The 71,875-nt window shown below is 46.5% G+C and overlaps 1 protein-coding gene across 1 annotated transcript; it reads right to left on the bottom strand.

The window, feature by feature from the left end:
• Nucleotides 1–6,840: 6,840 nt before the first annotated feature.
• On the bottom strand, nt 6,841–47,991 carry LOC101116770 (sodium channel protein type 10 subunit alpha). The gene is made up of 15 exons (XM_060402793.1): nt 47,564–47,991; nt 44,259–44,432; nt 35,636–35,995; nt 33,124–33,582; nt 31,687–31,824; nt 30,051–30,174; nt 28,931–29,085; nt 24,530–24,703; nt 20,358–20,480; nt 18,851–19,135; nt 18,055–18,108; nt 17,063–17,204; nt 16,708–16,808; nt 11,334–11,604; nt 6,841–8,651 (listed from the first exon to the last, which is right to left on the bottom strand). Exons 1-15 carry the CDS (start codon nt 47,681–47,683, stop codon nt 7,390–7,392), a joined length of 3,942 nt encoding a protein of 1,313 aa, XP_060258776.1. The 5' UTR covers nt 47,684–47,991; the 3' UTR covers nt 6,841–7,389.
• Between the last annotated feature and the right edge of the window lie 23,884 nt (nt 47,992–71,875).

Below are 71,875 nucleotides of genomic sequence, written 5' to 3' on the forward strand. Positions count from 1 at the left end.
CTTCCTGGCAAATGGATGGGAAAACAATGGAAACAGTGACAGACTTTATTTTCCTGAGCTCCAAAGTCACTGCAGATGGTGACTGCTACCATGAAATAAAAGATGCTTGCTCCTTGGAAGAAAAGCTATGACAAACCTAGACAGCATATTAAAAATCAGAGATGTTACTTTGCCAACAAAGGTCCGTCTAGACAAAGTTATGGTTTTTCCAGTAGTCATGTATGGATGTGAGAGCTGGACTATAAAGAAGGCTGAGTGCCAGAGACCTGATGCTTTTGAACTGTGGTGTTGGAGAAGACTCTTGATAGTCCCTTGGACTGCCGAGAGATCAAATCAGTCAATCCTAAAGGAAATCAATCCTGAATATTCATTGGAAGGACTGATGTTGAAGCCGAAGCTTCAATACTTTGGCCACTTAATGTGAAGAACTGACTCATTGGAAAAGACCCTGATATTGGGAAAGATTGAGGGCAGGAGGAGAAGGGGATGACAGAGGATAAGATGGTTGGATGGCATCACTGACTCAATGGATGTGTGTTTGAGCAAGCTCCAGGAGTTGGTGATGGACAGGGAAGCTTGGCATGCTGCAGTCCAGGGGGTCACAGAGTCAGATGCGACTGAGCAACTGGGCAACAATCACAGCGGAGTCGAAACAGTAGGACCCAAGTGTGGCCTCCCACAGTGGACTTTGGAGGAGCTACCGTCTGTTCTGACCCTCAAAGTGCTGATCGTGTCCAGAGAGGACCCCACGTGTGGTGAGATGTTTCTTTGCACAGGAAGCACAGTGCTTCCCACCCAACATGCACTCAGGGGGGGTGGGGTGCAGCATTGCAATGAGGACACCCTGGGATATAGTGCGGCAGGATGGGTTCTCTCATTTTCTCCCCCTTTCTCTTTCTGCTTCTTTCAGTGGGCAGAGAGGGCATTTTTATTCTGTTAAACCTCCTTGGTGAAGAATCTTTATTCCTGTTGTAGAGACAAAGAAGGTTGTTCAGAGAAGTTATGATGCGTGAGCAAGAGAAGGTCTGGAATCAAAGTGGAACCTTCTGGCCTCACCCAGAACTTGGTCCGGAGCACCAATTTACTTAGCTGATGAGTTGAGTATTTCTGTGTGGATCATTTGCAGACATCTTCAGCTTCCAAGTAGTGCTGGGGCTCCCTGTTCTAACTACAAGAAGCATCATTATTCAACAGGCACACACACACACATGCCTTTATGTTACTTTGTAATATGATTAAGTCTGTAAGCAAGAGCAGCTGCATTTCTAATAATCAATTAACTCAGTTCTGCTCAGGGAAAAATAAAGTAATGAGTCCTCTCCATGCATACCCCTTTAGAATTTGTTCTTTGCGCAATGAATCATACTGACCAAGCTTTGCTGTGGTTGTTGGTTTGACTGGTGTCTTAAAGGGCCAACAGTAGCCATGGACTTCCCTTGGTATAGATTCAATGCCCACAGGCAAATCCAGCTTTTCTCTGCCTGAACTCACTTGGATGATAAAATCATCTGGGGCTTCTCAGGGGAAGATGCTTGCAACATATTTCCACTTTAGGCAATATATGAGTGATTTTCCATAGTAACACTGCTGATATTTGGGTCCTAGGGAGCATTTATCTGGAGGAAAAGGACTGGGAACTGTCACCAGAGATGTAGATGGAAGCTGGCACCCTTGTCCATGGTGTGGGGGTGGGGACAGAGGGTCGTGGGGGGGGGCATTCTTTTTGAGTAGATTTGGTGACCAGCAGTCAATATACAAGAGACACTCACAAATCCATACTTCGGGTCCCCATTTGGCACAACCCCCTCCTTAATCTCTGCCCCCAAATTCAAAATTTCTGTAACCTGTTGCTGTTACCAGAGGGATCTTAAGAAAACATGAATTTAACTCTTAGGTTGAATACTCCTCAGGCATGTTTGTCTGCCTAGCTTTCTTCTTCTATGCTTCTATCAATCGAAATGCCCCTCCCTTTTCTTGCTGCAGGTGGCCAATCAGATGCTCTCTCCTTGAAATCTGAATCCTAACTGGACACTAACCAAAAAAAGAAAAGTAGATACTGATTGGTGCTGACCCCATGAAGAGATTGTCTATTGGTGCCTAATACCCAGAAACCTGCCCAGTCTTGGCTGCTTTCCTTGCTGTGTTCAGCTTTTTAGTTCCATTCTGAGTTTCCCTGCAGTCATCCAGTACATTTTATGCTGCAATGGATTTCTGTTGCTTGTAACCAAGTAACTCCTACCGACATAGAAATTGATACATGGAGATGGGTGTTATTATTAATAGACCTTAAAGTGTGGCATTGGCTAAGATGAGCTAGGCTAGCACTGAGAATCTCCCATCCCCCTAGTCTGAATCCAGAAATTTCTGTCATGCTGTAACCTGTTATAACTGGAGACTCAGGCCACCTACCTCGTGCAGCAGGAGTTGAAGGACCTTGAAAGAAAGATCTGTAGAATTTGGAAAGGTGTGGGCTACTTCTTGAAGGTTTAGTAAAGGTACGCACACAAAAAATCAAACTTTGCCTCAACTGGCCAATATGAGAACAGAAAGGGAGGCCTTTTCTAACTATGGCCAGCAGCCCAAGATCTTATAATCATGCCTTGGAGAGTGAAAAAACATCCAGCTTTCTGTCCCAAGCTAATATTGGTGGAGAAAAGGCAGGGAGAATTGGAAACAGTGGTATGCTAGAGCCAGCTCATACTGACTCAGGTCGACATTGTTTCCCGATTCTGCCTCCAGGGATATCACATCCGTAGCTTGACACGGGCCCAGGGTGGGAGTATTTACATCAGATAAGACAGAAAATGCTGCAAATAAGGGATTCCTTTTTACTCCTGAAGATCTAACTGTTTAATATTTACCAGCATACTGATGATTGGAAAATTAGAGACAGAGGCAAGAATGGAGCTTGGAGAAGCCTAACACTCTCCCCTCCTCCCACCTCCTTCCAAGGATCCCGTCCCTGTACTCTTACCAGGCAAAGAAGATTATTACTCCAATCTAAAGAGCTGCCCATGGAATACAGACTGGGATAGGGGAAGGTAAGCTTCCTCTGTACCTCGCCACCCAAGCCAATTTTTTTGTTAACAATATCTCTGTATGGTGGCTGCCTGCAGACAGGACTCATGCAATTCAGCTGACGGGTGAAGAAGGGCAAATCATCTATTGCTAACAGGCAGTAATGTCCAGTCCCAATTTTAGACTGAAAGACCATAACCCGACAAAATCTAATGAGTTGGCAAAATGCAAGAGAGAGAAATCATACTAGCGCTTTGAGGGAGTTGTATTGCCGCAGAAACTTCAGTCCAGGGAAATAATGGCCCGTGATTGCTCAGACCTTAAGACAGCATGCAGGGCTCACTGATAACCAACAGAAAGTACAATACGCTCTCTGTTCCTTGGAAGAAATTGCTTCCTGGTGCTCCTGTCTCGAGGGAGCAGGAGAGAGGATGAGGAAGGCTCCCAGAAGCAGGACCAAGAAATCATTCCACTGTCAAGGGCAGCAGTACAGGCTCCGGGTACACTGTGGGCTGGCACTTCTGGATCTGGTTTCTCTTTTTCTTAATAGAGATTGTTATTGAAGTTAACATATTTATCCTATACTATTGTCTATGTGAGGGCTTCCCAAGTGGTGCCAGTGGTAAAAAAAAAAAAAAAAGCTGCCTGCCAATGCAGGAGACATGAGACACAGGTTCGATCCCTGGGTCGGGAAAATTCCCTGGAGGAGGGCATGGCAACCCACTCCAGTATTCTTGCTTGACGAATCTCATGGACAGAGGAGCCTGGGGGGCTATGGTTCATGCTGCTGCTGCTGCTGCTGCTAAGTCGCTTCAGTCGTGTCCGACTCTGTGGGACTCCTAGATGTCCCTAGGATTCTCCAGGCAAGAGTACTGGAGTGGGTTGCCAGTGCCTTCTCCGCTATGGTCCATAGGGTGGCAAAAAGTTGGACATGAATGAAACAACTTAGCCAGCACGCCTTGTCTGTGTGATGGCTAGCCTTTGGGGACTGGGCCAAGAGGAGCTAACTTTGGACTGTTTAAGAAGAACAAAGTTAGACTAATAGTATTAATTTACTTTGACATTGCTCTCAGTGCTGCGGATACATCCATGAGCAAGTAGAGTCCATGCCCTCACAGGGCTTACATTCTAGCGGGGAAGATAGGCAATGAGCAAGTACATATATAACATCTCTGCTGCTGCTGCTGCTAAGTCGCTTCAGTCGTGTCCGACTCTGTGCAACCCCATAGACTCCCACCAGGCTCCCCCGTCCCTGGGATTCTCCAGGCAAGAACACTGGAGTGGGTTGCCATCTCCTTCTCCAATGCATGAAAGTGAAAAGTGAAAGGGAAGTCGCTCAGTCATGTCCGACTCTTAGCGACCCTATAGACTGCAGCCCACCAGGCTGCTCTGTCCATGGGGTTTTCCAGGCAAGAGTACTGGAGTGGAGTGCCATTGCCTTCTCCGATATAACATCTCAGAAGGTGGTAAATGCTGGATTGGGCTGGTAATTAGATGGGTTGGTAAGGAAGAACTAAAGAAAGTGTGGGAGCGCACAATGCGGATACAATGGCTGAAGGAAAAGCAAGTTCCAAGGGTCTTTGTCCTGAGGCAAGACTATGCCCAGTGTATTTAAGGAAAAGCAAGGAAGACAGCTTGGCAGAAGCATTGAGAACTGGGGTGAAGATGAGGTCAGAGAGGAATAAGGGTCAGATTATGTAAAACATGGTAATAATGTTTACTTGGAGAACATAGAAGCCACAGGTGGATTTTGAGCTCCAGCAGCTGTTTGAGAATAGACTGCTGGGGACAAGAGTAGAAATGGGAGACCAGTTGGAAGGCTATTGAAATAATACTTGTAAGAGATGATGGTTCCTTGAATAAGTTGGTAATTGAAAGTTTCCTTTCTCTAGAATTTCCTTTTGTTACCCAAGATAGAACTCCTAATCCTTTAAAAAATCAACACAGATAATCCAAGTCCAAGATAGAAATGCCACAATTCAAGCAGCAGATAGTAAATACTTTTGTGAAAAGGGAGGAGAATCCAACCCAAGATATTAAAAAAATTTAACTTGTGAGCTGTAGACACATAGAAAAGTGCATTAGATATATATATTTAACTTGACACATGGTTATAAAGACAGTACTTGTAAAGAGAACCAGCTAGGTGGGAAATTAGAACATTGCCAGACCTAGTCACAAATGCCTCCTTCGCGTCTTCAGTAACCTCTACCCTGACTTTCATGGACTAATTCCTGCTTTTCTTTTCTTTATTCCAAACAGTATATTTAATTTTGCCTGATTTGAACCTCATAAAATCATATAGTATATACAGTCTGGTGTCTGGCTTCTTTCACTAAGTATTATGTCTTTAAGATTCATCTATAGACTTGTACAGGGCTATATCTCATTCATTCTCATTACTGCATAAAATTACATTTAAAGAACACACCAAAATTTATTAATTTATTCTACTGCTGATGGACATTGGGCTGTGTCTAATTTGGGTCTATTATGAACAATGATAATAAGGAATCTTGTTCATGTCTCCTAGAGCTTGTGTGCATGGATTTTTCGAGGTTTCATACCTACCAGTGAAAAACCCAAATGATGAGTATATGTACTTTAGTAAAGTACATTGTAAACTCTTAGGAAAGTTAAGCTGTTTTCCAAAGTGCTTATGCCAATTCGCGTGCTCCAGCAGTGTGTTAAGCTTTCTGTTGCTCTATATCTTTGCTGACACTTGATATTTGTTATAGATTCTAAAAGTTTTACAGATTTGATAGATGCATAGTGATATAGCAGTATGGTTTTAATTTGCATTTCCCTGATTACTAATTAGGTTGTGTGCTCTTTTATTAATAATCATCTTACTAATCTGCTTTTGTTGGTGCTTGCAAACCCCAACAAGCATTTGGGAAGCCTCTTTGGTCTCTGATGGGTCAACTGTGATAGGGAAAGGAGAGTGAGGCCCCAGGAAATCTGTGTCTGTGAAGCACGTAAGCTGGACCAGTCTTTAGGTTTTGTAACTGAATACATGGGAAATTTTATGAAATGATCAAGCACATATCAATGAATTGACCTGATCCTTGTCTCATCATGACAGAGAATGTGCCAAGAGTTGATAGACGATCACAGCTGTCATTGGAGCCTGTATGTCCTATGATGTCACACAGACTTCTTACTCTCTTTCATCTCAAGACCTGCCATGTGCCCTTGACCTGAATATCATCCTCTGACAACCCTTACTCCATCCACTGCATAAATTCAATGAATCTTTGGGTGATTAATTCCCATTATGCCTTGTGCTTAGAGCAGGGCCTGTCAAATAATAGGCACTTAATATCATTTGTAGGATGAATTAAACAAAGCATTGGCCTTACCTTTTATCTGCCAGATCATCTTTCTCAAAATGTCTCTTTTCTTTCACTTATACTAATTATGGAGTCCTGGCTGGAGGGGAATGTGAAAACCTTCCTCCTTAAAGTCTATGAGATGTCAAAGAGGCTCTGGAATATATTCAAAAGCTGCCTTTTGGCTAGACAGCAGAACGGTCTGGCCATTGCTGCCTCAGAAGAGTGTTTTCTTCATCTCAATGGGGACAGGGCATCACTGAGTTCTACAACTCGGAATGCAAGGACTACAGGGACTATCCATTCTGCTTCCTGCCACCATGGGGAAGGAGGTTCAGAAGGGAAAGAGTTTGGCCCAGGTCAGCCGGGCGAGCAGTGGAAGAACTGGCTAGGATGAGGGCAAGCTCCCAGGACAATGCTCCTTCCCGTCTGCCCAGCTTTAGCTGCAAATTGCAAGATATCAGGAACCTTGAAAGTGAATGAGACATGATTTATGACACATCGGTGTCACATAATTTTTTTTTAAATGATGCTTTACATTATAACATTGGTTTTGACATATCTTTAAAAATATTAATTTTAGTGGATAGCTCAGAGGCCTTTCTTTGAAAAGGCCTGATAATACCACAGGTATTATCTTAGGCCAGAGTAGTTGTCTGGCAGCTCTCAACATGCAGTCATGCAAAATCCTAAATAGCACTGCCAATCTCTATGCGCTGTTTCACAGAGGACAACCTTGGCCCTTCAGCAACATCCTTGCCATGTATCTTTGAAAGTTCTGGTCCTGAGATGTTTGTCTTGGTAAAGATAAGCTCTAGTCACCATCAAAATAAAAGGACCAGGGACATTTTCTGGAAAGTAAGGGAACCCACCATCTGATACTGAAATTCAAAAAGGAAGTCACTGTGGAGATGCCCTTGGCTTCTGACTCCTGTTGCTGTGTGAGGGTTTCTCCAAAGGTGGGTACCAACTGCATTCCCTGCCCAGGTGTGACACGGTGAGTAGTGGCATGCATTGGTGAGGCGGTGGTGCTAAGTTATCACAGAGCAGCGGACACATCAGAACTGGATGTGCCCTTGCTGGAGGGTCCACATGAGGGCCCAGCAGCTTCTTTACTGACAGCCTCCCCTTCATTGTGCATTGAGCTGGATGTACTCAAGTTGACTTGATCACTAAGGCCTCTAGTGACGCTATCATAGGATGGTGGGAAAGATGTGGTAGAAGCTGTTTCAGATTTGTCTGGGAGCACACAGTTTTCATTGGCTATGAGTGCAGCAAAGTCTTCATCGGGGAGTGATGCTGCCCCCTCCTCAGCCCTGGGCACCCCCACAGGGCTGGCGATCGTCCTGGAGCGGTGCCGCATGTAGCTCCGATAGGCCTTTTGGATGACAGTGGCTGAGATGTCTTCTTGCTTCCATCGGAGGGTGGTTGCTATTGGTTCATAGGATGCTTTTGAAAGATTAGTTGCCATAAATTTCTCCTCCATATTTGCCTTCAGGGAATCCAGCTCCCCGGATTCTCCAAGGACATTCTTGGTGAAGGCAAACAGGATGTCCAAACAGTGGATCTTATCTCCAGGGACCAAGGGCAGGTCCATCTGGATTAATACATTCCGATTGGGTTTGGGGATTCTCAGGGGGCCAGACAGGGTGTCTGCAAAGTCTGAGAGGGCAGAGAAGGTGATGAACTGAGTGGCCTCTGGGTCAAACTTCTCCCACGTTTCGTAGAACATGTCGAAGTCGTCCTCACTCAGGGGCTCCGAGCTCTCCTCCGTGGCCACATTGAAGTTCTCCAGAATCACTGCGATGTACATGTTGACCACGATGAGGAAGGAGATGATGATGTAGGTGGTGAAGAAGATGATGCCCACAATGGGACTCCCGCAGTCCCCTCTGGTGCTGTTGTGGATGGTCAAGTTGGGGTCGCAGTAGGGGGGCCCCGTGTTGAGGATGGGGCTGAGGAGCCCGTCCCAGCCCGCCGACGTGGTGATCTGGAAGAGGCACAGCATGCTGTTGGCGAAGGTCTGGAAGTTGAACATGTCGTCGATGCCGGCCTCCCACTTGACGGTGGCGAAGCTGGCCATGCCAAAGATGGAGTAGATGAACATGACGAGGAAGAGCAGCAGCCCGATGTTGAAGAGGGCGGGCAGGGACATCATGAGGGCGAAGAGCAGTGTGCGGATGCCCTTGGCCCCGCGGATCAGCCTGAGGATGCGGCCGATGCGGGCCAGGCGGATGACGCGGAAGAGCGTCGGGGAGAAGAGACTTCCAAGTGATGTAACAATTGCAGAGAACACCAGGCCTTTAAAAGTGAGGGAAGATGGTCTGATTAGTACTTCCAACCATGAGCCCTGCCAAAGCTGACTGTGATCACACCCCCTCATGTCTGCCCTGTGTGGACTTTTATGTGAGCATCTACATTCAAGCACTCTGGGCCCTCTGAGCCTGGCACAGTGCTTGGCCTAAAGTAGGGGCTCAGTAAGTGTCCATTGCATAAATCTGTCTCCTTTGAGTCAGGCTCGCCCTTCCTACCATGTTCTTATCTTTCCCTACATCCAGATGCCTTGCTAGTCAGCCTCCATGGTTCTGCTGTCTGTTCAGCTAGATGTGACTGCATCTGTGCCACGTGCTGACCATCCTTTGTCTGTGACACAGACCTGGCTCTCCCCTGAACATTCAGCCCTCAGGTCTTGCCTGTTCCTCCACCCTGGTCCCGTGCTCTGTGAGAGCCGGGACCCTCTATGATTCACATCCTCATCTCCTACTGCGAAGATTGACTCCGTTCCTGGCACATGGTCCTATGGATAATTGTACAGAGCCTGGAATAAATTATAAGGGGCCTGAGGAGTTGGGCAGCTTGCTGACAGCTAAAGCAGAATGGCTCTGAATGGCCAGCTATCTGCATAATGGCTTTTATTTGTTTCTTTCATTTCCAGCTGTGTTTGAACTATGTGTTACGGCCCAGAGATGAGTTTGTTTGGGGTCAATTACAGCACCTCAATCCAAACTATGAACTAGAGTTTGCATGTCTCCTTATGTGATATCCAACTCAAAGATTTGTCTTGGGGACATGAAGAGGCTAGTTAAGACCACCAAAGTTTAGGCAAGGCCTTTAGGTCATACAGGATTCAAAACCTCTCAGGAGAAATGGTGAGGGGGTATGGTAGAAGCTCGCTCTCCTTGCCAGGGTACCCTTGATCCAATTCTCCTACTTGTCTTTTGTCATATGAATATGGATAGCTATGGTAGTATGTTGGAAGGAAGAAGGAAATGGGAGGAGAACTGGGAAATAATTATAATTTTGTACTATGAAATCTTTATGAAAGCCCCTCTCTTAAAGTCCAGTTTAACTGGGGCATTCTCCCATGGTGTGAGGTACATTATGTGTTTTTATAATCTACTAAGATTCTGCCAATCAACTAGTCTACTTCTACAAGGGAGACTGAGTCTTCATACTTGTAACAATTAAATACTCCAAACATGTCTTATCGGTGGGAAGGAAGAAAGGCAGAGAGGACAGAAGCATGGCTGATGGGTTCTTGCAGTTGTTTTCAAGCTGTCTTTTCTGCCAGTGATGGTGTTGCTGTGTAGGTCAAAGGCACTAGTAGCTAAGTTGTCCCCAAGATAGAATGGAGTACTTTGTATATCTTTTATTGCTATAGTACTGATATGGGAAGTCACATAAGCAAGCTCCCTTCTCTAATATAAAATAAAAAATGGCTTTCAGAGTCTCTCACTTTGGAAGGAAAACAAACAAAGCAACCCTCCCACCCCCAGAAAATCCAGCAGCAATAGGAAAACAAAACAAAACAAAACAAAACAAAAAAACAAAAATAAATTTCAACTCCCCAAACACAACCCAAGGCTGTGTTTCAGCACCAGGAGAGAGAGATTGATTAAGTGCCGCCAGGTTGTATTTAGAGGCTATTAGCTCTTGACGGTAAATCAATGGGAAATTAAATCTATAGCTATGCTATGACATGAAAAGTAAGCAGGTCATGATATAACAGGTCAGGATATATTTATAATGCAAAGTAAAGCTGCTGTGCTGGGATTTGGCCTTTATAGGGCCGAACTTTGGCAAATCACATGAAGGCTAGGGACAGTCTCTTGGTTGTTGGTAGGAGGCTGTTAGTTTATTAAAAAGAACATTAGCCTGGTCTAAATTCAGCTCCACCTTTCACAAACTATATGACCTTGTATAACTTCCTTAATTCTGAAGCTCCATATTAAATGTATAAAATGACTATAGTCAACTCCTTCCCAGGGCTGCTATGGAGATCCATGGATCCCAGCCCAGTTCTCAGAACTCAGCAAGCACTCAATTATATGGTGGCTGCATCACCCTCTTGAGCCTCTGATTCCATTCATTCTCTCCAAACAGCATTGACCCCCAAATGCTGGGCCTGTCATTTAACAACACCCAGACTAGCTCATAACAGCATTGATCTCTTGGCATTGGTCCCTTGACTTTTCTGTCACTCATATTCCCTAAGTGGATAGTTATACAGAGAGTTAATTCCAGACCCTTGACTTAAGAATCTCCTTTGAACAATCTCCTTCTAGTCTTTCTTCACTCTTCTGGCAACCACTCCTCTTCCAGAAAGTATTTTATGACTCACCTCACACCACACCACCCACTCTCTGCTTTGAAGGCCATAAAGATAAGACCCACTGGAAATTCCGTCATCTTAGCTTCCCTACTGCCCCCCGCCCCCCACGTTCTGACGATGGCGGTGCACACAGCACGTGCTGGAATACCCTTGATGGCAGCATGAAGAAAGCCAGTGGAACCTCTCCCTTTCACTAGGAGGCGCAGGGCATTTTAAATCCGCTGCTCTTGCAAAGCAGCAAATACTGGACTCCTCTAATATACAACATAGGTTTTTAGAAGTTTGTTAGTTGTCCCTTTGGTTTTAAAAGACCAGTCAAAATGACCCCAAGCAGAGGCCGGGTGACCCAACCACAAGCAATGTCCACTTACTCCCAATGGAGAGGACCACGACGACGAAGTCAAACACATTCCAGCCGTTGGTGAAGTAGTAATGCCTCAAGGCAAACATCTTCATGACGCACTCTCCCGTGAAGACGGCCACAAAGAACTGGTTGATTTTGTTCAGGACTTTTGTCTTTTTTTCACTCTGTTCATCGGTCTCCACCATCATGGTGATCATATTGAGGCAGATGAGGACCATGATAACGATGTCAAAAGTCTGCCTGGTCACGATGTCAAAGACGAAACCCTGGTACTTATTCTGAGGAAACAAGAGGTGGGACATCAGGCCTTTGGGCAACATAAACCAGGCACCTGGAGAGGCAGCGTTCTTTACAGAAGGGTTTTTAAAGTCTGTCTCTTGTCTCCCTCACACTCCACATCCTGACAGAAGCCAAGTCTCGATCTTCCAAAATCTCACTCGTAGTTGATTCTAACTCAGTGCCTCAGTTCAAGTCCTGGTTGCCACCCCTGGCCCCATAAAATCACCAGGCACTTTGTCCTTGTCTGTGCTCTTCCCTCCGCTTACAGTGCCCTTCCAGTCCCTTCTCTTGGCCATCTAAATCCCCTTGAGTGATCTCTCTCTCTTAATCCCCACTTCCTTCAGGGAATCTTCTTCAATCACACCATACCACATTGCTTCATCCCTTCTTTGGGTTCCCCCAGCCTTTACAAGGAGATCCAACCAGTCAGTCCTAAAGGAAATCAGTGCTGAATATTCATTGGAAGGACTGATGCTGAAGCTGAAACTCCAATACTTTGGCCACCTGAAGAAATGACTCATTAGAAAAGACCCTGATGCTGGGCAAGACTGAAGGCAGGAGGAGAAGGAGACGACAGAGGATGAGATGGTTGGATGGCATCACCGATTCAATGGACATGAGTTTGAGCAAGCTCCGGGAGTTGGTGATGGACAATCCACAGGGTCACAAAGAGTCAGACACAACTCAGTTCAGAGCAACTGAACTGAACAGCCTTTACAGTCAGTCTAGAGTTCTAGTGTTTTGTGTATACCTCTCTTTTCTACTAGAAAATGAGCTCTTTGAGGATGGGGTCATGTCTTATTTAATTTTGTGTTCCTGCAGTGCCCTGAAGAGAAGCAAGAGTTCAAGAACTCCTTGAAAAATTATTTGAGAGTCAAGTCAAGTAGTGCACACGCATACAAAGTCAAGTGCAGTGGTACAACTGATTCTTATAAATGCTCTTTTTATTCCTGGGTAGATGTCTAAGCAGGGCACGGAGCCAGGTCTTGGTTGTTTGCTTTCTTAGAGGGAGGCAGAGTGGCCTGGACAACCAAGAGATTATTTTGGGTAGGGGCTGTTTTTATGGCATTAAAACAATTTTTTTTCCTTGTGTGGCCCCCTAGTCTTTCCTGTGCTGTTAACATCTTACTGCTCTGTGAGTGCTTGATTCCAACTTCACTCTCCTCCCTCACCTTGTCTTGGACACTTCTGAGCTCTCTGGAACTCACTTGCCTTGATCTGCAAACTTCTCCTCTTACTCACCAGCTGCTTCTTCTCCCTACTCCATAGACCCCAGGGCTGGGGACAGAGGTGAAGTCCCTCTAATTCCTCACTGTTGCTCCCAGACCTTTGCTCCTCCTGTGTCTCATAAACCCTCGCCTCCTCTGACACCTGCGTCATCAAGTTAGCCCAGCTTTGCCCTCTCTTCTTTGCTACCACTTACCTACATCCTGGTCCCTCTGCTTTATTACTCATGAGTGAGACTCTTGGCCACACTTGACCGCTCTTGGCTATTTGCTCTCAGTTCCTTAGCTAAATCTCTAATGATCTAGCTTTTCCTTAGAGAAAAATCTTGAACCTCATGTCTCTCTCCAGCTACCAGACTACTTCTCTCCCCACTTTCACAGTTAAATTTCTTGAAAGAGTTGTGTGTAGTCATTGTTTCCCATGTACTCCTCAGCTTCCTCCAACATAGCTTTTGTCCCCATCCTGTCGCTAAAATGTCTCTTGTTAAGATCTCATAACCTCCGTGATGCAAAATCCCAAGACACTTGTTTGACGTCATTTAGCACTTCCTCCACCTTGAAACGCTCCTTACTTGGTTCCTAGCAGGCCTTACTTCCCCGATTCTTTTCTTGCCTTTCTGGCTGCTCTTGTTTGAGTCTTCTTTACTCAACCTTGAGATGTTAAAGTTCCTCCAGGCTCAGTCTTAGGTACCCTTTGCTCTTCAACCCATTCTTTCTTTCCTGGCAATTTCTCCAGCCTGTGAATTAATATGTGCGTGATTTTTGCTAACTGTTTTCCTGCGTCACTGGACTGCCATCTCTGTGAGGGCAGGAACCTCTCACTGCTCTATCCCCAGAGTCTGCATAGTATCTAGCATGCAATAGATGATCAATAGATAGCTGAATGAATGGATGACCGAATGGACAGCTGAATTACACTTCAAATAGAATTATAAAGTCCCTGCACTAGGTTGATTACATTTAATTCTGTACAAGGACTTCCTGAGTGCATAATATATGCAGGGCTCTGCAGGAGTGGCTGTGAGGGAGAAAGGAACCTGTTGCGAGTCTCACAAGGGAGCTCTCAGGAGCTGCGAAGCAGGCAGAGGGGAGAAGGGCTGTGATAGAGGCTGGTTCCTGCTTTCTGCTTCACAGTGGGGATACGATGCTACCCTGCAGGGTTTGAGCAAAGAATCAGACCCAAGTGGGCCTGGCTCCAGGCATAGCTGCTGGCTCATGTCTTTTCTGGGATGCTGAGCCGCTAGTAGCTTTTATTTCATCACTGAAAATGGTGAAAAAAAAAAAAAATACAGGCCCATTCATGACTTCTAATGAAACAGAGCAGGCAACATTACTAAGTTCTGGACATCATGTTTGTCCTAGATACTCAGCTGCTGGGGAATGATGCAGCTTTCTAGCTGCTCTTGGCTTAGCTTGTGGGCAGAGATCACCTCTTTGCAACCCTCAGTGCTCTCAGAGATGATGAAGTGGGTGACTGATGATGTGATATTCTGGAGCCTATTATTTCCTTATAAAGTGGAGTATATGAAACCTACTTTTAGTGATTTCTGTAGTAGGGAATGTTGCAGAATAAAATTTACCAGTCTTGTGGAAGGTTTTGTCTTTGCTATAATGAAGCATAAGATTTAGAACTCGGGCTTCACCTGAGGCAAGGAGTACTACGTACATGCATGTGCTGGAGGTCTGTATGTCATCCGAGCTTGGCCCTGCTATGAACTGGCACATGTGCACCTGTGGAGCAGAGTCCTATGCCAATGCTCACCTTACCTGACCGGCTCCACCTGTTGGGACCCCTCAGGGAAGAAGGTAGCCATTCCAGTGCCAGTACTCTGATGAGGAGGAGACCAGACCTGGGAAGGTGAGTCTTAGATGGGAGCAGGCATTTCTCTTTGGGCTTGGGCTTCTTTCTTGGCTCTGGACATTGTGGAGGGCAGATGATCAGCTTTGTCCCAGAGGGTAGTGGGTGCCAAGATGTCGCCTGCCATGTGGATGCCAGCCAGGAGCTAGGACGGGCCAAGGCTTGTGGGTCCTGGAGACCAGCCAGATGCAATTGCTGCTCGGGCCCTGCTCTGCTAGTTTCCCTTTTGGCATCCCTAAGCCTCAGAGTCTCGTTTAAATGTTCCAACCCTGCCTCAGCTATGCTGAACGGAACAAAGGAAAGAATGTTGGCCATGCCTGGACCAGAATATTAAGGAGAGAGTCACGTTCCTCCACTAGAGCTATCAGGGTTGATAGTTAATGATATACCCCCATCCCATCCAAAGGGATGACTAATGTCAGGAACTCAGCTGGGCTATGAGGCCTTACTTTTCTCACCCACATGGAAGGCCTCCTCCAGTGCCCAGCTTGGAGGACCTTGGGGATGGTGCACACAATTAGGAAACATGATGATTTTGTTGTAGGTCTTCCTGCTCAACCACTGACTTCCACCCCTATTGTACTGTCTGAAATTTCAATACTAGATTCCTACCTTTGTACTGAGACAGCACCCTCTCCATGGTCCCTTTTGGAAATGCAACCCACTCTGTCCCAAGGAAACTGTCCTCCTTGAGAGGAGAAAGCTGTGATGGCATGTGGGACTGGTTGATGAGAGGGGAGAAACTGCGATGTTATCGAGAGACGGAGCAAGTATGTAGGGAGAGGTATCCCAAACTGTCATGATTTTGCCAAGGGTTGCCTCTAGCAGAGAACACCTTGCTGTCTGTTCAAACGTGGATTCAAAACCAGTCCAGCCATCAGTATAGACTAGCAGGGACTCAGCTGCTTGCTTCTCAGTAGGTCTTAGCAGCCTTCTCCTGTAACCCCTACTTGAGTATGATTGGCTGGGCTCAGCCTTTCATCTACATTTTCTAAGTTTGAACTTGTTCATTGGACATTGGAGGGATACTCGCTGAAACTTAGGGACTCACTTCAGGCTAATTCAACCCCAGTTATCTTGATCTTACACTGGATTTGGAAGGAAACCTCTGCCCCTACAGAGATCTAAACGTCCTCTCACTCCCCACCGTAACACATCTTATCAGAATTGAGAGTAGTAATACATTTGTGATCACAGTTTCCAAGTAAAATGTGTGAGAGGTCACAGCATTTTCCCCCTCCTGTAAATGTTTTTAAGACTTTGTGCTCATGAAGTTTTTAGTAATTTATGCAAACCCCATGCCTTGATTTAGAAATCCTAACGCCTTGACCAACAAAATGTATGTTTCCCTGATTCATTTAGGCAAAGGCCTATACCTTTGCTGAAGGTCCTTAGGCTTTGCCCTTGTGTAGGGAAGGGCTACTGGGCTTGAGCCACGGCTCTTAGTGAACAAAGGAATTGAAGGGGAGTATGGTGCTAAGCTTCGGTCAGTCTTTAAACACTAAAGTAGGATAATTTTGGTTCCTACTGTGTCCCCTGACCATGACCATGGCTGGGCCCAGGATCCCAGGTGGGCTGGGTTTGGCCATTTCTTCTCTGTCTACCTGCAAGCATAGGGTGGAATGTGGCGGTGAGCCTGGAGATACACTGCAACCTACATCATGACTCATAATCACAAATGTTTTATCTCAGGTCTCGAACCATCCTTAATATCATTTTGCCTAATCTGTTTCTGATCTGGTGCTGGAACCCTAAGCCTGTTGGGCAATTCACTACTTCCCTACATGGGTCTATTTGGAACATCTACAGGAGTACGTTCACTCCAGAAGACCAGAGTTGATTTTTGCAGACTTTTTTCCCTCAGGCCTCGAAACTCTCATTAGCTCATCCCCAAACTCAGCTAGATGTCCTCCTCCACAGAGAATTCTGGTCAGACCGCTACCAGCACAGGCATGGGCTGTCAGGTTGGAGTTCTAGACATGCTCTGCTAGAGGGGGGCGGGGGGATTTGGGGCTCACCAGGGGCCGTGGGATGGGCTTCTGGGGCTTCTTGGAGCCCAGCTTCTTCATGGCATTGTAGTACTTCTTCTGCTCCTCTGTCATGAAGATGTCCTGGCCCCCTAAGTGCAAAGAGACAGGATAATACACACCACTGTTATTGCCCCCAGGGCAGCCTTCAGCCCTTTCTGGGCCCAGACTCCAGACAGGGATGAAGGCTGACATCAGGGGGCCACGGTCAGTGCTGGTGCTAAAGGCCAAGACTGGGCTCCTGGTCAGGCATGGGGGCTGTGACTCGTGGTGCCTCAGTCATGGGGCCAGGGGACAGATGGGAAGTCTAAGATTTGCCACTCCCGCAGAAACACTTGAGCCCCACTTATCTTTTTTTTCTGTTGGTTGAAGTTGTCAATGATGACGCCAACAAAGAGATTGAGCGTGAAGAAGCCTCCAAAAATGATGAAGATGACAAAGTAAAAGTACATGTACACGTTGTCCTCCCACTTGGGCTGAAAGTTCACCTGTGAGCAGACAAGTGGTGGCATGGGAACAAGGGGACATCTTAGCTTGTGGTAACCCCAAGGAACCCTGAGCCCCAAGACAAGGACCTGGGTGCAGAGGGCTTCTTTGGGAAGTGATCCCAGGAAGCAGAAGTGAGGGCGGGGGAGGGGAAGCAGGAACAGGATAAAGGCAGCACCATCATCCCAGGCAAGTGGCGCTCCATCCTCTAAGGACCGCAGAACACACCTCAGAACTGTACTTCGAAGGGACAAGGAAGCAAGGGCATGTGTCTACAGACTCCCACAGCTGACATGTGAGGGTCACCCCTGCGCGCTTGCAGTCCTCTGTGCTTGCAGGAGGAGCTGCTGAGCAAACTCTGAGGCACTGAAGGAAATCAAATCTCAGATAAAACCAGAAACAGAGCATGAGAGCGAACTCAGAGGTGGCTGAGGGGACATGGGACAGACTGTCAGTAGTGTCTTTTGCCCCAGCAGGAAAGGGTCTTTCCCCAACAGCACCCATCTCCACCCATCAGCTGCCATGATGGTGTCTGAAATTCCACTGTTCTAGCTACGCGGCCCTTGGCACCCCCTCTGCCCAGGGAGTAGCCTCACACACAGTCTTTTAGAGGTTCTCTGATAATTTCCTCAGTGGTGAACAGAGGAAGAACCTGAGAAGCCTAGAAGACTAGGTTGGTTTAAATATCCAACAGAGGGCCCGCTGGCTGCTGTTCCGGGTTGTGGGATAGAGCCAGACTGCTAGGTGATCGCCTCTCTCAGCACCAAGGCCGCTTTCAGTCCATTTCAAATAGACTAGTGTGGGTGGGATGCACAGAGGGAGAGGTGGGAGGCACTGCAGGCTGAGACTCACATCCCGGGAATCGACAGCCGCATACATGATGTCCATCCAGCCTTTAAAGGTTGCCTGGAAACAAGGAGCAGAGGCCACTCAGTGTCCGCCCAGTCATCTCCATTGGCCTCTATTTTGATTCACTTATTTGTCCGTTTTTCTCATAGAGCATTCCCCCCCCACTCCCACCCCCCGCCACTCCCCGGAGCCAGTTCTGGCACACCTCTGATTTCAGAGCCTGGCATGCCATAGCTACTTAGGGACTAGTTGTGGAACAAATCTGTGAACAAATGGTGGCGTGCAGGAAGTTGTGGGTAATTGCGTGACAAACATATAAGTAATTGCAGCAACACTGAATGACAAGTGGATGAAGGCAAGGGATTAATGAATGAATGAATGGAAGTGTGACTGTCACTGACATTCACAAGCCAGCATTACATGTCATTACAACAGACCTGGAACATAGTTTATTACCCTCTAGGAGATGACTTGCAGTAGAAGACTGTTTAGTCTATGTGACTGTATCAGGTCTATTTTGTAAAAGTAGTGAATTCTAAGTTATCACCCGATACAGTCCCATGGCAAGCCCATCCCTTTTTTCTGTTAGCCCACATTGGTCTAACTGCACCACCACGAGGTCACACTCAGTGATAAGCTCCTCTAGCCTCACAGTGTCCTCTGTAGGAATAGGGAATAAGCTCAGTTCATGCTGAGTGCTATCCCTTGCAGAGTCTCCACATAGCATCTTCTGGAGACCCCAGATTGTCCACATTACTGAGCAGCCAAAGGAAGAGACAATGTTGATGTCAGGACTCACCACCTGCAGAAGCGCTAGGTAGCCCATTGCAACATTATCAAAGTTGACCTTCACATTGACCCAAAATAAGCTTCCAGTGTGGTTTTGACGTTCACAGTCAGACATGTTATTCACAGTAGACCAAGGCACAAGAAGAAAGCCTTCATTAGTCTTGTTAATGCATTTCTGAAACTTCCCTGCGAAGAGGTTCACACCCATGATGCTGAAGATGAGCCAGAAGATGAGGCAGACAAGGAGGACGTTCATGATGGATGGGATGGCGCCCACCAGGGCGTCTACCACCACCTGGGGAGAAAGGCAGAAAGACCTGGAGCCCCACCAATGTGCCACTCTTCTTGCTAAATTCCAATTCTTTCTACATTTATTCAGGTTGCATCACAAGCCAATGGCCTTTGGAAGGAAGAGGATTGGGTTAATCAGAGCCAAAATTTACACTCAGAAGACAGAGGCACTGGGCAGCTGAAGATGGGTTTATACCTTCTCTCTCAAGGTCATTCAGGGTGGCTCACTGTCTCTCCTCAAAATTGAGGACACATTTATAAGTACATACATGCTCAGTTGGGGGTGCAAGTGTGTTTTGTACATGCACACACAGACTTCTAGAACTTTATTTTATAAAGTATATTTTTATAAAATATATAGTGTACTTTGGTCAATAATCAGTGGGAACCCAAATTCATATTCACAAACTTGCTGATTTGTAAATCAGCAACCTAGAGATAAAATAAATATCAAAATATTTCAATCATAAGTTCCTAGTGTTTGTAAAGATACAAGTTAATTTTAAAAGTCCACACTTGTTTTGAAAGTCCTGTGTATTTTTTGAGGCAATGGTGGAAGAAGAAAGCAAACCTTGTTTTCTGTACCAGGAGACTTTCATGATTATGAGGAAGAGGGGGGAGCAGAAATGAGCAGTCCCCTGTCCCCCTGTGAGACAAGGGTCAGGCTTGTGAGCATTCCATTCTGAGGAGGACAGGGAGGGCAAGGTGTAGGCCGAAGCCATGGATGAGGAGAGGGATGGATCAAAGGAGAGAATCCATAGGACAAATGATTGGGCTGGGTTGGAGAAACGATCCCTGCTGGTGGGTGGTGGCTAAGCTGCTGTGTGTCGCTGCATTTAAATGGAATGTCAGAGGCAAGGCTCATTTGTCATGGAAAGATGAAGAGCTTGGGATGTTGTGAAGATTTTTACAAGAAGGACAAAAGGCAGAGTGGAAGACTGAGGTCAGAGATAGTTAGTTGCAAAGGCGCGAAGCAGGGTCACCCCACTGAGAGCAAGAGAGAGTAAGGTCTGGGTCCTGTTGGATGTGAGAAGCGAAGAGCGCTTACTGAGGGACTTGAAGGAGAACCAGGAGAGTTGGGACACTGCCGAACCCGCGGTGTGACAGCAGAAAGCGGGGGGCCTGTCGGGGCGGGGCCTGGAGCTCAGGGTCAGTGACGCACAGAGTGTGAAGGTGGCGGGGAACCCAAATGCTGCAGACCAGAGCAGTTAGGAGAGAAGTCTTACCCGCATGCCTTCAAATCGAGACAGAGCCCGCAGTGGCCGCAGGGCGCGGAGGGTCCGAAGGGCTTTGATGGGCGCCATATCAGAATACTGCAGCGCCTTCGCTATGAGGCTTGTCAGTGAGATCTAGCAAGAGAGCAGGCAGAGAGCAAAAGCATCACCCTAAGGTTCCTCCGTTGGCCCTGGTGGAAGAAGACAGGAAATCCCTGCCACTCCCGACTCTGTAGGAGCCGTCATCCTGGCTTCCACCTTACTCTGAACTCTAATGAGAGGTATAGCAAGAGTCCCATCTCTTCACTTTCATTCAACATTAATCTGAACTGTTGTTCAAGGAAATCTCAGTCTCTCACATTGCCACCCCCTGGTTGTAGTTGGTCAAGCTCCTGGTGGAGTAAATCAGCCTTCCCTTTCCCCTCTAGGGGCTTTAGCCAGGTCCCAACAGCCTTTAACATTTGATTGACTTTCAGAGGCTTGGAGAGATGCTGGCCCTTCATGGGGGTGATGCTGAAAGTCTGCCTGAGGAATATAAAGCGAGTCTCAATTGTATGTGCTCAGAAAAGAGGGAAGGAGAGAGTCCTGGGCTGGGTGAGGCCTGTTGTTTTTTAGTTGCTCAGTTGCGTCTAACCCCATGGACTGTAGCCTGACAGGCTTCTCTGTCCATGGGATTTCCCAGGAAAGAATACTGGAGTGGGTTGCCATTTCCTTCTCCAGGGGATCCTCCTGATCCAGGGGATTTTCCTGTGTCTCCTGCATTGGCAGACAGATTTTTTTACCGCTGAGCCGCTGGAGAAGCTGGGTGGGGTCTAGTTCCCTTTCAACACTGATTTTTTTGGCGACCTTCGGTCAGTGCCTTGTTAGTCCAGGTGTACAAAAGTTGTTACCCTTTGTAAAGTGAGGAGTCAGATTAAGAAATGCTGAGGCCCTCACAGGTCTGCAGTTTTTCAGGAATGATGAGTGGCATGGGGTCGGGAGATTCAGCTTTGACAGACAGCTGAAGTACAATGACTTGAGTTGTGAGTCCCTGTTGGTCAGTCAGTTTTGCATTTTTAAAGTGTTGGACCAAGGACTGCAAATGATGCAAACTGACATGGAAAAATGGTCACGCTCCCCAGGAACTTTGAAGGTTCCAGAGAAATACCTTATGCATTGGCATGAGCTCGCCAGAGACTGTGACCCAATCCTGGGAGACCCCAACTGCACCATGACTGGTGGGCTGAATTCAGGCTCAGCTTGTCTTGATAGTTGGGTAGGTATGTCAGAAAAGAAAGGGTTTACACTTGGGTGCTAGAGCCCCAAATAATGCCTGTTCTCTGAACTGTAGCTTATTCCACTAGGACAAAAAACTGGAATGGGAAGGACCCCCTTCCTTCATCCAGGCAACTCTTCAGACACCAGCAGGCGGCACCCAGCTACCTGGCTGACTGACAGCAGGAGGTTTGGGGCCAGTTCCATCCTGGACCCTGTTCAGTCTTTTGCTCAGTCCCCAGGAGGGCTGCAAAATCTGCAGTTGGGGCAATCAGGAGCTGGGGCCTCTCCATCAAAGCTCTCCTGCTCAAGTCCATCTCCATTCCTACAGCTCAGGCCACAAGCCTCCCAACTGATCTCTAGGCTTCACTGCTGGATCCATCCCACCCATTCTCCACTGCAAACTTGATTATGATCATGTTTCTCCCTTACTCCCAATCTCCCCTGATGCTTTATCATTGCAGGACAAGCTCCAGATTCCTTAGCCTATATTATATGGCCACAGCCTGCTTTTCCAGTCATATATCATCCATATATCCTAGCCAAATCAAATCATTCCCTAAATGTACCTGTGTCTGTGCCTCTGCCCAGGGTCATCTTTTAATTAAATTGGCCACCCCACCCCTTTTTGTACCTTGTTTCTCCCACTCATTTTAAGTTCTATATCTAATGCCAACTTCTATATGAAGCCTTCCCAGCTATGCCACCCCCAGAGCAGATGCAGGTTTTTATCTCTATGTCCCTAAGACACTAATTATTTCCAGCAGTGCTCACAGCATCCTCAATCATCATATGTTTATTTCTCTCTGTGTGTCCTATCTGCTGGAGGATTAAAGTATAAACTTCTGGAGATAGGGAATTTCTATCTCTCCCAGAACACTTCATAAGACAATCTTATATTCTGTAGTTATAAATAAGCAATTTGACAAATTGAAAGAGAGACAGAAGTATGTTGGGATGGGTGGATGGAAGGAAGGAAAGGAAGATATATTGATAGAAAGTTGAGGATGATTGGATAGAAGAATGGATTACATGATACAAGGATGGATATGATAGACTTGAAAGAGAGGATGGAAGAAAGAAGGCAAAGAAGAATTGACATAGTGGATAAATGGGGTGGGTGGATTGGGGAAGGAGGGCTGGCTGGGTGAAATGACTGATGGATGAATGAAAAGATAGGTGGATAGAGGAATGGAAGAGATGAGAGAATGGCTGGAAGGCTGACAGGATGGATGAATGGAAGAAAAGGGGATGAATGGACAGATGGGTGGAAGAAAGGAAGGACAGGTGGATGAGGAAGATTAAAGGAAGAAGAGAAAGATAGAAACGTCCAACTTGGATGGAAGGTGCTTGAATGAGTGAATAGAAAGCTAGATAGCTGGACAGTTTGACAGAAAGAGATATCAAAGGATAGAAAGAGAAGGGTTAGGAATCAATGATGGATGGACAGAAAGTTAGGGTGAACAGAGGGACAGAAGGGACGAGAGGGAGAAGAATGAGGATGGATGAAGGGAGGGAGAGGACTGACAATAAATAGGAGACGTAAACACGCACGGATGTTTGGAAGGAAGGAAGAAGGGCAGGGTGAATGGTCGGATAGACGGAAGACGGGATGGGTCAGAAGGAGAATTAGTAGGAAAATGGGTGGATGAGTGGGTGACCATTTCACGTGATTAGGACTGAAATTAGTGAGACCTACTGGAGTGACTGCCCCTCACAAGGGTGGGTGGCTGGAATGAAACATTTATCCTTCATCTATGAATAATTATTTGATAACCTACGAAATTATCACCTGTGACTCAGATTTCAGGCCTCACAGCTAATCCCTGTGATACAGTGGCCTGATGCTGCTAGTGCCCTGGTATCAGGAAAGAAGAGAATTGGGTGCCCAGACCTGCTGTGGGGGACCTGCCAACACAGGAGGCTGGACAGAATGTTCTGAACTGGACCCCATCCAGCTTCAGGAGGCAAGCACCAAATACAGACACATTTCCTAACACCTCTGATGTGCAGACCTTGGCACCGATGGCTGTGGGAGTGTGGGAAGCAGAGACAAACTTAGCACGTGCCTCCCCCTGCCTGCAGGGACCCTCAGACATGCAGCAGTGAACAAATAGCTCAGGCAGCCATCCCGAAAAGCCAAGACTGCAAGAGCCTGGACAGATGAAGGACTGTATGGTTCAGGAGAGGAGGCACTCTCTCTGGCCTTTGGGGGCTAGAAGGACTATTAGGAGACTTTATTGAGTATGGTCTCCCCAGAGCTTTGAGAAAGCCCAAGTTTAATGTGTGGGAGGCACTTGGTAAATCCCCTAATGCAGGGCCAGTGGCCACAAGTTCATCTGAACACGCAGGCTCCAGGCCATCACCTCTCCAGTGGGGCCCTCTGCCACTTTTAGTGCCACTCGGGAAATGCCAGTGGCGCAAGCTCGGTGGTTCTCCATCCTGTCCACACACTGGACCTGCCCAGAAACTTTTATAAGACACTAATGCCTGGACTCCATCTAGGGCCAGGAAGACCAGAATCTCTGGGAAGAGGAGTGTTTGTTCACTGTATTCTTACGAGCTCCCCAAGTGATTCTAAAGCATAGCAAGGGCTGGAGATCACTGAGTCAGAGGGAGGGCAGGTTCTCTGTGCCAGGCAGTCTTTAGCATCATGAGGTCTGGAAGCCAGTGGACTCAAGGTCATGTCTATCTTGCTTTGAATATAAAATACAGAGAGTAGAAAGTGGTCTTTTTGGATGGAGACCAAGGACCTAAAGACTCACCCGAAGGTCACTGTTGTGTTGGAATCATGCACTGTTTCGGTCTTACCTGGATCACAGGGATGCAGGGCTATTCTCAGACCCTTGCTAAACTTTCTTTGCACTAGCTGCAGCCATCAGCCAGAGGAAAGGACCCCCAACTCCACAAATGCCCATTGGGTTACTCACGTTCACGATCAGGAAGTCCAGCCAGCACCAGGCATTGGTGAAGTAATTCTTAAAGCCGTAGGCCACCCATTTGAGCAGCATCTCAAACACAAAGATAAACGTGAACACCCTGTCAGTGTACTCCAGCAAGGCCTTCACTGTGGGCTTCCGGTCAAGGTAAAAATCTTCAAAGGCCTGGAAGGAAGGAAGCAAGTTGATAGGTGGCCGAGACCCACAGCAGTGGGGCCCAAGGAGAGGAAAGGACCTAGCCAGCCCTGGCCACAGCCCCTGGGGGAGCTTTGGGAAGCAGCTCACCTGCAACATTTTGTTTTCTCTGCTCTGGGGAGGTAGCATGAAATAGTGGAGGAGGCCCTGCGAGATACAAACCAGGACTTCCTTGGAGCCAGCGGGGACACACAGTTCTGCTTATACTTTGCAGGGAAGCCGAACACAAGTGAGAAAGGAATCCTTCTTGAATTGGATTTTGGAAGTGAACCAAAGGGATTTTTAACAGTGACTTGGTTTAAAAATAAAAGCAACAAAGGATGTTCATGAAAATGAAAGTAAGATTAACCAATGAACTCTGAAAAAGAATGCTGCATTTCACCAGTAATCAAGGAAATCCAAATGAAGGAAAAGATGCCATTTCTCTTTCATCAGATTGATGAAGAGGAAGAGGCATGGGGTGCAGGTGGATGGGGTGAGGGGAACCCCCAGTCAGTTTGGCTGTGGGGAAGCAGCTCCTTTCACACACAGCTGGGTGGAGTAAAAACTAGTTTTTTTGGACCCCCAACTTGGTAATATGACTCAAATGTTTTAGAAATGTGGCAATTCTGCCTTCAAGAATGTATCCTAAGGACATTACCTATTGCTGGCATCCCACCCAGATCCTGTTTAAGGGACCAGTGTGACCATCTCCAGCTACTGTGGATGTTGGCTGCTAACAGCTGGTGATGCCTGTTGCCCGAGAACACGTCCCTGGGCTGAAGGGAAGTGACTCCACCTTAGGAGACTGTATCACCCCTCTGGGTGCAGCTGCAGCCAGTGTCTGACTGTCCGCTTGCTTCAAGGTGGGACAGTCCTGTGATGGCCTTTATGCTTCAGAGCTCCCATGGGGTCAGGGTGAGGCTGGGCTTCACAGGAACCACATCTTTTTCCAGCTCCTTTCCCTGTTTTGCCCTACTTCCTTCACGTGCTGCAGCCCAGAGGAAAGTGAAAGTCGCTCAGTCGTGTCTGACTCTTTGTGACTCCATGGACTATGCAGTCCATGGAATTCTCCAGGCCAGAATACTGGAGGGGGTAGCCTATCCCTTCTCCAGTGGATCAACCCAATCCAGGAATCGAACCAGGGTCTCCTGCACTGCAGAAGGATTCTTTACCAACTGATCTACGAGGGAAGCCCCAGAGGGTGCCCTCCACAAATTGCACAAGAATTCCTGCTTCCAGTTCTGCTTCTAAGGCTGGATCTAAGACAGGAAAAAAGCTGATGCCTCCAAAGGAGTGTACATAAGGATGTGAGTGTGTGTTCTCACTCACTCAGTCATGTTCGACTCTTTTGTGACCCCATGGACTGTAGCCCATCAGGCTACTCTGTCTGTGGGATTCTCCAGGCAAGAATACTGGAGTGGGTTGCCATGCCCTCCTTCAGGGTATCTTCCCCACCCAGGGGTTGAATCCAGGTCTCCTTTGTCTCCAGCATTGCAGGCAGATTCAATGCTATCAGGAGCGAGTGTGGCGGTTAGCTACTCTGCAGCCAGTCAATAAGACAGGAAGACCAAACTACCAAGAAAATTTACTGAGAAATTATGAAATGCACAAGTGTGACTTTATTTTGTAATACTTATCCAGAGAAGGCGATGGCACCCCACTCCAGTACTCCTGCCTGGAAAGTCCCATGGACGGAGGAGCCTGGTGGGCTGCAGTCCGTGGGGTAGCGAAGATTCGGACAGGACTGAGCGACTTCACTTTCACTTTTCACTTTCATGCATTGGAGAAGGAAATGGCAGCCCACTCCAGTGTTCTTGCCTGGAGAATCCCAGGAACGGGGGAGCCTGGTGGGCTGCCGTCTATGGGGTTGCACAGAGTCGGACACGACTGAAGCGACTTAGCAGCAGCAGCAGCAGCAGCCGCATGTATTACATGCATAAAAAAGATGGGAAGGAAGTGCACCAAAATGTTTTCAAAGTGAGATTCTCTCCGAGTGATAGGAAAATGGGTGTTATTTTTCCTTTGCATTTTCCCATAATTTCCAAGGTTTTTTTTTTTTTTGCACTTTGTCAGATAAAAACTCATGCTATTTTTTTTTTTTTAATGTACTCAAAGTAAAAGCATAAGGAAGACTAAATTTGGTGCCAGCCAGTTCAGTCCCTTGGGGAAGGAGAGGGGGATGGGAGAGCAAAGCTGGGGCGGGTGGACTCAGGGTCAGGCTGGTGTGGGATGTGTGCTCCCTGCCTGGAGGGAGGGCAGGGGAGCAGCTTGGGTATGTGGAGAAGGGGAGTAGAGAGAGAAGGGAAGGAGATGATGAAGAAAGCACCTAGTCCCTAGCAAATGTGATTATAGTCACATCAAATGATGGAGGTTATCTTTTTCAGGATAGAGAGAAGGGTGCTGCTACTGCTAAGTTGCTTCAGTCGTGTCTGACTCTGTGTGACCCCATAGAGGACAGCCCACCAGGCTCTGCTGTCCCTGGGGTTCTCCAGGCAAGAACACTGGAGTGGGTTGCCATTTCCTTCTCCAACGCATGAAAGTGAAAAGTGAAAGTGAAGTCGCTCAGTCGTGTCTGACTCTTTGCGACCCCATGGACTGCAGCCTCCCAGGCTCCTCCGTCCATGGGACTTTCCAGGCAAGAGCACTGGAGTGGGGTGCCATCGCCTTCTCCAAGAGGGAAGGGTATGTGTGGCGAATGCACTGCCCAGCCTCCCCTTGCCCTGCAGTGTGGCCTCTGCACTTAGGACTGGGCTGAGACTGCTGTTTGAGAGAGACCTCACCACCCTGTGCCGGGGCAGTGGGCACCACCAGATGCTGCCAGCCCCTCTCCACTCAGCCAAGATGGCAGGCCAGCCTGCTGCATGAGACTCTCCTCCCTCAGCTCTGTGCCCTTGCTGGCTTCGCTTTCCTCTCATCAGACCTTCTCACCTTCCTTGGCTCCTCCTGAGTGCTGAGACAACACCCTCAGCAGTTTGGCCTCCCTTCCTGGGAAATGTGGCTTTGGAGTGCATGCCCAGAAGGTCAGTATATTGCTTTCGGGGAGTAAGTGACACATGGGACGCAGGACAAGTGGAAACACTGGGGCTATGAGTCAAGAGGCTGGGGCGTGAGTACTCCCTTTAACTAATGAGCTGGGGGCTTTCGGGGCTGTGATGCCCTCATCCATAAATGTGGACCCCTGAGGATGACAAATCCCCTCCTGTGTCCATGTCTCCCTTGGTTCATTGGGAAGAGGAGTTGAGATTGTGTGGGGAGCCTATGCCATGGTGCAGAGGGAAACATCCTTCCGTATGCTACAAAGCTGGGCATTCAGCAAGAGGCTTCGGATGAGTGTGTGTGTTCAGTTGCATTCAACTCTTCGCACGTCTATGGACTGTTTGCAACCTGCCAGGCTCCTCAGTCCATGGAATTCTCCAGGCAAGAATACTAAAGTGCCATTTCCTCCTCCAGGGGATCTTCCTGACCCATGGATCGAACCTACATCTCCTGCATTGGCAGGCAGATTCTTTACCACTGAGCTGGCTTAGGAAGTGTCTCAACTCAGAATCTCTCGGACTCCAAGGCCTCGTTATTCAAACTGTGGCCTGTGGACCAGCATCAGCACCATGTGGGAGTCTGTTGGAAATGCAAATTCTCAGGCCTCACCCCAGATCTACTGAATCAGAATCTGCATCTTAAGAAGCTCCCTGGGTGATTAAATTTTGAGAAGTGCTGTTGTGATGATTTTCCATGAGCTTTGAATGAATGACGGTGGTATTTGCAAGGGACCTGATAGGGCAGGGAAGGGTGGTCCTCTTGGTTCTGGGCCCTCAGAAAAGGGCGGTGTGTTTGGGAGGGCAGAAGGTGGAAAATCAGGGACTTTGGGATCAAATGAGGGCAAAGTTAGGTTTTATGACTGAAAAGCTGGGTAACCTTGGACAAGTCCCATAAAGCCTTTGAGTGTCAGTTTCCCTGTCTGTAAAGGGGATCTCCACACTCACTGCTTGAAATCCATGCAGTCAGGTATAGCAGGCCATGACCTGGGCACCTCAAGCATAGATCATGCACTCCTGCTAAGAGGAGCCCTCATGCGGGGATGCAGATCACCTTTCAGTCCCAGGTTGGGGACTTCCAGCCCAGAGTCAAAGGAGCCCAGCGTTGCGGCCCCAGGGCCTCTGGATGGTGGGAGATCACACACCTGGAGGACTCTGGGGCAGGGACCCCATCTCCCCTTACCAGCGCTCCACTGCTGAGCAGGATCATGAAGACAATGAAACTTTCAAACCAGCTGTGCTCCACGATGCGAAAGCAGGCCTTGCGTACCTGCCAGCCTGTGGCCCAGGGAAACCTGGAGCTGTTCACTCTGCAGCAGGGACAGTGGTGAACACAGCCTGTGGGGAGAAGGGACTGGGGATGAGTGATGTTCCACTGTCAAAGGAAGCGCATTTGGCTCCAGCCCTGGCTGGGAAAGCCGCTTGCTACTCCTTTGGAAAAGAATTCTTTCCTGGGATGTGAGAGAAGCGTGGTCCCTTTTCAGGCAGCCTTTCCATCCTGCCCTTCCTCCTCTCCACCACTGGTCTTGCTCACTCTCACCTCTTCCCAGGCATCTTCCTCCCTACAGGTGATGCCATGGTCCCTCTCCTTATCCCGCCCTCTCTGGTGGCTGGACAAGACATGGAGCCTGGACCTGGGGGTGTCTGAGGGGCCATGCCTGAACCTGTGCTGAACTGGGAGGTCCTTACAGCTGGGATGGGGCCCGGTGGCAGCCCAGCCCAGGGTCATGTGAAAGTAGAAACTCAATTAAATCGTTCATTTGTTTATTTAGGCCACAATTACTTTCATCGTATGAAATATGTTTATTCATTTATTGCACAAATATCTACTGAAGACATGCCAGGCCTTGCTGTTCTAAATACTGAGGAAAAAGAAGAATAAAAGATGCAGGTTCTGCCTGTAAGAGTCACACAAGGGATGGAGGGACACAGATGATCCTGCCCTCCTCTGGGTCCTTTACGTCCCCAATCAAGAGTTTATGGCAGTGGCTACCTTTCCCTTTCACTCTCAGCAGGGCAGGTTTATAACTCAGTGAGGTGTTTTCAAAGGTGATGAGGAAGGCAAAGCATCTGTTTGCTGTGTCTAATGTGGCGGGAGATACAGATTCCACTGCTGGACTTCTGGGAGTCTGGCATTCGTGTTTGACACTGGGCCCTCAAGCCTGAGAGTAAGGAGCAGAAGATCCTGCTTGCCTGTCTCCCGTGGACCCCAGGCCGGAGCCCTGAACACAGAAGTGTCCAGATGAGGTGGATTCTGGCCCTAATGAATGTCAAGGGGAGGAGGCCTGTGGCTGCCACTATACCTTCCGTGAAGCAGTCATCTGGCTCATCGAGGTCATCTGCCAGCTCAGGGATCTTCCTCAGGATCTCCTCGGGGTCCAGGCAGTCCACAGTGCTGCCTTCCGAGGAGCTTGTGTCGTCCGCTCCCTGCAGGGCAGAAGCCCCAGCAGTGACCCGCGGAATCTGCACACGGTCACCATCGGCCCAACGGGCCTGGAGTTCCAAGATGCCCCGAGATGCAGCGAGAGCCCCTCGGGGCTGGACCCAGCATGGCGCCCCTTCTGTTCTGGCGCCTCGCCAGCTGAACCCCAGAACAGCGGTGCTCTCCGCAGAGCCCCAGAGGTTCAGCTGTGCAAGGCTTTAAACCTCCAGGCCCCTGATGGAGGGCTGGCGACGGCCCGAGACACCGTAATTACGCCCATCAAGACTCTCAGCGCTCACTGGGCTTGAATATTTAATCACGGAGCAATGCTGCAGGGGCCCTGCTGCCCTCCTGGCAGCTTCAGCCCTGTAATGTCTTCAGATGAATTCAATTAGGAGCTGAAGCTGCTCTCATATTAGTAAACCTGATCGCTCGGCTAATGGACCCAAATGGGGGTGGGTGGGTCCCATCTGTCATTGTCAGGCCCCTCCCTGCCTGGCCGGGGTCATGGACAAAACAAAAACAAAAACAATCCCCAGCAGGAATGCACTGAAAACATAGAGTTGAGAAGACTAGCCAGGGGAGACCTTACAATGCTCAGCAGAAATATGCTGTCCACATGAAGAGAGTACCCCTCACCCAGCTGGAACCAAGAGGCCGGTGTTCATCCAGGGCCCTCAAATCCCACCCCAGCCCACCCTCTTCTCTCACCCCTCTGGGCCAGCCTTGCCCAGAGGCACACAGCCAGTGGCCGGCACTCCTCAAGCTGATGGGCTTGATAGCTTCAGGATGAATTATGTCTTCCTTATCTTTGCCTCCCCAGTGCCTGTCACCATTGGAACTCAGTGGTTAGGTGTCAAGTTAAATTCTTGAATGTAATATGGAGCTATTGCAGATGCTAAATCTTTAGAGATACCTCTTTCAATGTAACTTGTTTTCTTTAAAGATTTGTAATGAAACCACCGAGTTTATTTTTACCGCTTATAAGATCTTCCTATTCCGTCTATGTGAGACCGTCAGTACACTGTTCAGTATAGACAGCCTCTCCCCAGCACCAGCCTGGTTTTGACCAGAGAAGATGGTGTGGACAAAAGAAAGTGGGGGTGGTCACGGGGAAGACTTCTTCACCCACAACAACTCTGACTTTGATCTGCTGGCTCTGAGAGATACTCAGCTTTCTCTGTGCACTGTCTTTTTGTTTCCTTTTTTCTTGGGTGTCATTTTCTGGGCACTTATTCCATTTCTGGCAGGAGCTAAACATTTGACAAGCAGCATCTCATGGAAGCTTCAAAAGAGTCCTACCAAATAGCCATAACCACTCGGCTTCCAGATGGAGGCACAGGGGCTCAGAGAGGTTGAGGGATGGGTCCTGGCCCCCTATTCTCAAGATGAAACATGAGGTTTGGTTGATTGTGGTCTGGAATACCTCATGCCCAGCCCCACCCTCCAGGCCCCACCATCCCACTGGTCAGTGTCTGGCAGGCTTCTCAACCTCTCCAGGAAGCTCACATACCTACCTCTGCAGGGCCCTGAGCAGGAGCCTCGTCTTTCCACTTCTCACCTAGGTATGGAGTCAGGTCTTCAGAGGATATTCCAGACCCTGGGCTCCTGGGTGGCAGGTGGTCCTCATACTTCCCAACTTGCTGCAGCTGCTCCTGATAGGGAGAGAAAGTCCTCTCTTGGGTACTTGGGTCACCCTCAGTTGATCACTTCTAACTCTGAAGAGATATTGCACAGCATTGTCTGCCAGAGCCAAGGACTTGACATATACAATTAATGTATATACATACAGCCAGATGGATCTGTGTGTGACTCCTGGCACCATTACTTACAAGCTGTGTGACATTAGGCAAGTTATTTAACCTCTCTTATTTCCATTTTCCCCATCTGCAAACTTGAGAAGGCAAGATCTACTTTATTTGGTTATTTTGATGACTAAATATGTTCACACTTGCAAAGCACTTAGCAGGTAGTGCTTGGCTCCATAGATGTTAGCCATGACCATTATCACTTGTCCTGGGGTCAGAGTGGTCATGAACTTGGCCCTTTGGAGACCCCAAGAACCCCCAAAGTAATTGAAAATGACTCTGAGTGGAGATGGCTGTGACAGAGTTCATGTCCTTTTCTCTGGAGATGTTGATGCCCTGCCTTCGGCTGTCACCCAGACAAAGGCATGTAAAATATGGCAGCTGATAACAGCAGCTGCTGGGACACAAGAGCAGTGACAGCTGCAAGGGAAGGAGGCTAGAGAAGAGCTGTAGACTCAAAGCACAGCTGTCTGAGGCCACTTAGTGGCCTGGCCAGCAGCACTCTTTGTCCCCAGGTCGCATAGGCACCCCTGCCTTTCCATGTTGTGGAGAGGTGCATGTGCTGAGTTGTTGAGAAGAGGTTAACAAGGGTTGATTTATACCTTAAGGTAGAAAGGAGCTGTGCAAAGCATTTAAAAATATGTTACCCAAAGATGTACTTTAAATTCCTTGGTGCCAAAGGAGCAAATGTCATTTCCCTGTGACATCCCTTGTCGGGAAAAGTTGGATGAATGAGTCACATAGTGATCATTTAGGCTGCTGGTAAAGATCAGAGCAGCCTTGCTTTTGGACAACATCTGTTCTTAGAGGAATCTTATTAGCATCTCCTGCACAAAGCCCCTGTTGGGTGGAATGAATGGGACAGCTGTAGGAAAGACACTTTTAAGCATCTCCAGGTGGCCTGGGAATCAGACACTGCCCCTGCTCTCTGACTGCCCTGCTTAAATGCAACCTTCTCCAGAGAACTTGGCATGGCCTGTGCTTCCTAACATCTAGGGCTCTTGTACCTGGCTTGTCTGAGGCTCTTCAAGGCTGCACCAGCCCTGAGGTTGGAAAACCTCTTATTAAAATTTCCCTACTGCCCCTGGTCACTCCAGCCCTGAGGCCCCTTCCTCTTCCATGGTTATCCCATGGGAGAACTCTCACCTGCCTTTGGGGGATCACTTCCTGCCCGGTGCTCTGAGCATCCTCCTCACCATTCTCCTCACCATTCTCCTCCAAGTCATCCAGGTCGGATTCGCCCTCAGCAATGGGCACAGAGACCCATATGTTAGGATCAGTGATGAAGTCACTGTGGTCGTCCCTGAGGCTTCTGCGTGCTGGGAGCCGTCCGGGGCTCCCCAGGGCTGTGTCAGCAGCAATGTGGTTCTTGGCTATGGAGGTGGAAAGTGGGAGTTTCACCACCAACTGGGGCTCTGCCTTGGGCTGGGGGAGCAAGCAGGGCCGACTGAGGAAACTGCAAAGAGCCCTCTTGGTGTGCTGGCCGAACACCTGGAGCCTCGCTAAGGCCACCTGCAGGTTGTTCACCTCGCCGTCGTCCTCGGGTGGTGTGAGGTTGTCGGCACTGAAGGAGTTCAGCAGCAGGGCGATGAACAGGTTAAGCACCTGGAGAGAAGGTATAGCAGGGAAGATCACTCAGTCGATGAGCTGAGCCCTTCCACGGCCCACCAGGTTGGCAGCTGGATGGCAGGACAGCCACACCTGGGCCTCTTCTGCCCACCCAAGATGCTTTTCTTCATGGGGGAATGGACATTCTGACAGCAACTGAGAGGAGCCTCGGGGATGCCCTGAAGACGCCCATGCCCATGGCAGATGGACAGGGCCTGGAAGCATTCTCCGCCACAGAGGAGGGTCACTCCTGCTGAGCAAAGGGACATTAAGAGACAACAAAAGGAGCAGGCCTGGGCGTGCCCCAGCACCACCCTTATCAGCCAAACCCTGGTTCAGCTGCTCACTCTGGAATCCTGGGTACATCTCCTTTCTGCTTCCAACTTCATGTCCTCCCCCTAGCAGCAGGGAGTGGGGATTCCCTACCTTTCAGAGTGGTTGTGAAGAGGAAATGACATGAGGATATAAAAATGCTCAGAGGGGCAAACTTCCTGCCTCAGGGTCAGGGGCCCCTGTGACTTTGCAAGGATGGGGAGCTCAGCTGGGGGGAAAGGCATTCTGTCCAGCCCCCTACTCAGAGAGCGGGTAGAAGGCTGCTCTGGCTCAGGAACCCTGGTGAGATAGACTTTGAAGAGCCTGGATTTGTCTTTTCATCCCCTCTTATGGTTTAGTTTTCCCTTCTCTGTAAAATTCTTAGGGGAAAATAATTCAGGTTGGTTGACTTCCAGGGCAATAAAGAAGGGGCTCCTGTAAGACGTGGAAGTGACCCAAATGTCTATCAGCACATGATCGGCTCAAGAAGATGCAGTGTGTACACACACACACACACACACACGCATACATATACACAATGGAATATTACTCAGCCATAAAAGAATATATTTTGCTATTTTTAGCAACATGGATGGACATAAAGGATATAATGCTTAGTGAAATGAATCAAACAAAGAAACTTACTATATGATCTCACTTATATGTGGAATCTAAAAAATAAATATGAATATACAAAACAGAAACAGACTCACAGACATAGAAAATAAACTATAGTTACCAAAGGGGAAAGGTGGGAGGAGGAGCGATAAATTAGGAGTAAGGGATTAACAGATACAAACTACTATACATAAAATAGATAAGCAGTAAGAATTTACAGTACGCAGGGAATCATACTCCATATCCTGTAATCACCCATAATGGGAAAAAAACAAATCGCTAAGCTATACATCTAAAACTAATACAGTGTTGTAAATGAACTATACTTCAATAAAAAAAAGAAAAAGGTTCCTAGAAGTCACACCTTCCCCTACCCAGGCCAGAGCTAGGAGAGCAAGGGCACCCAGAACTTGAGACAGTGGACACAAGCTGAGGGGGAGGAGCCAGGCTGGGACAGAGAAGGGGTGGTGGGGCCAGTTGGGATAAAGGCCTCTAGAGGGGCTTCCCTAAAACCTGGGAGAGGATTTTGTTATTGTCATCATGATGTTGGATGTTATCTATGACCTAGCTCCTTCCTCTCATCCCATTGTGCTTGCCCTCACGCTCTTAGCTAGAACCCATGTAGCTCCGAGATATCAGTCAGTTCTTATTCCCTACCCCCTCCCCACCCCCCAAAAAATCTCCTGATATCCTCTGCAGTGGGGAAGGGAAATTTTCCTTCAACAACTAACAGCTAACATTTATTGACTTTCTGCCATAGCTCAGATGCTACACTAGGCAATTTGCATATATTGTTCCTGTAATTTAATTATCCTGGTAAGCCCATGGGTAAGCACTATTTTTTTGATTTTAAGGGAATTAAAACTCAGGAGATTGTCTCTTGCACGGGATCACCCAACTTTACTAGAGGCGGAGCTGGGCTTCTAAACCGGGTCTTTCCTGCTCCGTCACATAAGCTTATTCCTGCTGCCTCCCAATGGACAGTTCTCATGATGTACCCCACACCTCTCTGAAAAGTCTGAAGGCTTTTTCGTCAGGGAGGTGCAGTGTGGCAGCACATGTGCAACGTCAAAGCTTTCTAGGGTCACCCTGAAGTCTCCTGCGTGGCCCACGCACTCACCACCAGGTTGCCCAGCACCATCACTGTCAAGAAAAGGATGAGGCAGATAGACTTCTGGCCGACTTCCATGCAGGCCCACATGTTCTCAATCCACTCTCCACAGAGGATCCGGAAGACAATGAGGAAGGAGTGGAAGAAGTCGTGCATGTGCCAGCGTGGCCAGTCTTCGTTGGGGGCCGAAATTCTTTCCCGCTTCTGGCAGTAGTTTTCCCCCAGGAGCTGCTTGCCCACCAGAGCAAAGACGAAGACAATGATGGCCAGGATGATGGTGAGGTTCCCCAGGGCCCCGACCGAGTTGCCGATGATTTTGATGAGCGTGTTTAAGGTGGGCCAGGACTTGGCCAGCTTGAAGACCCGCAGCTGCAGAGAAGCAGAGATGGTGTCAGGTCCTGGGAGCTGCCCGTCACCTTTCCTCTCAAGGCTTGGTCAGAAACCACAGGTCTGGGAAAAACACATGGCAACTCACTCCATTAGCATGGGCTGATCCCAGAAACTGCTTTCAGAGACCCTGCTGCCCATGTTACCCGTTACTCAAAAATATGAGCAACTCTCTAGGTACTAGTGTGCTCCACTGATTGTGGCCAAGTCAGGGGTCTCATCCTGGGGTCGTGGTCTTGTGACATGTACTCTGCTCTGCAGCCACAAGCCTCCTGAATGTGTGGAGCGGGGTATGATGGAGCTCACAAATGAGTGAGAAGAGCTTGACGAGAACAGAGGCTAGCCTCCTGCAGGTAGCGCTCAATCCACTGCATTTGATAGGTATTGGCTAACCATTGTCTTAGGGTATTTCTTGTCCTGAGGCTGTGGACAACACCTTTAATCCCCACCAGCTCTGAAATGGCAAATATCTGTGATTCCAGAGGTTTATTTACTTGACCGACCAATCTACCTGCCTTGCTGAACACCAGCCACGTATGCACTAGGCACTGTACTAGCCTGCGAGGTATATGGAAAGCGGCATGCAGGCTCTTGTCCTCGTGGAAACAATGAATTAGTTGCAAAGATAAAGGCAAAGACTCAGAGAGTCTTCACTGTAAACCCAAATGTGCTAAGTCCCACAAGAGAGCAAAGCGCCATGCATAAAGATGTTTAAACATTTTAAAAATATATTTGTGTGGTTCTCTAATTTGTTAGAAAGAAATATGTGAGCTCAGCTTTCATGGGGTATTTATGGAGCACTTACTAAGAGCTTAGTAGCTTCCCTAGTAGCTCAGACGGTAATGCTTCCGCCTGCAATGCAGGAGACCCAGGTTCGATCCCTGGGTCAGGAATATCCCCTGGAGAAGGAAACAGCAACCCACTCCAGTATTCTTGCCTGGAGAATTCCATGGATAGAGGATCCTGGCAGGATACAGTCTATGGAGTCGCAAAGAGTCAGACATGACTGAGTGACTAACATATAATACTAAGAGCCAGGGTCTGGTTAAGGTGCTGGGAGGCTGTGCTGGACAGAGCAGCAGCAGTTTTACCACCCAACACAGCAATCAGCCCCGAGGGAGTGGGTTTAATCCTCTTACACAGGGAGTTCCATATCTATTTTTCTATGTGATGTGGGGGTGGGCCGTCTGTGTTTACCTTAGAGCGGTGGCTCAGCTGGTAAAGAATCTGCCTGCAACGTGGGAGACCTGGGTTCGATCCCTGGGTTGGGAAGATCCCCTGGAGAAGGAAAAGGCTACCCACTCCAGTCCATGGGGTTGCAAACAGTCAAACATGACTGAGAGACTTTTTCACTTTCACTTTAGATTTAATCTGGAACTTCCATTAATGAGGATGTTTTTCTTTTGGAGCAGAATGCAAAGTAAGTCTAACATCTGTCCTCTACTAAAGAAGTCACCATTTGGTGAGGAAATGGCCTTGAACTTGTGAAGAATATCAGAAGATAGAGTAATATGGAAGACTATATTGGGTCCCCCTTGGGTTCCCTTTCCCATCAAAAAGTTACTAAAAATGCTAAATAATCAAATCTTAAATGCATTGATCATCTGTCAATAAAGTAATTCTTTGACCAAAAATTAAATAATTGTGTGAATTCAGAGATACAACTAGATTTCTGAAGTCAATTTTACCCAAAGACATTTGTAAACCTGAGTGAATCTGAGCATAAGTTTTTATAGTCTCATGAGGCATAGCAAGGAAACATATCCAGGAAACACATCCCAGTGCTGCCTAAGGTAGACAGTATAACAGGAATTCTCCCATCATTAAGGAAAGGTCCCATAATAAATATCTCTCAAGAGAATGGCAAATTGAACGGCAAATTTTAGATAAAACTGAGAGAGGTTACTGCCAGAGGCACTCACTGAAAGAAATTCTAAATGATGTACGTCAGGCAGAAAGTGATCCCAGAAGGAACGTATTATATGCAAGAGTGGAAAAAGAGCAAGGAAGTGCTAAGTATGAGAATGACTTAAATGCTGAATGGACACAACAGTAAAGTCTCATAGAGACTGGCTCTATGGCACTATTCACTTTTACTCCACTCAGCCACAAAAGAATCCTGTTTTCCAGCTTTCCTTGCAAATAGTTGAGATCATATTATTGAGTTCCGGCTGATGGAGTGGGGGTGGAGACAGAAGTAATATGCACCACTTTCAGGCAGAGCCATGAAACACCATGCACTTTCTCTTCCTCTTGCGTGGCCCCCGTGGAGGCCACCCATTGAAGGTGGGAGATGCACACTGTCCTGGATCCTGAGTCACTGCTGGGAGCAGACACTCAAGGAGAGTTTCCCAGTCAGCATGGAATATGCTATAAACGTAAACCTCTATTATGCTAACTCACAGATTTAGAGACTGTCACTCCAACTAGTCCTGCTTCTCTTGATTAATGTAGAAATTTGTATGTTAAAGAGAGCCATTTCAACAACATCAGATGTGTGGCACGGGCTTAGTGATCACGTGATGGATAGCAAGGAAACTGACAGGAGGCTCGGAAAGTGTTGATTCGTGTTGCATGGGCAAAATGAATGATTGCCTGTAATAATTCTGGGGTGGATCGTGAGCTGGCAGCCCTAGGGGATGGGTCTGTTGAACAGAAACTTAGTATCATGTGTCAGTTGTAAGACATTACAAGGCAGACTTCCCTGGTGGTCCAGTGGTTAAGAATCTGCCTTGCAATGCGGGGGACACAGGCTCGATCCCTGGTCGGACAATTAAGATTCCACATGCCAGACATAGAGAAGAGACTTGCGGACACAGCGGGCGAAGGTGGGGGCAGGACAAATTGAGAGAGTAGTGTTGAAACACACACATTGCCATATGTAAAATAGATGGCCAGTGGAAATTCGCTGTGTGATGCAGGGAGCTCAGCCCAGAGCTCTGTGACAATCTAGAAGGTTAGTATGGGGTGGAGGTGGGGGGGAGGTTCAAGAGGTAGTGGACATATATGCACCTATGATTGATTCATGTTGTATGTCAGAAATCAACACAACATTGGAAAGCAATTATCTTCCAATTAAAAATAAAAAATTTAAAAAGTCCCACCTGCTACGGAGCAACCAAGCCCACATGCCACAACTACTGAAGCCTGTGCACTCTGTGCCACAGCTAGAGAGTCTGTATATAAGTCTGTACACTATGACAAAAGATTCCACATGGCACAAGGAAGATCCTGCTTGCCATAACTAGGATGAACACAGCCTAAATTAACTAATTAATTAAAAAGACTTTATAAGAAATAAATGTGCTCTGGGAACATTTGGCTCACTGATATTAAATAAAAGGAAATAGAATCCAGAAGTTTAATGTATAACTGAGTCACTTTGCTGTATGGCAGAAAGTGACATAACATTGCCAATCAACTGTACTTCAATTAAAAAAAAAAAAAAAAAGAATCCAGCAGTTTAGAGTCTTGAAGGTTTAGGGAAGTACACTGTTTTAGACCTCAAAGAGTAAGCAATGAGATTAAGTCTTTATGTGTTCGAGACCAGCTAAAGGTTTCAATGAAATGAAGCAAAGATCATATTAATGGTGTAGCCAGCCTTTGAGGGAGAGAGGTGTGGAGACAAGAAAGCAAAGAAACAATGCAGAATTGAGAACTTCGCCAAAGAAAGCACTCTGAGTGTATGATACACAGAGAGGTCTGAATTCACCTAAGTTTTGAAGAAATTGTATTACAAAAGAAATCAAGAGCCCTGACTGATAAAGCCTTTGACTGTGTAAGTTGGTCTCATTTCCACAAGGAGGAGGCAAGTTTTGCAGGTTGTGCAGGCCTTCTTCATACATGGCACAGTCCCTTCTAGAAGGAGTCCCACCTAGAGCTGACTGAATTGCATAAGACTCCAACTTGAGTGAAGGATATACTTTTATTGGGCTAAGCTACTGAATTTTGGGTATTGCTTGCACAAGTCTTGAATAATTTATAATTGATTAAGTCATACAGCTTTTAAAAAAACAAGATAAAATTAAAATACTTAATAAAATAGGAAGCTGGGAAGGGGGAACTGCAATAAAAGTTGTCCTGGAAAGTGAAGATTTTAGTTAACTTTTGACTTTGATTAACAATACCTGCTCTCATTTCTAAGGTAACCACTCAAAGGATAGAAACAGTATTTCCAAACCAATAAAAGAGAAAAATGGAACAAGGAAAAACAAACAGTTCAAAATAAATCAAGAAGAGAGACAGAACAAAAATGCTAGAACAGAAGAAGCAAGTAGAAAACCCAGAATATAATGATAGACACGTATCCAAATATATCAGTATTCACCATAAAATAAGTGGGCTAAATGCTTTGGTTAGAAGACAAAAAGTAGATTGTCAGAGCTGAATAAGAATCTAAAATCTGTCTACCATTTATAACAGGCATATAAAAACCTTAAAGATATACAAAGGCTGGAAGTAAAAGGATGGATAAAGATATATCAGGCAAATTCTAAACTAAAAGAAAACAGAGTTGCTTCTGAAAGTGAAGTTGCTCAGTCGTGTCCAACTCTTTGCGACCCCATGGACGGTAGCCTACCAGACTCCACGATCCATGGGATTTTCCAGGCAAGAATACTGGAGTGGGCTGCCATTTCCTTCTCCAGGGGATCTTCCCAACCCAAGGATTGAACCCGGGTCTCCTGCGTTGCAGACAGACGCTTTACCGTCTGAGCCAGTTGCTTAATTAATATCAAACAGAAAGCATTTCTAGGGATAAAGAAGGTCCATTCTCTCAGATAAACATTTTACTATACTGGGAAGATATAATAACTTAAAATATGTATGCATTTAAGAACATAGCCTTAAGGCAGAACCATAAGGAGAAACATACCATGCTGTAATCACAGTAGGAGATATTTTTACACGCTACCATCTCAGTAATTGCTACAACAAGCAGACAAAAATAAGCAAGGATATAGAATATCTGGACCACATAATGAACTTTCTCTACCCAGTGGATATATATGCAGAATATGACACCCTACAGCTGCAGAAGACACTCTTTTTAAGCACATAAGGAATATTTTCAGTGTACTGAGCCAAAAGGAGATTATTAATAAATTTCAAAGCATTGAAATCATACAGTGTATGCTCTCTGAGCACAATTCAATCAAGCTGAAACTCCATGGCATAAAGAAATACCACATACACTCAAAATTAAGAACCATGCTTCTAATTAACCTTTGAATCACAGAATAAATCAAATTTGAAATTAGGCAATATTTAAAACCAAAAATATGGAAAATTCTACCTATTAAAGTAGTTCTTAGAAGGAAATTGAAGTCTTCGATGAATAGATTGGAAAAGAAAAACGTTGAAAATTCTGTCTTAAGAAGTTAGAAAAAATAAAATATGTAGAACAGAGGATGCAATTATGCAGGATTAATTGAAACAGAAAACATCAATGAAGTAGAGAGGATCAAGAAGATGAAAGTTGGTTCTTTGAAAAGACTAATAAAAGTGATGATCTGTGGCAAGACTAATAAAAAAAGATAAGAGAAAGCACAAATCACCATTTTTAAAGAAAGAAAAAGATAGCAAATACACATGATATGGAACATTAAAAGATAACAGCATAGCATATACTACCTTATATCAATAAACTTGAAAATTCAGACAAGAAGGGAAAATTTTTAGAAAAAACATAACTTGCCAAAACCAACTGGAGAAACAGAAAATCTGACTGGTTTCACAGACATCAAGAAAATTAAATCAGTAATGGAAAATCTCGACCTCCAGATGGTTTCATTATTGAAGTCTACTATACATATAAGACAATGTATAGGAGAAGGCAATGGCACCCCACTCTGGTACTCTTGTCTGGAAAATCCCATGGACAGAGGAGCCTGGTAGGCTGCAGTCCATGGGGTCGCTAAGAGTCGGACACGACTGAGCGACTTCACTTTCATGCATTGGAGAAGGAAATGGCAGCCCACTCCAGTGTTCTTGCCTGGAGAATCCCAGGGACAGGGGAGCCTGGTAGGCTGCCGTCTATGGGGTTGCACAGAATCGGACACGACTGAAGTGACTTAGCAGCAGCATACATATAAGAAGCAAATAATTCCAATCTTACCCAAAGATTGGGTGTAGAAAGAGAGGAATATTCCTCACCTCTTTTTATGGATTAGGATAACCTTGATATCCTAATCTTTATTTTTATGGAGATTAGGATAACCTTGAAGCTCCAGTACTTTGGCCACATGATGTGAAGAGCCAACTCATTAGAAAAGATCCTGATGCTGGGAAAGATTGAAAGCAGGAGAAGGGGATGAGATGGTTGGATGGCATCACCGACTCAGTGGACATGAGAAGCCTGGCATGCTGCAGTCCATGGGGTCACAGAGTCGGACACAACTGAGTGACTGAACAAGGATAACCTTGATACCTGGATACTAAAATCTAGCAAGGACAATAAAAGTAAAGAAAATTACAGGCCAAATATTACTCATCAATATTGATGCAAATTTTTTAAAAAAATCATTAGTGACCTGAATTTTCCAATGTATATATAAAAAAATATCAGGATCAAGTTGGGTTTGTCCCAGGAATGCAAGGTTGATTTAACATTAGAAAATCAATTAGTATAATTCACCACTTTAACAGATTAGTGAAAATCATGTGATTATCTTAATCATGCAGAACAACTGTCTGATAAAATTAAACATCCAGTCATGATTAATATTCTTAACAAAAGAAAGCCTCCTAAACTGATAAAAAAAAAAATCTGCCACAAATATCAGACATGCTGAAATACTGAAAGCATTTTCTTTGAGATCAGGAAAACAGCAAGAATGTTTGCTATTAATACTTCTTTTCAATAGTGTACTGGATGTCCTAACCAGCACAGTAATGTAATAAAAAGAACCAAATGGTATAAAGATTAGAAAAGAAACAAAGCTCATCATTTGCATATGATATAATTGTGTTAACAAATTTAAAAGACTACATAGATAAATCATGAGAATTAATAAGAGAGCTATCTGATACAAAAATATTAAATAGCAAAATGTTAGCAAAAAACAAAAACCAACTGGAAAAGAACATTTAAAAAGAGATTTCGCTTGAAATAGCATAATGAAGTAGGGAATATCTAGGAATATATCTAATAAAAAATATGTAGGAAATCCTTCATGGAGAAATTATATAACTATTGAAAGGCTAAAATAAATGGATTGTGTGCCATTTTCATGGATCAGAAGACCACATAATGTAAAGGGTTCATTTTTTCCCCAAACTGATCTAGGTATTATTACAATCCCAATAGAAAAAAAACAACAGTTTTGTGTGTAGCTCGGCCCGTTGATTCTAAAATGAGTTTGAAGTGCAGGGGCCATGGTAGCTTTTCTTGGCACTTAGAGCAGCTTATGGGACTGTAGCTCCTGGAGCAGGAATTGAACTCTGGCCCCCAGCGGTGAAAGGGCAGGATCCTAATCACTGGACCATCACGGAATTCCTGGGGCCACAATAATCTTGAAGAAATAAAACAAGGTGGGTGACTCGCCTTACAGATACAGACGCCATGGGGACATCTCTTTTGTTAGGAATAGGGGAACCCCTTCAGCAGCGGGCGTCCCAGGGCTGAGCTGGGAGAAGAGCTTGGACGAGAGACTAGTAGGAGGTAGTTTTTGAGGTGGGTGAGACGTTGGGGCGGTGATCTGGGGACCCAGCGAAGATGACCTCCTTGAGATGGGGGCGGGGGACTCAAGTTGGGCAGCCTGGCTTCGAAATGTACATCTGAGGCTCACTCAGCAGCGGGGAGACTGGGTCAGCACTTAACCAGTCTGTCTCAGTTTGCCTCATCTCTCTGCGGGGATAGTAAAAGCAACTCTGTCCGGGTGATGGAAGCCTAAAATGAGGCGAGTTATGTCGAGGCTTTAGCTTTGTGCTTCATGTATTGCCAGGGCTCAGCAAACAGTAGCTGCTGTGATTATCATCTACTGTATTTGATAAGAGAACAATGGGGTCCTGGGCATTCCTCTCTGGGGGCAGATGAGGGGGCCCAGGAGAGGGAAGCCTTGCCCCCACTCTGAGAAGTGGAAAGCACCAAGTCTCCCAGGAGCCACACCCCACTTCCTTCCACAGGGACGGAAGAGGAAGAGGAAGCCGGCAGGTGGAGTCCCCAAAGGACAGAGTCTGTTTCCAGCAGAAAACCTGCCTGGATGTCAGGGCAGGGGTTCCCCAAATCGCCAAGAGAGCACATTACCAGGCGGAAGGTCCGCAGCACCGTCAGGCTCCCCTTCCGGGCCGCGCCCAGCTCTATCAGGCTCACGGTGACAATGATGCAGTCAAATATGTTCCACTTCTTCTGGAAGTAATAGTAGGGGTCCAAGGCTATGATTTTGAAGACCATTTCAGCAGTAAAAAACACGGTAAACACCTGCAGACAGAAACAGGGGTTCATCTCAGCGGGGTCTGCGAGGTTGTGGGCAATGACAAACAGGGCAGGGGAGAAATGTCTTGTTTATAGAGTGGCAAATCCCTTTACTTCATTTTTATTCACTTTCTATATCATCTGGGACTCCTAAAGGATGAGGGATGGGAACACTCAGTGAGGCAGCGTAGAGCAATCCGTGGACCAGGGCTCAGGTAATATGCATCAGTGTTTCCAGGCTTGAGTGTTTCTATCTGAATGGTGTCGGACACAGAGTAAGTGGATAATCATTAGGACAATAATTATTATATGATTATGTAAATACGAAGTCAGCCTGGTTCAGGTGTTTAAAAGCAGGGACTGTGCGGAAACACAGGCCCAGATAAAAACACCAGCTCAGCCATTCCTAGCTTGTATGAGCTTGGACAAGGAAGGCATCCTCTACACTCATTTTCCTCATCCGTATGAAGGGCTTTGGGCTTCCCTGGTGGCTCACTGGCAAAGAATCCACCTGTCAATGCAGGAGACCGGGGTTCGATCCCTGGGTTGGGAAGATCCCCTAGGAGAAGGGAATGGCAAACTACTCCACTGTTCTTGGCTGGGAAATCCCATGGACCGAGGAGCCTGGCGGGCTACAGTCCATGGGGTCACAGAGTCAGAGATGGGCTTAAGTGAGATAATGCATGTGCAATTCTTAGCAAAGGTCCCAGCAGATAGTTCTTCACTAATCAATAATAGCTATTAGCAGGAACAATAATGATACGTTGTCTCTAAGATTCTTTCAGCTCTAAGTATCTTTAATGGTCTTAGGCAGGACAGAATTGTGATGTCGAAAGAGGTTAGGGCCAGGCTCAGGTCACGCAACAACCAGCAGGGAAAGGAGGACACAGGTAAGGAAGAAACCAAAGACCAGGGCCAGGAGTTTTCTTTCATTTGCCCTCATCAGAGCTTCTTGCCAGCCTGGCCAACAGAGGCAGTCACATCCCTTCTACAGAGAAGGAAATGACTAAGAGTTTAAGGGACTTTCCTGATGCCAGAAGACTACACCTGTGAGACACAAAGAGCATCTGTGAATGTCCTTTGTAGGCAAGTCAGTGTGGTGTGGTGTGGTGTGTTGGGGGGGAGGTCCTGTGCCCTACAGAGAACTTGGTTGCCTCTGGCCCCACTCTCACCGTCTCTGTTACCTTGGCAACATACTTGACCTCTCTGGGTCTAATGCTCTCTTTTGGGCTGTGAGGAGGTGATAACCTCATGGCGCTGTTGCAACGCTGAGATATCATTTACAAAGCACCTGACTTACAATAAGCACCACACAGAGCCTGCCTTTCTTTCTTTTTGAAAAACAACACTGGGCTCTGTCCCAGCAGTAAAGGCCTTTGGTCTTTCTTGCCTTAACTTCTCCAACTGTAAAATCAGGTGCGGGCTCAGAGATCTCTTCCATAGGACCCTTGGGGTCTATGATGACTCTTGGCAATAAGCTCTCCCTTCTCTTTCCCTTTCCCCTTTTCAGATCAACTTTAAATAGAATATGTCTTCTTAGCCTGTGTGCTGGGGCTTCCCAGGTAGTTCAGTTGGAAGAATCTGCCTGCAACACAGGAGACCCCAGTTCCGTTCCTGGGTTGGGAACATGCGCTGGGGGAGGGCATGGCAACTCACTCCAGGATCCTAGCCTGGTGGGCCACAGTCCTTGGGGCCACAGGGTCGGACACGATGGAGCGACTAAGCACAGCACAGCACAGCGCAGTGCGGCAGCCCTCTTGCTGCTGAAACGCAAGGCACGCTGGCTCCACAGCGTCCCAGAACCGACTGGCCTCCTTTTCACATCCGTGAATTCTGGGGAAAGGAGAGATTTCTAGAGAAGTCACATTTCCTCTGGGACACCTCCATCTACCTGTCTGCAGCCTGCAAGGAGCTAGAAGAGCTGTATGGTCCTGATGGACCTAGTAAGCCACCGAGTGGATGGACACTGGGGCGGGGGGGGGGGGGACATGGAGGCAGGACCCCACCTCTCAGCTTCTGCTTTTCTTGTGTGCATGTGTGTGCCCGTACACACACGCACACACTCCCTGTCATTTGCTCTGGTGCAGTTCTCATATACTCACATACACACACGTACACTCACGTGCACAATTGCTCCCTCACACACACATACACTAGCAGTCCTGTAAAAAGGATTAGCACTCAAGAGTTGAGAAGTGTGAGCTTCAGAGCCAGTTGGCCTGGGTTCAAATCTTGATGCTACCACTTGCTCACCCCTTGGGTAAATTATTTAACCTCCTGCACCTCGGTTCTTCCATCTGTGAAAGGGCACTTTAATAGCACCTACTATATTGAGGTTTTTTTGTGAAAATAAAATGAGATAACCCATGAGAAGCATCTGAGGTTATATGGGGTCTGAAGTCAAATTAAGTTGGCTATTGTTACTGTGGGGCACGGGCTGAGGACAGGTCTCCTTTGAGTCTGATACTTTACTCAGCATGTAGAGAAATCTGGTATGGATTTTATTTCTTGTTAAAAGGAAATAATACTAAAAAGTTATGGAGGAAAATTTAAAGGAGAGTCCTGTCTAAACCAGATAAAAAAAAAAAGTTTGGACTCCCTGATGCTTACATGATGACAGCAACCACAGTCCCAGATTCCCTTCCTCTCTTTATTTTTCCCTCCCTCCCATCCCCTTTCTGCTCTTAAAGGACAGAATTGAAAAACCACGGCCACTGTGTTTTGCAGTCACAAAAGCCATAGAGTTGGAAGGAAATTTGCAAGTCCATAGGCTGTCTCTAGATGGGAAAGTGGCATTTATCCTCATTTCAAGGTAGAGGCAGCTGCAATCCCGAGAATTCAGCGGGGTGGGGGTGGGGTTTCCTAAGTTCTGTAAGCGGGAGGGGAGCTGTTTTCCCCAGAGCAGGGCTCTCGCAGTCCACCTCCCTGGGTTTCTTTATCTGAAAGCAGTTCCCACCAGCGTAGCCTGGTCCTCCAGACTTGACTTTCTGTGCTCAGTGTCCACGCATCTCCCACGCTGTTCCCTTGCTCTCAGCCAGCTAGATCAACACTCCGGAGACTGAGGGCATGCCGCCACCCTACCCAGAGCCGCCCCAGCCCCGACAGCGCGGGCAGCGGCTGCCAGGGCGCTCACTCACGATGTTGCCAATCTGGAGCATGGCTTCGAAGGCGGGGCTCATGCCATAGTGCTCCACGGCCATGAAGACGGTGTTCACCACGATGCACAGGGTGATGGTGAGCTCCGCAAAGGGGTCCATCACAATTGCGAAGAGAAGCGTCTTGAGCTTCACCCATGTGGGACAGCAATCCCAGATAAGATACTTCTGAGCCAAGCTGGTCAAGCAGGGTGGGCACCTCTGTTTAGACTCCTCGAGTTCTGTATCACAGGTGTGGTCAGTGACAACTATCAGCCAGGCGTGGACTCAGAACCCCACCCCATGGCCAGCCCCCAGACCTTGTAATTACTAATAACTACCACCTCCCACCTCCACTTCAGCACTCACCCTCTCTCCCTGATTACAGTTTCCTGTTGTCTAGCAAGTGCAACCCAACCTCTGTCCCCATTTGGCCGTTCAAACCATGGACTGTACACTTTTTAACCACTTTGCTTCATAGAGGTCATGTCTTTGCTTCTCAACTTACCCAGATCAAATTTCATGTCCACCCCTCCTTATACTCCCTTGCAACCCTGAGTCCCCTTGCCAGCTGCTCCTCCATTGTACTTTCCTGGCAAAACCCCAACTCTGAACAAACCCAACATGCAGACAACTCTGTACCTGCACCCAACCTACTGAACTGGGTTAGAAAAAAATAACAAAACTATGCTGACTGCTCCCAGCTTGTCACCACCCAGAAATCGTGCCGTGTTTCTCCATGTCAGTCTTTCAGTCTTCCAGACCTGCATTTCTCACTAGCTCCCCTCTCCTCCAACTTCTCCCTCCTCCTCTCCAATTCTCACTCTCTGCTGATGAGCATTTATTAAATAGTTATGCATGAGGAAAGATAGCATGAGAGTGCATACACACTGTTGTTACTGGAATAGGTACACATTTTCAAAACACAAACACAGGTATGCAAAAAATGGGACTTATGGGGTTTTTTCCCCTGTAATTGAATTCAATTTATGCATCAAGTCCCCAACTAGGGGACTTCATTTTGGTTAGTTCAAAGTCTGTTACTACTCATTATCTGATGTTGTGTCTGAGTTCTGGGGATCTCAAGGTTGGCGGAGGGTTGAGCTGGTCCTTAGTCATTGCCAAGTGTATTTCACATGAGTCACCAATGTTCCCATCTGGTAGCTGGTGGGAGAGCCACGGAGATGGCTGTTCCCTGTTTAACTCTCACTCATCTCCTTCTGTAGCCTTAAGTGGGGACAAAGGGATCATCCAAATACTCTCCTGTAATGCCAGGGCCACAGGGCAACCTGTGAGGCTGCCTCAGGCCCTTTCTATGCAGATATGTTACTGGCCCGTTCTACCCTACAGTTAGGCTGTGCCAGGTATGCGAGTCTGTCTCTAAGACTTGCTACCTCTGGCTTCACCTAGAAAGTCAGGCACTGATCGGCTGTGTTTTCAAGTCCCTCAGATTTCTTTCTTTCTTTCTTTTTTGGGTGTCTACTGACCACCATGTCCTCCTCTGCAGTGAGAATTCGGCCCAGGACTGGGTGGAGAGCCAGGGCCCCTTCTCAGGGACACACCAACATCCAAACTCCCTTCTCCCTCCTCCAGCACAGGACATTTTAAAATTGTCCAGAGGGGATAAATAACTGGATACGACTAAGGCCATGCTTTCCACACCCTGAGGCAAAACAAAGGCTGGATAAGAAGACAGGTCTTATACTCAGGATAAGAAAGATACAGCCATGCTCTTTGGGAACTCAAGTGCCAGGTGGCCACTCTCTTCTTCCACCTTTTGGTTTGCTGTCAGCAATTAGAACTTGGATCCATCCTTGGGGAGACTGAGCAGATTCCTACCTGATTGACGGAACCCTGAATTAATAAAGATTTAGTAAACTTAAGGACTCGATGGATGTGAGTCTGGGTGAAGTCTGGGAGTTGGTGATGGACAGGGAGGCCTGGCGTGCTGCGATTCATGGGGTCGCAAAGAGTCGGACACGACTGAGCGACTGAACTGAACTGAAACTTAACAATTAATTTACTGCCTTCTAACACTCAGCATGAGCCTGAGACAGAAATTAAGTTATAAGATGTAAAAGTTATAGCCATGAAATACACTGGAACAATTTTTCCATGTTTGAAAACTAAAGACTGTTAAATTTCTTGCAAACCTGAGTGGTAGCTTGAAATTCTCCAGTGCGTGTTAGATCACTTTTATTTCCCCACTCTGCATGGTATGTGGAAATTCCCCAACCAAGAATTGAACCCATGCCCCTCTTTCCTATGCAGTGGCAATGTGGAGTCTCAACCGCTGGACCACTGGGGAAGTTCTGCATCACTTTTTTTTTTATTTTTTATTTTTTAAATTTTAAAATCTTTAATTCTTACATGCGTTCCCAAACATGAACCCCCCTCCCACCTCCCCTCCCCATAACATCTCTGTGGGTCATCCCCATGCACCAGCCCCAAGCATGCTGTATCCTGCATCAGACATAGACTGGCGATTCAATTCTTACATGATAGTATACATGTTAGAATGCCATTCTCCCAAATCATCCCACCCTCTCCCTCTCCCTCTGAGTCCAAAAGTCCGTTATACACATCTGTGTCTTTTTTCCTGTCTTGCATACAGGGTCGTCATTGCCATCTTTCTAAATTCCATATATGAAACTAGATCACTTTCTAACACCCCACACAAAAATAAACTCAAAATGGATTAAAGATCTAAATGTAAGACCAGAAACTATAAAACTCCTAGAGGAGAACATAGGCAAAACACTCTCAGACATAAATCACAGCAGGATCCTCTATGATCCACCTCCCAGAATTCTGGAAATAAAAGCAAAAATAAACAAATGGGATCTAATTAAAATTAAAGCTTCTGCACAACAAAGGAAAATATAAGCAAGGTGAAAAGACAGCCTTCTGAATGGGAGAAAATAATAGCAAATGAAGCAACTGACAAACAACTAATCTCAAAAATATACAAGCAACTTATGCAGCTCAATTCCAGAAAAATAAACGACCCAATCAAAAAATGGGCCAAAGAGCTAAATAGACATTTCTCCAAAGAAGACATACGGATGGCTAACAAACACATGAAAAGATGCTCAACATCACTCATTATTAGAGAAATGCAAATCAAAACCACAATGAGGTACCACTTCACACCAATCAGAATGGCTGCGATCCAAAAATCTGCAAGCAATAAATGCTGGAGAGGGTGTGGAGAAAAGGGAACCCTCCTACACTGTTGGTGGGAATGCAAACTAGTACAGCCACTATGGAGAACAGTGTGGAGATTCCTTAAAAAATTGCAAATAGAACTACCTTATGACCCAGCAATCCCACTGCTGGGCATACACAGCGAGGAAACCAGAATTGAAAGAGACACGTGTACCCCAATGTTTATCGCAGCACTGTTTATAATAGCCAGGACATGGAAGCAACCTAGATGTCCATCAGCAGATGAATGGATAAGAAAGCTGTGGCACATATACACAATGGAGTATTACTCAGCCGTTAAAAAGAATTCATTTGAATCAGCTCTGATGAGATGGATGAAGCTGGAGCCGATTATACAGGGTGAAGTAAGCCAGAAAGAAAAACACCAATACAGTATGCATCACTTTTTAAAATCTAAGTTTGTGAAAACATATGAAGCAGATAAAGAACAGTATTGCATAGGAACCTGGAATGTTAGATTCATAAATCAAGGTTAATTGGGCGTGGTCAAATAGGAGATGACAAGATTGAACATTGGCATCTTAGCAATCAGTGAACTAAAATGGATGGGAATGGGAGAATTTAATTCAGATGACCATTCTATCTACTACTGTGGGCAAGAATCCCTTAGAAGAAATGGAGCAGCCCTCACAGTCAACAAAAGAGTCCAAAACACAGTACTTGGGTGCCACCCCAAAAATGACAGAATGATCTTATTTTGTTTCTAAGGCAAACACTCAACATTGCAATAATCCAAGCTGATACCCCAAACACTGATGCCAAAGAAGCTGAAGTTGACCAGTTTTATGAAGACCTACAACACCTTCTAGAACTAACACCAAAAAAAGATGTCCTTTTCAACACAGGGGATTAAAATGCAAAAATAGGAAGTCAAGAGCTGCCCAGAAAAACAGGCAAGTTTGGCCTTGAAATACAAAATGAAGCAGGGCAAAGGCTAACAGAGTTTTGTCAAGGGAACATGCTAGTCATAGCAAACATCCTTCCCAACAACCCAAGAAATGACTCTACACGTAGACATCACCAGATGGTCAATACCAAAATCAGATTGATTGCGTTCTTTGCAGCTGAAGATGGAGAAGCTCTATATGAGACCTGGAGTTGACTGTGGCTCAAATCATGAGCTCCTTATTGCAAAATTCAGGCTTAAGTTGAAGAAAGTATGGAAAACCACCAGGCCACTCAGGTATGACCTAAATCAAGTCCCTTATAATTATACAGTGAAGATGGCAAATAGATTCAAGGGATTAGATCTGGTAGACAGAGTGTCTGAATAACTATGGATGGAGGTTCGTAACACTGCACAAGAGGCAGTGGCCAAAACCATCCCAAAGAAAATGAAAGGCAAGAAGGTAAAGTGGTTGTCTAAAGAGGCTTTACAAATAGCTGAGGGAAGAAGGGAAGTGAAAGGCAAAGGAGAAATGCAAAGATATACCCAATTGAAAGCAGAGTTCCAGAGAATAGCAAGGAGAGATAAGAAGGCCTTCTTAAATGAGCAACGCAAAGAAATAGAGGAAAACAACAGAATGGGAAAGGCTAGAGACCTTGTCAAGAAAACTGGAGATATCAAGGGAACACTTCATGCAAGAAAGGGTATGATAAAGGACAGAAATGGTAAGGACCTAACAGAAGCAGAAGAGGTTAAGAAGAGGTGGCAAGAATACACAGAAGAACTATACCAAAAAGGTCTTAAGACCTGGATAACCATGAAGGTGTGGTCACTCATCTAGAGCCAGACATCCTGGAGTGTGAAGTTAAGTGGGCCTTAGGAAGCATTACTACAAACAAAGCTAGTGGAGGTGATGGAATTCCAGTTAAGCTATTTAAAATCCTAAAAGATGATGCTGTTAAAGTGTTGCACTCAATATGGCAGCAACTTTGGAAAACTCAACAGTGGCCCCAGGACGAGAAAAGGTTAGTTTTCATTCCAATCCCAAAGAAAGGCAATGCCAAAGAATGTTCCAACTACCATACAGTTGCACTCACTTCACATGCTAGCAAGGTTATGCTCAGAATCCTTCAAGTTAGGCTTTAGCAGTACATGAACCAAGAACGTCCAGATGTGCAAGCTGGGTTTAGAAAAGACAGAGGAACCAGAGATCAAATTGCCAATATTCGCTGGGTCATGGAGAAAGCAAGAGAATTCTAGAAAAGCATGTACTTCTGCTTTGTTGACTATGCTAAAGTCTTTGACTATATGCATAACAACAAATTGTAGAAGATTCTTTAAAAGATGGAATACCAGACCATCTTAACTGTCTCCTGGGAAACCTGTATGTGGGTCAAGAAAAGTGACAGCTAGAACTGGCCATGGAACAACTGACTGGTTCCAAATTGGGAAAGGAGTACATCGAGGCTTATTTAACTTACATGTAGAGTGTATCATGCAAAATGCTGGGCTGGATGAATCACAAACTGGAATCAAGATTGCTGGGAAAAATATCAACAACCTCAGATATGCAGATGATACCACTGTAATGGCAGAAAGAGTGTGAGGAACTAAAAGAGCCTCTTGATGAAAGTGAAAGAGGAGAGTGAAAAAGCTGGCTTAAAACTCTACATTGAGAAAACTACAATCATGGCATCCAGTCCCATCACTTCATGGCAAATAGATGGGGAAAAAATGGAAACAGTGACAGACTTTATTTTCTTGGGTTCCAAAATTCACTGCAGATTGTGACTGCAACCATGGAATTAAAAGATGCTTGCTCCTTGGAAAAAAAGCTATGACAAAACTAGACAGCATATTAAAAAGTAGAGACATCACTTTGCCAACAAAGGGCCATATAGTCAAAGCCATGGTTTTTCCAGTAATCATGTACAGATGTGAGAGTTGGACTATAAAGAAGACTGAGCATCGAAGAACTGATGCTTACAAAGTGTGGTGCTGGAGAAGACTCTTCAGAGTCCCTTGGACAGCAAGATCAAAGCAGTCAATCCTAAAGGAAATCAACCCTGAATATTCATTGGAAGAACTGATGCTGAAGCTGAAGCTCCAATAATTTGGCCACCTGATGAACAGCTGACTCACTGGAAAAGACCTGGTTGCTTGGAAAGATTGAAGGCAGAAGGAGAAGGGGGTGGCAGAGGATGAGATGGTTAGATAGCATCACGAACTCAATGGACATGAATTTGAGCAAACTCCAGGGAATAGTGGAGGACAGAAGAGCTGCCATCTTGCATTCCATGGGGTCGCAAAGAGTCAAACACAACTTAGCAACCGAACAACAACAAAATAAAGCAGATGTTAATTTGAATAAGAAAGGAACTAGAGGATTTCATTCACAGGATTCTATTATTTTTGAAAATTTATCCACATTTAAAAAACCACATTGAAAAAAAATAAAAATAAAAATAAAATAAAATGAAATAAAATAATAAAAAACCACACTGATAGGCTGATTCATGTTGTTGTATGGGCAGAAACCAACACAGCATTGTAAAGCAATTAGTCTCCAATTAAAAATAAATTAAAAAAGAACACTGATAAAGGGTTATGGAACGAGAGCATAAAAAGAGTAATATTTATGATCCCAGGACACAGAGATGAGTGCCCTTCAACACAAGTTTGGGGCATCCCATCTTCTGCATGTAAGGGGCCTTATCATGGCATACGGAAAAGAAGTTCCAGTGAGCAATACTTACCCTCCAGGACAGAGGTCATGATACTGACAACACTCATTGCCCTTTGGACTCGGAAAGGTTCATTCAAGTAATCTGCTGTTAGGAAAGTCTTCTGTCCTGCATCAGATGCCTGCTGGGACAGAAATAGAATCAGGACACTCTCCAAATCGAAGTCTTCAGTGGCAAAGACTGATCACTCGGCCTCTTATCGGCCTATCTTGGGTGGTTGCAAGCTGCCCAGTGAAGCTTTGATCCTCTGCAGTCACGCTTGGAGTAAAGGGTCTGTGGCATGAACTTGGGTAAGAGCTCAGACATGAAGAATAGGACACAGAGCTGGGATCCAACCGGAGCCTGGGTTCATAGTTGACAGATGACCTGGGCTCACCTGAGGCTTTGCTGGCTCTTGTTCTAGGATAGGTACCTGAGCACCAGAGCAGAGATAGAGCTGCCTCAAGGGTCTCTGAGGTGTTTACCAAAGGGAGGTGGGAAATGCAGAGGCATCGGGCCAGGCAGTCATTACTGGACTTCTGCTGGGATGTGCAGGTGAAATTCACACAGAACTCCTACACCACAATAGGCTTCCTTGACCTCCCTCCTAAGAGGCCCGTATCTTTCCCCAATACATGACCTGGTTCCAATTCTACCTGGTCTCTTTCTGAGGGGATGCTTATGTGTCTTGATTGTCTAGTTCTTAGTTTCTGACACAATCCTTTTGATTCTTCCCTCTCTGGGCCTTTATTGGAAGTTCTGTCTGGGTTCTGTGCCAGACCCCTAACTCTGGTCACACACATACCCTGGATGTGGGGAGTCCCAGGTTCATGGATGCTGACTCAGCACTGCACAAACCATTCAGAATACAAATTCAACCAGTGCTTACTGAGCACCTGCTGTAGGTGAAGCTCATAGTAAGTACTTCATACATACAAAGAAAGTTTGGAAAGTTCTCAACCGTGAGGACTCAACAAAAGGTTCTAGCATCTACTGCTATTATTGATCAGACATATATATATATAAACGAAAGAGCTCTGTGATTCCACTTAACCCTCTAGCCATTTAGAAATCTTTTAATAAGGTTTTTACAAGAGGAAACATGGAGGCTTGAAGAATTTAAGGGACTTGCTAATGGTGACTCAGTTGATAAATGGCACAACTGTGAATGAAGTTCAGGTCCATGTAACGTGGAAGGGCTTAAGGAGTTCATCTTGCACTAGCTGATAATTTCACCAAAATGAATCAAGGCTGGAATATCTAGGAAAGTGGTAATCCACAGAACAGCAACAAGGTTTCTTGAATGAGGCATTTTCCAGAGTTGTTAAAGTACCTCCCGCAGCCTGGTGTTGACCTGAGGGCTCTGGGTTGGCAACTCTCGGTAGTACTCGGAGGACCTACCCTCCACTATCTCTGCCCTGCTCCCTACTTGGAGAGGGTAACCTGGGCAAACTGAATCACCCTCACCCTCTGGTTCTGGTCAGGTCTGGCCAGTGGGAGGCATAGATACAAGATCAGAGGCTGAGAGGAGGGAGGAGTCACTATCTGCCAGCTGGCTTCTTCTCTGCTGGGCTGTTGCTGGGCCGCCTTCTGTTAGGCCGCCTCTCACATAAAGTGGCAGCGCTTGCTGGACTCTGGTTCTTCCCCTCATTCCTGCAGCCTAGGTGGGTTACAGCTTCCCACTGTGGCTAGTCTCTCAGTGCTTCACTGCCCCTTCTTTGTTCTTGAGTCCAGAGCACACCTCTTCAATACTTCCATAAACTCCAGCTGCCCACTGCAGCGGCTCATCTGTTTCTTGCTGGGACTCTGAAACCCATATATCCAGTCAGGGATGGAGCTAAGGTAACTCTGTGAGACATAGCCAAGTCACTAGAGCCATATAATGGTCAGCTCAGAAGTCTGTGTGCAGACCACTCTGTGTCCTGGACTGGCCCGAGGGCAAAAGGAAAACAGAGAAGCAAGTTTTGAAGCTGGAGGGAGAGTTTAATTAAATCACAGCTCCAATTGGATGAGGAGTCTCTGATTTGCCATTAAACTCTGTGATTATTCTGTTAAGAGTGTTGGCCAGTTAGTCACTGTTGCCTAATTTGTGCATTTTGGCAAGTTCTGTCTTCTCCAAGTCAAGTTAGGGATACTCTGCTTCTGCTAAGACCTGTCCAGGGCACCTCCCAGGATTTCTCTGAGTCTTAATTGTCAAGCCCAAGATAGTTTGCACACAGTTACAGGCAAGAAGAGAAGAACATTTATTTATTTATTTTTTTCATACTCATCTAGGGACCAAATAGGCCTATCTCTAAAGCAGTGATAGGGAAGAGGGACAGAGAAACTCCAGCAGGGAAAGAAATCAGAGCAGTTGGAAACTAGTCTGTGTCACTTATTGTCACTAAGTCATGTCTGACTCTTTTGTGACCCCATGGACTGCAGCCCACTAGGCTCCTCATCCGTGGGATTTCCCAGGCAAGAATACTGGAGTAGGTTGCCATTTCCTTCTCCAGGGGAATCTTCCCAACCCAGGGATCAAGCCTGGGTCTCTTGCATTGCAGGTGGATTTTTACGGAGTAAACCAGAAGACAGGTAAATCCAATTGCTCCCTCTGGGTCTCACCTGTCCTGCCTGTAGAATGAGGGTATCTGAATAGCGATGTCTCAATGATCCTTCCATGGGTAACACACAAGGCTTTTTTGGCCCGAGGCCTCTAGCTGCAGAGCAGCCCCAGAGAGCCTGGAGCATTCACAAACTCACCGAGACTTCGATGACTCCAGGGGCAAGCTCTCCAGTGGTCATTTTGGGAGCTCCATCTTCTCCACACCCTGAGCCGCGGTTTAGGGTTTGAGGCAGTGGACTCCTAGGGAGGGGGCCTTGCTGGCCTGCACCCCTAAGCATCAGCAGAGAGCCACGACGGCTTTCATGGTCTCCAGGAAAGACTCCATCATCTGTGACCCCATCAGGGAATGAGATGTCTCGGCCAGGGGCCTGGAAGTGGAACACACTGCCGTGGCTAGCCCGGCGTCTCCCAGTGGTGAGGCCTAGGAAAGACTGGGCATTGCCCCCAAAAAGCAGGAAAGAAGGTAGCCTGGAAGATCATCCTGCAGGCAAATCTGGAACTCAACACTTCCCTCCACCCACCCCCACTTCCCTGCCTTCAGCCTCATGACCCTCCTATGGAAAATTAAAGACAGATCTATGGAGTGCTCTAGGTGTACACAGAGAGGGAAAAGAGGCGAAGAATATTCTTAACTCGTCTGGGAAAAGGCCAACACTGAAAAGAGACTGCAAGGTGCTCAAGATCAGCAAATAGGTCATCACAGCCAAGGATATGTCAGAGGACAAACTTGTCACCCAGGTGGGTCAGTTGTTTGCCAATCTTTGGCCATGGGGCTGGACAAAGGTATCTTAGGTTCCCTGCTTCAGTGCAAAGCTGTGACCTCAGGAGACAGTTATGTACACCAATACAGACGCAAGCTTGGTAAAGGGTTGTTGAATGAACGAGTGCTCTTTATTTTCTGAAAATTAGGTCTGACAATTCATTAGATCCAGCCTATATGGGTGTGAGAGTTTGTGTTGCAAAGGAGGAGACAAGAGCTTTGTAATATAATGAGCTTCCAGGATCCCTCGAGGCAAGCGTTGAACAGTCAACAATGGGGAGATTGAAGGGAGAGTTGCAGTCTAATTTCCTGGAAGAATAGTGCCATTCCTCCAAATCAATAAACATTTCCCATCAAAATCTTCCTCCGAGGGAATCGTGTGGTGTACAGTTGCCAGAGGAAAGGAGCTAATTCATAGGCCTCGAGCCCCTGGAGGGTTAGTATGCTGGGTTGGCTGGTTCCCACAACTGAACCTGACCAGACAACTTATCAGTTCTGTCCTCAGCTCATAGAAAGTGCTTCTTTCTTTTTTAAAATTAATTTTTATTGAAGCATAGTTGCTTTACAATATTGTGTTCCTTTCTACTATACAGCAAAGTGAATCAACTGTGAAAGAAAGAGTGTTAGTCGTCAGTTGCATCCAACTCTTTCCATGGGCTGTAGCCCGCCAGGCTCCTCTGTCCATGGGATTCTCCAGGCAAGAATACTGGAGTGGGTGGCCATGCCCTCCTCCAGGGGATCTTCCCCACCCAGAGACTCAGCCTATGTCTCCTGCATCACAGGAGGATTCTTTACTGTCTGAGTCACCAGGGTTAACTATACATGTATGTGTATCTCCTCTGTCTTGGATTTCCGTCCCATTTAGGCCACCACAGAGCCTTGAGGAGCGTTCCCTGTGCTACAGAGTAGGTTCTCATTAGTTATCTTTTTTATATATAGTAGTGTATAGATGTCAATCCCAATCTCCCAGTTCCTCCCACCACCCTTCTGAATTGGTTTGTTCTCTACGTCTGTATCTCTATTTCTGCTTTGCAAATAAGATCACCCATAACATTTTCCTAGATTCCACATATATGCATTAATATATAATATTTGTTTTTTCTTCATAGAAAGTGTTTCTAAAATCTAAACTTTGACTTCCTATCAAACTCAGATCATATTGCTGAATTTCCCCTCCCTTACTTAATTTCTTTTACTTACTAAATTATCAAAGTTGGGATACTTTGTCAATTAAAGCCCTCTTGACCTATCCCCATCTCCCTCAGAATTGAAGTTTGCTTTCTTGATGATTTGGAGCCTAGTCCTGCACAGCGATCTTCATTGTAATTCAGTATTAAAAACACAGCACTCTTTGTCTAGAATATATATCCAAGGACTGTGAACTCATAAAATCCACATATCCTTCCCACTTTTGAAGCAAAGGAGCAAAACTGGCAAGTCCTTATTAAAGATGGGACAACTGAATCATATGCACTTGGGCACTGAGCAAACCAAGAAACTCAAGAAAATTTTGGTCCTGTATTTATCAAGCAGTGTCTCCTTGGCCACAGCCTAATATTTCAGAATTAACCTGTTTGGCAAATGGTGGACAATGGCCTCTGAATCTAAGTATTGGACTTGCCTTAAAATCATTCAAGCAGATCAACTGGCCTCCTGTGTGTTCCCTGAAAGCCCTGCTGCGTCTCTCTGCTAAGTGCTACCCCCAGTCTCCCTCTCATTACTGCTGATCAGAAAATGGCTTTTTAAAAAACTGCCTATGGTCTATTTACTACAACAACACACCTGGGAAAGAAGGAAGGGAATGCCTTAACAAACAGAAACTCCAACCAGTTAGCACTAAGGAAGTACCCAAACAACGTCTCCCTGTCCTTAGAACAAACGTGATCTTCCTGCCTGGAAAACATTCTTTCTCAAACCCTCCCAGTCCTCAGTTACTGGAGGACTTACTCACTATTTACTAAGAGCTTCAATTATCCCCTCCTTCATGAAGCCTTTCCTGATACACTCTCACCCTCATAAGAATAGATGTTCCTGCTCCTATTCCCCAAACAACATCTATCTGTCCCTAATATAGTATCCAACACGTAGCTGTTTCTATATCTGCCTCCTCCACCAAATGGAAGTTCTTGAAAAATGGGCCATGCTTTAGTCAACTCTTTACACCAAGCACCTAGTGTTGTTGAATTAGAAAGGGATGTTTCCTCTTGTGCCCTTTGAAGGTAGATCTAGCTAGAGAGACAAGCACACACACACACCAGACAATTATTGGACATCCAAGTGCTAATCCATGTGGAGTTGACTGAATGGGGGAAATTAAAGCCCAGTTCAGAGTGTCACTGCCATGTCCACAGAAGCTGTGATGTATCCTGCCCTGAGGTTGTCAGAGCTTCAGACAAACCCCAGTTTGAAACAGCTTCGGAACTGTGCCCTGTTCATGCCAGGTGTTGCTCAAAAGAGGCAGAGCAGACTCTCATAAATGCTGGTGTGTGGGCGTCACCGAGGCCAGAGTACGTGGGAGTGTGTCTGTGTGTGGACATGCACACGGAAGTCTGGGGGTTGTCGAGATCCTATGCCAAAAAGTGTCACGTCTTTCAGAGGAGCACAAGGAAAAGAAATCAAGAGGGAAGTGAGATCCAGCAGCTCTGAAAAATAACCATGTCAAGCCCCTTTCACATACTTCTAGTGTGGGACCTACTCAACCACAAAGAGGTTATCTCTGAGGCCTGTTGAAAGGGTACATTTGGGGTACACAAGACTTTCAAGGGAGAGGGAGCTGGTGGGAGGAAACCAGGCGAGTACCGGGACTCTCGGAGTGGGAGGCAGCAGGTGATGATGAGAGGGAAAATTGCTAGTGGGTCTGAAATGAGGTCCTGAAGGTATTCCCAGGCTGGACTGTTACCACGAGACAGGTGCCAGGATCTCCTGGGCCAACAGTAGGTGAGAACTTGAGCTGGAGGAGCTGAGGCATGAGGTTAGAAAGAAGCTTTTAAATGATTTCAGCACCACGAACAAGGACCCCTCTCCTGCTCCAGAATTGCAGATGAGAGGGTCAGAAGGAAGCTGGCCCTTGACGCCCAACAGGTTCACAGACACCTCATGGTCAGCATGTTCAAACCACCTGTCCTATCTAGAATCCAGAGTTCCTCCTCTGGTGTGCCTCTCTTCGAATCACTACCTACTTAAGTGGCCAACCTGGAAACCTGGGAGTCATTTTGGACTTCTCCCTTCTTTTGCAACATTCCACAGTCCTGGTCTTGTTGATTCCCTCAAGCTCCCATAAGTCTTTATAATCCACGCTCTTCCGCATCCATAATGTCCCTGCCCTAGTTTAGGCCCCCGCTGGCAGTGGCGGGGGGATAGGGGGCGGATTATCAAAACATCCTCCTAGGCTCTGCGCCTCCAGTTATCTCTCTGCTACCAACCTCTTTCCACTTCAGTGTATTGTCCATGGAAGCTGCAAAAGTGGGTTATCTTTCAGGCACAACCTGAGCCCCTTACCATTCGGTGCTGGTTGTAAGACTCAGACCGGAGTGACTTGTTGTCGTCTGTGGAGCCCTCGGACACCCTTGACTTCATTCTGTGTTTTCTTTCACTGGCAGTTTTGGAGGCCAAGGGGGATCCATTGTGAGACTGGAGAGAGGCTGTGTCAACCCCCAGTGCTGCGAGCACCTGAGGGGAGAGAATAGCAGCTATAGCCAACAACATCTGGATGTGCTCAGCATAAACGTGTGTCCCCCAGACAGTGGGTGAGGGCTTCTCAACCAGAGGAGGTCTGATTCAGGACTGGAGTGGGGGCTGGATTGAGACATAGCAAAGAGCCACCTCTAGGTCACCTCCCTCATTTATACCCTTGTAGTAAACTCTGCTGATGCCCTGCCCGGGTTTCTCTTACCAGGTCAGTACACTCATCTCCAGCTACTTGAATGTTAGCAAACATCACTAATGTTAGTAACCCATTAGTAACTGGGTTACAGCTGCAGGATTCTGCAGAAAATTTCCTTTGACTGTACATTTGGCTTGAGCAAGCATGGAGGTACGAAGGGCCAGTCCTCTTGCCTCCAGGCAGGGCTACCTCTGTGGAACCAGTCATACCCTGGAGCTCCGCATGGGATCAGGTCAAAGTAGTCTCTAGCTGAGGCCACTTCCTTATTTAATTCTTCCCTTGTTCCATCCTGCTAACTTTGATCTCCTCCTCAGAGCACCCCTCAGTGAATCAGTTGCACAGGCTCTTCATTTGGGTGCTTTTTTTGAGAAAATCTAACCTAAGATGGTCCCTGAGATACGATGGATCTTGCTATGCTTCCCTAAAATGACAGCCTTAATGTAAGCGACTGGTCCAGATGTCTGCCCAACTGTGAAAGGCCTACAACAGACTTCGCAAAGGTCCAGCCCTCACTGACCTCCTGCTCTGTCCGGAGCATCTCAAGGGCCTCCTGGAACTTCTTCTCCTTGGCTTCAATTTCATCAATGGTTGCCTGGTTCTGCTCCTCATATGCCATGGTGACCACAGCCAAGATCAAATTGACCAGGTAGAAAGACCCCAGGAAGATAACAAGCACGAAAAACACCATATAGATTTTCCCAGAAGCCCTCAGGGTCTGCAGAGTCAAGAGAAAAAAAAAGAGAAATGTGTACCCGGATAACACGGCCCTCTGACGCGGTCAGAGTCCTCCAGGAAAAAACGTAGCCATGCAACAAATGCTCCAAACTCCAACCGAGTGTGTGTGGAGACATGCAGACCAATACCTGCTGGTAGAGGCGTTCCCAGGAATCCTGTGTCATGAGGCGAAACATTGAGAGAAAAGCCCAAGCGAAGGAATCAAAGCTGGTATAGTTAAAATCTGGGTTGTCAGATGTCTTAAGGCAGAAATAACCTTCAGGGCAGTGGCTGCGGCAAGAACAGATAAGGCTGTCAATCACACAGACTTCTGTTTATTGGGGCCAAGACAGTCCAGGGCTGCCAGAAGACCTGAGGATTTGAAGTCAAAGATTGGATTTCAAGGCCTAGCTTTATTCTCATTAGCTGAGTGACCTTGGACATTCAGCCTCTTTAGGCCTCAGTTTCTTTTGCCTGTTAAGTGGGATAATAATGTTAGGAAACCACTTACCAAAACTGCCCACCGTGGCCAGACACAAAAATAACTTCTTACATGAAGTTATGACAACAAGTCCTACTAAGGAAAATACAAACTGCTGCCAAAACCAACTGGAAGAATTCAGGAGGGAGCAGACACCAGCCCCTAATAATCCTGCAAACCTCCCAGAAACCCTTGCTCTGGAATCTGTCCTGATTGAGAGATGTATGTGCCACCAGGAAGGGCCCTGAGGCAGACCAAATATGGGCATGAGCAAAATGATTGGCCAGAGGCAACCCGGAAAACCAGCACCACCTGCATAAACCCTGAGACTGGGAGCCATAGGAAGAGCACCCATTTACAAAAAAAAAAAAAAATGCTCTGCTCAAGCACTAGTTCACAAAAAAGTCTTTCATTTTGTCAGTATGTGTGTGTCTCTTCAGACAATTTATTTCTGTGTGTTAGACAACAGTCCACTTTTCTGGCCCTAGTAGGGGATTCTGCCTCTGTCTTCCCCGCCCTGCCTGCCCCTCCCCCCCCCCCCCCCCCCACACACACACAGCCTGGCCTTGCCCCAGTAACATAATACCTTCAGTTCAGAGTTTCATGCAGAGAGAAATGGTCTGGAGAAGACTAGCTGGCCCAGACAAGACCTCATAAGCTTTTTGCAAATTCACACTGCAAGAGGGACAGTCAGTAAAACCTGAGTCCGTTGGCATCACTTGCAGAGTTGTCTTTCAAAGAAGGACACACATTAGCCAAGTTCACTGACCAATTAGATGTAACAATAAAGACACCACTTCCCAATAACTGAGCCTCTTCCTCTCCTAAGTGTTTCACAAATGCTATAATTTAATCATCTCAATAATCCTTTAAAAAAAAACAGATGCAGAAGCTGGGGTTCAGAGAGAAGTCAGTAGTCTAAAACCACACAGATGCCAAAGGATTTATTTCAAAGGAGAAATAAAATTGTCGAGTAGCTTATGAAGACTGACCTATGAAGAAAGGCCAAACTGAAGATGACTGCCTGGTGAGTCCTGAGGTGGGGAAGGCTCCACGTCCCTCTTTCTCATCAGAAGCAGCTAAGTTGATGTCGGGAAGCATCTCTAAGCTCAAGGCATGTGAGTGATCCTTTCCAACAGTGTGGGATGGCCTGGCTGAGGAGACGGTAATGCTTTTTTCCTTAGTTAGGGATTCTACTTTAGTATTCCTCCACCAACACCAATCTCTGAGGGATCTTCTGACTCCAGACATTCATGCAGACACACAGGCAGGAACCCCTACAATTGATTAGGGCCTGACAGCTTGATTGTAACCCAATCCCAGTTCTATCTATCTTCAACTTTGGTTGGAGATTTGCAAGTTCCCAGGCTCTGTAGACCCACATATAAAGACACTCTCTTGGTTTCACTTTCCCAAGGAGCTAGTTAACCCATTACCTGTAGGTTTGCTAGTTAATGCTAAGGGCAGCCTATTTCTGCCTCCTGTAGAACCCCACTATAGCTGCTATGCATTAACAGCTAACTGCTCAAGAGAATTAAATGAGACCATGGTGCAAAGGCTCTTGCAAGGTACCTTCAGCATAGTAAACATTATATGTAAAATGCAGAATTTTAAAATTCTTGCATTCTTCTGGTTTTTAACCAGAAGCTACCAAAAACATGGACTAGAATAATATATGTGGAAGAATGCTGAAAACCATCAAGTATTTCCTGGTACTTGTTCTCCACCTTGAGACCACAGACTTTCTCCCTGCAGTGCCATTGGTCAGTGTGGGCTTTTGCTCAGGTCTCTGACTTCTCTGTGGCTCAGCACAGAACCCAGGTTTGGTGTTCACAGCATGCCCACCAAGGTTCTCTCTGCCTGTCACCTAAGCTGGCCTCTACTTGACATCCCAGCCCTTTCCCAGCCCTTTCCACTCCTTCCCGCCTGGCCAGGACCTACCCATCAGGATAGTTGGTTTCTCTCGGAGTCAGAGGGGGGCCTCATGGGTGGACCTCACAGCTTTACCACAGTCAGTGTATGGGTTACTGTGGAACCATCCTCATGAGAAATGTCATTATCCAGATGGGAAAAGAACACTGACAGATCCTTGGTTTCAATTAAGTCAAAGGCAAATGAAAACTGACATCAAAACAACCCTCTTCCTGAGCTCAAGAACCAAATGCCAAGTGCATTTATGAATAAAGAGGCCAGGGGGCCTGTGTTGCTCAAATTCTTCTGTTAGCCCCACCCCTCAGCTCTTGATGAGATTGTTTTCTTATGGAACCGATGAAGGCTGAACTCCAGCGTGCCCCACCTTGTGCTACTTAGCAATATAGGGCTGTCAGACATTCAGGGAGGGGGTTGTGTGGGCCCGGGTTTCCAGACACCCCTGCCATGGAGATGGGCAGGGATGAGCCTTTCTCATCTGTTACCCAATCTCTTTCTACTCATACCTGTTCCCACAAAGCAACAGGCAGACCTGAGGAGTCCCATGTGCCTTTGCTTTGTCTCACATTCTATTCTGCCACCTAGAATGGTACCATCCAATCCGTCTCTTGTTCATCCAGTCTGGAGACATCCTGGTTGCCCTTCAACCTCACCACCTCTGGCAAACCTTCCTTGACACCGTCACCTTGCTATGTTTTCCCAGCCCAGGGAGCCTCTAGGACAGCACTGGTTCTCCACAGCACAGCATCTTTATGTATACGCATCAGAGCTCACAAACTGGCAGATTGCTGGCTGAATTTGCATTGCTAAAATATTGTGTTTGGCCCACAATATGTAGATATTTTTTGGAATTTGTAGTCAATGTTTATAGTTAAGAGAGTTTACATAAAAATTGAAATTTCCTTTCTCTCTTTTAAAAACCTGGATCATCTGGAAGGAGTGGGCCCATGTTTCCACATGATCATGAAAAGCTGACCTGGGAAGTGGCTACCACTTTGGCTGGGGCATGATCTCATGGTCTTGGTACCCACCCAGCCCACTCCTCACATTCTAGACACGTGCAGTTTTGTGTCTGGCCTCTGTAAGAATCTGCAATTGCAAAGTCTGAGGCATGTGTCTCTTCCCCCATTATGTGAGGATAGTGAAACCCATGTGATGGAGTTGTGACAACTGAATGAAGAGCATTTGACACAAAACATATTTAATAAATATTACTTCCTTTCTTGGGCAGATTGTTTGCAAAAATGACCACAGTTATTCCCTTTCCTGTCTCCATACCCCTTTCAATATGATGTTGCAAGTTTTCCCATCAAGAGGTGAGTCTGTTCCTCCATTTCTTGGATCTGGACTCACTTGCAATTTGAGTCAACAGGACGCAGTAGAAGTGACATTATGCCCGTTCTAAGCCTAGGCCTCAAGAGACCTTGCACATTTCCATTCTTTCTCTTGGAATCCTGCCTCCAATAGGAGAATAAGCCTAGGCTAGTCTGCTGAGGGGTGAGAAACCATGTGGAACAGAAACAAGACGCCCAAGCTGAGGCCATCCTGGATCAGCTGGACCCCTGCTAGTCTGTCCACTGTCTGCAGATGCATGAATGAGTCTAGTCAATGTCAGAGGAACACCAGGCTGATCTCAGCCCAAGGTGTGGATGTACAGAATATTGAGCTAAATAAATGGCTGGTGTTTTAAGTCACAAAAATCTTGGGGATGTTTGTTTCATAACAAGAACTTACTCAGACATTCTCTTTCCATGAGTCTGGGATGGCAGAGGCCATGGATTATTAATTTCCACATTTCCCTCAGGACTTTCAACCTAGGCTTCACCCAGAAAGAACTGATGACAGAAAGAAGAAAGGGCTGCTGGGCATTGGTGTTTTGTTATGGCTTGAACACTCACCCTGCATCAGATCCATTGCCACAGAGTAAGGGGTCAGAGGTGCCTTCCTTGTTGGTATAGTAATCTGCAAAATAAAGGAAGAAGCAGAAGTCTCACATATGGTTCTCAACCCTCAACTCAAGCCTTGAGTGGTGAAAGCAACACCTGCTGAGACTTCCGCCTGAGCAAGGAGAATATACTGGACCGCGTGCCCTCTGTGGGTATGCTGGGAGCTGGGAAGGGGCAATGTCTCATCTGAGAAGAGAGAAGCTGAGCTGTGGCCTCAGCCTTGAGCATCCTCCAGCAGAGGCAGAATGACTTGCCTCTGGACTCATTTCCTTGAGAAAGGGACATTGGACAACCGAGAATGGGGGGGCCCCAAAGTAAAACACAACCCATGAGAAGAATTTCAATCAAAATATATGTCTGCACAGGTATGCAGAGGCGTCACACTCCCCACCAACCAGACCTGGGTCCCGTTGGCAGTAATTCCACTCCTGTTTTTCGTGAGAGGAGTAATTGGCTGTCTCATTGACAACTGTGCAGTTCTTGACACATTTGTTCTTGAGGTTGCCCTTGAAGAGCTGCAGGCCCACCAGGGCAAAGACACTCAGGCAGAAGACAGTGAGAATGGTCACGTCAGCCAGCTTCTTCACCGAGTGGATCAGGGCCCCCACGATGACCTTCAGCCCTGTGGGAAGATGACAGTGATACTTCCACATGAATGACGTGGCACACACAGAGCACACACGTGTGCCTGGCACACTTGCATCTTAGCCTTCCTACCCTTTCATTACACACAGGTGTGAGATATTTTACAAACTCTAGGGCAGTTTCAAGCCCAGTTCCTCATCTGAACCTTGCCATAAGCCTGAGAGGCAGATAGGAAGAGCATATTGTCCAATTGTAAAGATGAGGCAACTGAGACCCAGACTATGCATTACTAAAATCTTCTTAAAGTGAATAAATTCCAGACAGTAGCAATTTGATGAAAAAATAATTATTGAGTACCTGCTGTGCTCCAGGTACTAGGCCTAGCATGAGGCTGCCAATTTCACTCCAGTCATTTGGTATCTCCTAATCTCAGTCCTGGGAGGCAGCTTGAGGCTTGGGGACATAGGAACATTGGTGTGAGAGAGAGAAAGGAGGAGAAGCAGAAGAAAAGAAGAAAGGAGGAAGAAGAGGAAGAGGAGGAGAAGGAAAGAAAGAGGAGGAGGTGGAAGAAAAAGAAGAAGGAAGAAATGGAGGGAGGGAGGGAGAGATGCAAGGGAGATAGAACAAGACAGGGACACATAGACAGAGGATGAACACAGCAGTAGAGCGAGGCCATGAGAGACACTGAGGAAGAAACAGAGTCTGAGCAGCATAGCTGGCAGCAAAGATGGGGGCCCTGCTTGTTTAAGGAAGCACGATTTATTGCTCTGGCAAAGGAAATCACCTTCTTTGGAAAAGCAGATTTCTAAGTAACAGAAAGAGCTCTAAGCAGAGAAGCAAGCTGCGATCTAGCCTTACCTTGTCTTTTTGGCTGAATAATCCACTGAGCACCCTCTGCTCTGCTTGGTTCTCTCTTAGGAGCCAAGCAATGGTTAAGGCACGGGCCTGTTGTAGGGCTGTCTGATGAGTGAGGGGAAACTCTATAGCATTAGTGAGTAGGTGGGCACACAGAGAAACAGTCCATCACAGAAGCCTGGGGGTGGGAGTAGGGTCGGGTGGGGGGTTGAGGAAGATGGGAAGGACCAGGCAGCCTCCTTGAGGGAGTCAGAGCATGGCAGAACCCTGAGGATGCCTATGAGTTGAGTGAAGAGGAGAAGGGATTTTCCTAACAGAGGAGCAGCGTGGCCTGGGGCTGCATGATGAGCAAAAGCTGTGAGTATCTGTGGAACCACAGGAAGATCCTGGAGGTGGGTACAGGAGAGAGAAGAGGCAGGAGGGGAGTCTCCATAGGCCAGGTGTTGTACACAAAACTCAGGGTCTTCCTGGCTGAGTAGGTGAGAGAGATACTAAGGGGAAGACTGACTACTTATTGCTGTGATTTTCTTCATGAAGAAAATGATTCTTCATGATTTTCTTCGTTCAGTGGAAGTTGGCAAAGCCTTTCCAGTCATTTCCTGCAGAGCCAGACGCAGAACTGTGGAAAGGGACTTCTACTCTAGCATAAGTATTTCTGTTTCCAGGTGAGGGCAGGGGTTTTGGGGTAAGGGAAGGGAGACAACCCATTAGGCCCCAAGGGGGAAGCCTTGAGTCCCATCTCAAGGCCATTACCTGGTCTCAGGCCTCACCATCCCCTCCATCAACCCAGAGGGGGTTGAGGAGTATCAAGTGGCAACACAGATCTTGGAGGCCCAATAAGATCAGCCCTGGGGGACTATTTCCATTTCTGAATTGTCTGTAATCAAGAATTGTCTAATTATTTTCTCTTCTGTGGGTCCAAAGGCAGGGCTGAGGCTCAAATGTTCAGATTCATGAAAATGGGGAAGACAACCACCAGAGCCTAGGACTGCCTTTTCCCTTATTCTCTGTTTCCAAGCTTACATTTTGGTTTCGAGTATAAATGAGAATCTGACTGGAGGCTTGCCTGAACCCCGCAATGAGAATGTAAAACAAGGACCTGACCTTTTTGTCCTTTATGGACACCATGAGTTACTCTGGACAGAGCGCTGGCTAAGAATCAGGACATGAGGTTTCCAGGTCACAACTGCCTCTAGCGATGAGGATTTGGGATTGTTTGTGTTTTCTACTCTCTGGGCCTCAGTTTCTTTATCTCTTAAATGAGGGCAATAGTCCATATTCTGGCAATTTATAGGGCTCTTGTGAAAATCAAAGTGGGATGTTAGGCTGTGGAAACCAACATAAGCTCTGTGAGTAAACATGCTGGTTAAAGCCACTCACCCGGGATCACAGACACGGTTTTTAAAGCTCGAAGGACTCTGAACGTCCGCAGGCCTGAGATCCCTCGGAGGTCTGTCACTTCACCAGCGTAGCTGTAGAACCAGGAAACCAGTCAGCATCTCTGCATAAAGAGGGTCTTGGGAATTTATGCAGCGTAAATAAGGACAATCTGGGGCAACGCAAGCCTAGGAAGGACCCAGAACAGACACTGGGAATCTACTGGTACTTGCATCCATAGACTGACCTGAATCCTGATTTAATTATGGCAATATTTTTCAGAATGGCCTCTTTGAGAAGATGCAAGTACTTCCCTGGTGGCTCAGTGGTAAAGAATCCGCCTGCAATGCAGGACACCTGGGTTCAATCCCTGGGCCAGGAAGATTCCCTGGAGAAGGAAATGGCAACCCACTCCAGTATTCTTATCTGGGAAATCCCATGGACAGAGGAGCCTGGTAGGCTACAGTCCATGGGATAACAAGAGTTGGACATGACTTAGCAGCTAAACCACCACCACACCATTGTGATCTAGAAGATTCTGTGTACTACCCATGCAGATGGTGTGTGGCCAACCCATCTCCTTGGGCACTGGTTCCTCAGGGAAAGATCTTCATGTTTGGGAGGTACAAAGCTGATCCACTTTGACACGCCAGTTATCAGCTCAGATTTAAAGTCTCCAACTTCTCCCCGGGGGTATGGAACTAACCCTGGAAAATGACTCCCAAAGCAAGAGTCTTTGGCAAAGAGACCCTGGGCCACACAGTCCTAAATGAGGAAGCTGGAAAGAGATAAGGATAACACCCCCAGAATGGCAGCCTGTTCCACGTCAGTCACTCAGTCATGTCTGACTCTTTGCAACCTCATGGACTGCAGCACACCAGGCCTCCCTGTCCATCACCAACTCCCAGAGTTTACTCAAATTCATGTCCATTGAGTCGGTGATGCCATCCAACCATCTCATCCTCTGTCATCCCCTTCTCCTCCTGCCTTCAATCTTTCCCAACAAATGAGTCACTTTTCAAATGAGTCACTTCTTTGCATCAGGTGGGCAAAGTATTGGGAGTTTCAGCTTCAGCATCAGTCCTTCCAATGAATATTCAGGATCAACTTTCTTTAGGATTGACTGGTTGGATCTCCTTGCAGTCCAAGGGACTCTCAAGAGTCTTCTCCAACACCACAGTTCAAAAGCATCAATTCTTCAGCACTCAGATTTCTTTACAGTCCAACTCTCACATCCATACATGACTACTGGAAAAGCCATAGCTTTGACTAGATGGACCTTTGTTGGCAAAGTAATGTCTCTGCTTTTTAATATGCTGTCTAGGTTGGTCATAGCTTTTCTTCCAAGGAGCAAAAATTAAAAGCGTCTTTTAATTTCATGGCTCCAATCACCGTCTGCAGTGATTTTGGAGCCCCCCAAAATCAAATCTGTCACTGTTTCCATTGTTTCCCCATCTATTTACCATGAACTGATGGGACCAGATGCCATGATCTTCAGTTTTTTGAATATTCAGCTTTAAGCCAGCTTTTTCACTCTCCTTGTGTACTCTCATCAAGACACTCTTCAGTTCCTCTTTGCTTTCTGCCATAAGGGTGGTGTCATCTGCATATCTGAGGTTATTGATATTTCTCCTGGCAATCTTCATTCCATCTTGTGCTTCATCCAGCCCAGCACTTCACACGATGTACTCTGCAAATAAGTTAAATAAGCAGGGTGACAATATACAGCCTTGACATACTCCTTTTCCTATTTGGAACCAGTCTGTTGTTCCATGTCCAGTTCTAACTGTTGCTTCTTGACCTGCATACAGGTTTCTCGGGAGGCAGGTAAGGTGGTCTGATATTTTCATCTCTTAAAGAATTTTCCACAGTTTGTTGTGATCCACACAGTCAAAGGCTTTGGCATAGTCAATAAAGCAGAAGTAGATGTTTTTCTGGACACACATATAATGTCATACACAGATCAATGTGGAGAAATACTCACGCCAGAGTGATGACACTAAAATCCAGCCAGTTCCAAGGATCTCTCAGGTAAGTGAACTCATTTAGACAAAATCCTCTTGCCAATATCTTTATCAAGGCTTCAAAAGTATAAATGACAGTGAAGACATACCTGGGAGGGAAGGTGGAAAGAGAGCATTAACTGCACCTTGGAGGGAGCTCAAAGGGAGAGTGGTTGTGATTGTTCCAAAGGAGAGTGTGCAAAGAGCATCACCAAGGTGGGGAAGGAGACGAGGTGAAGCTAGGGAGATGAGACGCAGATGGAGGAACTCAGAGGAATCGCAAAGATGGGTGGGGTGGGGAGGGACCTGCGTGGCTGGGATGACTAGCAGCCTCTGCTGC

Source organism: Ovis aries, chromosome 19 (genome assembly GCF_016772045.2).
Source record: "Ovis aries strain OAR_USU_Benz2616 breed Rambouillet chromosome 19, ARS-UI_Ramb_v3.0, whole genome shotgun sequence".
In the NCBI taxonomy this organism is placed as follows: Eukaryota; Metazoa; Chordata; class Mammalia; order Artiodactyla; family Bovidae; genus Ovis; species Ovis aries.

Bases quoted from the DNA above. Each gene is read 5' to 3' on its own strand.
- LOC101116770 (XM_060402793.1), bottom strand. From the start codon at position 47,683: ATGGACCCCTTTGCGGAGCTCACCATCACCCTGTGCATCGTGGTGAAC. The intron at 24,704-28,930 runs GTAAGGGGAGAT...CCTTCCTTCCAG, and splicing joins TGCTCAGCAGTGGAGCGCTG to GCCTTTGAAGATTTTTACCT. The intron at 17,205-18,054 runs GTGAGTCTCAGC...GTCTGCTCACAG, and splicing joins CGGCTGTCGATTCCCGGGAT to GTGAACTTTCAGCCCAAGTG.